This window comes from Alosa pseudoharengus, unplaced genomic scaffold, assembly GCF_046254945.1.
Source record: "Alosa pseudoharengus isolate Yale_2024_CS ecotype anadromous, Long Island Sound unplaced genomic scaffold, YU_APseudo_1.1 YU_APseudo_1.1_scf_4, whole genome shotgun sequence".
Classification (NCBI taxonomy): Eukaryota; Metazoa; Chordata; class Actinopteri; order Clupeiformes; family Clupeidae; genus Alosa; species Alosa pseudoharengus.
In genome coordinates, this window is record NW_027468774.1 from 32,062,840 (window position 1) to 32,134,928 (window position 72,089).

At 41.3% G+C, this 72,089-nt stretch overlaps 1 long non-coding RNA gene across 1 annotated transcript; it reads left to right on the forward strand.

The window, feature by feature from the left end:
- The first annotated feature begins 34,153 nt into the window (after positions 1 to 34,153).
- LOC143103187 (uncharacterized) lies at positions 34,154 to 35,584 on the forward strand. Its single transcript, XR_012982743.1, has 3 exons — positions 34,154 to 34,324; positions 35,012 to 35,075; positions 35,496 to 35,584. It is a non-coding gene; the product is annotated as an uncharacterized LOC143103187 (long non-coding RNA).
- The last annotated feature ends 36,505 nt before the right edge of the window (positions 35,585 to 72,089 follow it).

A 72,089-nucleotide genomic window follows, 5' to 3' on the forward strand; every position in this document is an offset into this window, starting at 1 on the left:
AGTGTTTGTGTTGTCTTACAAGCCAGATGTCTGACTCTCTGACATAAAATCTATCCCACAAGTCTCTTTGTCTGGCTACTGTGCATTGTATAAAAGACAGGGCCTAATGTATTTACATTAACAGGCATCCAGCTCTGAGATGAAGTTGCAGAGATTTTACTGTCTCGTCAAATCATCACTGGATAATCTGTCTCATGCCAATGAAAGCTACTCTGTGTAAGTCAGCATTCCTGAAGTCTATATGGTGCTCAGCTAAATGACATGATGAACTCTATATTTTAAAATCTATCATTTTTTTCAGATCCACCATGGCATCTAAATGGACTAGAAAATAATGGAAACAAGACTCTGGTTCAAAGCCAGAAAGCAGACAGAGAAAATGAGATATACTGTAGGCAACCTCATCAGGAGATGGTTTGCATCTCAAAACAATATCTGGCCCAGATCTGGTGCTGATTTGCTCTGGGATAGATTGAGGTGTGGGGAAGGCTGCAGTGGCTCAGTCCAACCCAGTAATGTGCTGTGGATACGGTCATTAGTTGTTAAAGTGAGGGCAGCATGCCCAGCCTAAGAGCTATAGGTGTGAAAGTGGGCATGATAAGGACCTTTGTGTTTTGGACATTTTAGGTATTACAAGTCTATTGGAGTAGATTGGAGCTTAGATTGAAGTCTGGCCAGTGCAGAACTACTATTGTGTTTCTGAAACTACTGTAGGGTGTACTGGAGTTCATGCTCAGCATATTTGAGAAACTATGTCCCAAGATGCAAATTAAGGTCATGGTGAGGTCGTAGACATGTGTGATACTAAAATGGTTTATAGGTTTGAAACTGCTCCCTAAGTGCAGACACATGGCTGGTTTGACCGCATTCTGTTGTCATGACAAGAAGGAAATCTGTGACAGATTTAATTAATGGATACACTCAGCCACCCTGCAATAGCTCACTTCAGGTTTACTAGTACGATTGCTTCACATCAGTGGAATTACTTCTGGTCAAGCAACAATCACCTTAATAAAAGTATTAATTCAATATGTGTTTCTTTGTGCATCCTATGTTTACAGTGTTTTTTTTTCCAATTGCTAAAAACTGCAAACAAGGCTGGTTTTATCAAAATATCAAAATACTAATACAATTCATAAAACCACACACCCAAACTGCAAAATACCTAATATATCCTGCAAAATGAAGCACTGCAACCAAAATTACAAATAACATTATCGAAATGTTATACCAAATGGCACACACTTCATTCATATTACCAGATTTTTGTCTAACCAACTACACACTGTTTGGCATAATGAAAAGCACTTTCATCTTTAATATGCTTTGCCATAATACTAAAATTGTAGAACATTCTTCAGATTGTTCACATGCACAATATTTGCAGATACACATACATGCTGTGGAAACATCTTTTTAAATTATTTTTCACCATTGAGGTGTTTGGCCAGGTGGCACATATATTGGCCAATAAGCTAGTGTCATTTGTGTAAAGCAGAAAATGTGTTTAGACTTTTGGAGACTTTTTTACTGTCATTTTAGTGTGTTAGCAATTGAAAAAAACTGTAATATGTGTATAATGTCTATTGTTGTATGAATGTGCTGCAGACCTTAACACACTGTACCAAAACCAAATTCCACTGCCGTTGGTTGTATGGTTATCAATAATGAATCAATTAATTAATCAATCAGTTAACCAATCTATCACTCAATCTATCCATCTATCTATCTATAAGTTGTAATAACAGTCTCAGCTCTTCTCTATAAATAGCAATCAGCGGATTCAGGGGGAAAAAAAAGAATGAGTGTCTGAGTGAGGGAGGAGTGATCCACCATGTTTGAGCCCCAGTCTGCAGCTGACAGAGATGAGGTGTCAGAGACACAGAGAGATGCCTGAAGCGGTGCCACATGTGAGGCAGGTCCACCCCGGAGTCAGTCGCTGGCCAGGGTAGGGTTGGACAGGTAAGCCTTCCTCCATGTCTGTCCTAATCCCTGTCCAACAGTCATAATCTTCCTGTAATCTTTTAAAAGCTTGTGGATACTTCTTTATTCTGAGCCAAAAGGTTATTTTGGTTTAAATTAAAAAGAGACAAAAAAACCTGAATGAAAAATGAAAAACAAAGCACAAATTGTATCGTATTATGTGCTGTGAAGTTGTGTAGCAGTGAAACGCACAGCTGCTTTCACCAGCATGTTTTATTCATTTCTAATGCACAGAAACCACACACAATATGTGTGTGTGTCTCTCTGTGTGTGTGTGTGTGTGTGTGTGTGTGTGTGTGTGTGTGTGTGTGCGTGTGCGCGTGCGTGTGAGTGTGTTTGTATTTACATTTGTTCATTTCTCCTCTCGTTTTTGCCCCTTCCTTTCTCTCAACACCTACTGTATCTGTTGTCATCTAGTGCCTGTCTGTTTGCATAGCATGGGTGCTGCAGCGACAGAGAGCTTCACATGGAAATAAAACACTGAGAAGCAAAGCTGAGCTGCGTGTCTGATCCCACCGCTCTGGCTTAGCCCTGCCGGAAACACTGGTGACAGTGACAGGGAGCGGCATCAGCCTCTTTCTCTCAAGGGGGAAACCCAATCCAAGAGGCTAGCCGACAGCAAAGAAGATGCTAATCCTCTCATGGAACAGGCGACACCGGAGACCCACACCTGAACCAATTCATCTCCTTATTTTCCTATCCCAAACACGCACCCTCTCCCCTGTCACCGCCCCAAACAAACGGAGCTGGTCTGTGGCTTAATATAGGACAGAGACAAGAAAAGATACTGTACAATACCTCTGTCCCCGCTCAGTGCCATCCCAAAAAGAAAGTAAGACAATCCTCCACAGCGCTCAGGGAATGATAAATTATTACACGTGTTTTCACTTCCCCCATTAATAATTCACACACACCTGGGAAACACAGAAGACTCCAGGCCAAGTCAGATTTATTCATCCTCAAGTAAGGACTCCACCTCACAAAGTAACCTTTTTCTGACAGGTCCTTTTGTTGGGTTAATGGCCTACTTTATTGGGGCTTTCGTAACAATGGTTAGTGCGTTTTTAGTTTTGGGAGGTCACTAGTGTGCAAAAGAGGTTTTCAGTCATGACATAACATGGGGTTGTGTGTATGTGTGTGTGTGTGTGTGTGTGTGTCTGTGTGTCTCTGTGTGTGTGTGTGTGTGGGGGGGGGGGTGTACTGTATGTGAGTCTGTGTCTGTGTATGTGTATCAGTAAGAAGATGTTTGGGTGACAGCATCTATGTGCATGTATATGTGTGTGTGTGTGTGTGTGTGTGTGTGTGTGTGTATGTGTATCAGTAAGAAGATGTATGTTTGGTCTCTGTATGAAATGAAAAGGTTTGCTTGAATGGCAATATAATGATGATCATGGAAGGTACGGCAGCCTGACCCACTTCCCTTTGGAGAACAGTGGGGCCACGTTAATTGGCCATGACGCCATTTGTGCCCAAGGTGATTAGATTTGGGTCAGATGAGAGAGGCACGCATGATATGAGCATAAACTGTGACAGCAAACAAATATGCTCACACACAACCATTCACACACACACACACACACACACACACACACACACACACACAAACACACACACACACACACACAAACACACACACACACACAGCATATTCAGTCAGAGAGAAATATATATATATAGTGGGGTGGGGTGTGTGTGTGTGTGTGTACACACACACACACACCCCACTGTCTCAGGACTAATGGGAATTTAAAGGGCAATGGACAGTAATTTGCGTAACACTCAGTAATCGATTTGTGACCAGATGGGGGCGACCTGAAAAATAATTTAAGTAATGCACTGGCTGCAAGACAGTCCTTTTTAAAATACCCTTTCTGGTAAGTTCCGAAATTATAATTACTTCAGTTTGTCTGCAGGGACCTTTGACATATTATGATATATACACATAATATTTCACCATTTACTTTAACATAGTGAGCTTGCCCCCAAGGCTATCGCTATATGCTATATATACTGTAAATGCATATTTTGGTCTCATTCAAAACTACTCCGATTAATGTCATTGACTTCCAAAAATTAACCCTATTTGTTCTCAGACTGGAGTCATCATTCAGAGTATATGGGAGAAAGTTAGAACGATATTTTGATATGTCTGAAGCAAATACGGTTTGGTATGGCTTGTTTCAATGAGACTTTTAGACACATTTTCTGACATGTCAGGGTTTCCCCTACATCTCTTGACCACTTTTTCTTTCCATCTCCAGTTGCTTTCTTTCCAAAATAACATCATTTGGATTTAGTGATTGATCAGATTGAGAAATCCAGTCAAATCACTAATTTTGATATTACGTGTGATGTATCTAGGCCAGTGTTTCTCAAACTTTTTCAGACCAAGGACCACTTAACCAATAAAAAATAAATAATCATAAACCACCTAACTAAAAAAACAGTAGACCTGCTTCAACAGTACTGGTATATTACACAATAGGCCTACTCACTGAACCACCTTGCTAATTGTCTTTGCACCTTGCTTATTGTGTCAGAGGATTCATATGATTTAAAGTCTCGTATCTTACATAGGCAGTGTTGCAGAACTGTTTGGATTTACATACAAGTTGGTTCAGTTATATTTTACCACATCTGCTCGCAGACTACTTGGGATAGTTTGCTGATCATACTTTGAGAAACACTGATCTAGGTCAATAGTTCTGCAGGCTCGTTTACAGTGCTTAGCTCACCTTAACACAGTGCTCACGAGCAATTTACTGGAAATTAGTAATTAGTTATAGTTAATTGCATTACCAATTACTGTGTATAAAAGTCATTATTTAAAAGAGAAAGTATCTTTTCAATTGTTTTTGAATCTCTACTCTTTACATATCTGCTATATTATTTTGTTGTTGCTGTGACACATGCTGAAACAACTGTTACAATGTTAAATCGAAAACAGTAAGGGACTGACTGCATTTGTCTGCATGTGCATGTCCTATCCATATTTTAGGAAAGATAAAGGTAACAATTAACTAATCCATTTAAATGTCAGTAATTGCAATTGCTCTATTTGAAGGTACTCTAAGCGATGTTACGCGGTTTCTAAGCTAAAAACAGTCACTTTTAGTCACTCACCTCGCCATCCGCTAGCTGTCTGTGCCCTGAATACACTGAAAGAAAAAACGTGGTCTCTGTGGACAGCCCAGGCTCCAAAAATGGCAACAAAAACAACCTGGTCCAACCTGGACCACAGAAACATAACAAGTGTTCCACCCAATCACCGCAGAGATGCACATTTCAATTGTACGGGAGGGAGGTGGAGGGACTAGCGAGCTAGCTCTTTGTTTTGTTTGAAAGTCAACAGAAGTGACATTACCCAACATCGCTTAGAGTGCCTTTAATTTGAAAAGATAATTAGGGACTGTTCGTTATTTATAAAAGGGGCCGCCGGAGGGATTTTAGGTGCTTCAGTCAAAAGTTGTATGACCCTCCCACACCTGCAAGAAATTTTTCAATGACCCTCCAACAGAATTTCAAAAAGACATGACCCTCCCTGGTCAGTTATCAGTGTCTTCCACCCACGCTCCTTTGCGATATGACAACACACTGACATAACGTTCTTCAATCAACCTCTGCTTTCTGATCTTACACGTCACACTCCACCAAGATGGTGGCCAATTTTAAGTGGATTTACTCACTAAAATTGTTGTGGAAACACAATAATGGAAACTAAATACTACTTGGGATAGTTTGCTGACCATACTTTGAGAAACACTGATCTAGGTCAATAGCTCTGCAGGCTCATTTACATTACAGTGCTTAGCTCACCTTAACACTGTGCTCACGAGCAGTGTTGAGAAATTTACTGGAAATTAGTAATTAGTTATAGTTAATTGCATCTTTCAAAAGCAACTGAATTATGTTACCAATTACTGTATAAAAGTCATTATTTAAAAGAGAAAGTAACTTTTCCATGACACTCACTCTCTTGAGCACCTTACCATGCACACATAACTAAAGGACTATGGTTGGACTACTTTTTGCACCTTCACCATGACACTCACTCCCTTGAGCACCTTACCAGTCCCGGCCCTGTCACTACAAGCGTCTTATGTTTGATCACCCTCAAGCACATTGGACTTTTTACATTTTATTTATATAGTATATTTAGTATTTAGTTATGTTAGTTTTCTTATCTTCTACTGTCTTTATTGTACAGTGGAGTTTAGTTATATGTTTATACCTATAGTTATATTTACCATTTCTGCTGTAAGTGCATGTTGTGTGTGTGATGTCTGTATGCTACTAAGACCCTTGAATTTCCCCTTGGGGATCAATAAAGTATCTATCTATCTATCTATCTATCTATCTATCTATCTATCTATCTATCTATCTAAATGCACACTTCCTGCATAACTGCATTAGCCTACTTGAAATACGTTAAGTAAATAGTATTCACATGAAATAAAACAATAAAACATTGAGACCATTCAACAAAGCACACCAGGTAATTACAAATTAATCACATGAACTTGTTGCTATGGACTCGTCTCTAGGCTTCCTCAGTCATTGTAAAGCTGCCGAAGCTGAACATTATCCAAAAAGCCATTTATCAGACGAGCGTCAATTTGGGAGCTTGCATGTTACCACTTCCTCCTTCTCAAATGACTTGAAAAGCCTGTTTGCACAATTTCACAAATAATCACAGGGACCAAAACATACCTAACATGCCAAATTTTTCCGGGTTTATCACGTATTTTAACTGTCTTGCTGTTTTAATATTTTCCCATAGAATATCCCATTAATACTCTCATAGTCCTGCCATCTGGCCTGTCTCTGTGTTGTCCTGTTGTTACCCCTTTGCCCTTCCAGTGAAACAGATGTCTTCAAATCATCGTTTTGCTTGCTTGAATGCGAACTTAGAGTCATGTTAACCTATTTAAGTTAACGGCGTGGTTGTGGTGAGAGCACGATTCATTGGCGCTTGCAGTGTTCGGCCGTATGTCTATGTGCGCACCTGCCTACCATCAGGCTACTCAGCTACGAGTAGACAAAGAATTTCCCCTGTTTTTATATTCACTCCAAGTTGGCCTACCATAACTTTCCAACTCTACACTGTAGACCCCCCATACTCAAATAGCGGCCAGCGGGCCTTTTGTGGCCCTTGGGGTATCTATTAATGGCCCTCGAGCTGTTTTGAAAAGTTTTTTTTAATTATTTAAAAAAAAACAAATTAAATCTCGCTGCCCGCTCTTATTTTGAAACCGCGCGCCGCGATCTCAATACGAGGCTGGGAGTTGCCTCCATGGCAACGATAAACAGATAGCACTCCAGTCCAGCCCTCCCAAACTCGAGACAGTGGCTCTTTCTCAATGCCCAGTGTTCTAGCCTTGCTAGGACGTGAAACGCCCAGTGATTGGATACTCTTTGGTGAACTCCATGGAGTATCCAATCACCAGGCGTTTCACGTCCTAGCAAGGCTAGAACACTTGGCATTGAGATGGCCCCAGTCACTCTCAGCAGCAGTCACACGTTTACCGACAGGAGCCGTAATGGCATGCTCGAAATTTGCCCCAAAAAGAAAACTGCGAAAACCGCCAGTTCCAACCAGAGTGGACAGAAAGGTTTGCGTTCTTTCTACCACCGTCCAGCACTCGCCCTCTGTGCTTAATATGTCAAGAATCTGTCGTGGCAATAAAACTAAGCAATGTGAAGCGACACTACGAATCAAAACACAAGCATTTTGAAGAGACATTTCCGCAAAACTCCGAGATCAGAACAACAAAATGAAATGCTCTTAAAGCATCATATCATACATCCAGCCGAATCCTCCACACTTCTTTGACAAAGCAGCAAAAGACAACACAATGCTCCCTTAGAGTAGCGTGGGTTTTGGCGAAGCACATGAAGCCTTTCACGGATTCAGAGATAATGAAAGAATGCATGATTGATGTGATGGACACGTTGCTTGAAGGCAAAGAAAAAGAGGAAATGAAAGCCAAAATTCAACAAATTATATTTTTATTTTAGGTAATATTTTTGTTTTTAATAAAAAGGAAATGTTATGTTATAAAATATGTTATAAATGTTATACATAAGTTATATTGTTATGATACGTTATCGTACACGGTCCCAATAAATGGCCCCTTGAGTCACTGAAAAAAAAAATTTGTGGCCCCTCATCATTTCTATTTGAGTACCCCTGCTGTAGACCATAAACTGGATATGAAATAACCAAATTTATTTGTTCAACTTTATGAAGCATTACGCTCTGCTACTTGGAACGTAACACATTTTTGTTTGCGCAGGAGAGAGAATGACATCGATTAACAAATTGCACTTGTTGCTGGTTACCAATAAATAGCCTTTTTAGGGCTGTATAAAGTTGACCAAATGAATATAGGCTGTTAGGCGTGAAATAAAGTAGGCTACTTTGTTGCTTCCAACGTTAATGTGGACGAATGTTAACATTTTCCCGTATTTTGGGTGAGAAACCCGCAAAATCTCCCTTATTTTCAATGTTCAATGTTGACAGCTATGGAATGAAAGAGAACATTATATGGCGACAGAAATCAACAATCAAACAAGCCACTTTCATTTTTTGCTGTTTTCATGAATACAAAAGTTGGGTGACCCCCCCTCCTAGACAAAACAAAGTTTCTCCTCAACAAAGAATAAAAAGACATGACCCTCCCCTATTTTCCTCCGGTGGCCCCTTCAATAAATAACGAACAGTCCCTTAGTTACATGTTCATTATCGCCAAAAGTAGTGGAATAACAGTGATGTTTTATTCACAACACTGCTCACAAATAAGGATTAGGGCAAGACAGGACACTGGCACACATTATGAGACTAATTTCAAAGTTGAATTTGGCTGAAAATGACCAAGCACGTCTGAGCTTGTGAAAGCTTCATTTGTCATGAGGGAAATTACTGTAAGCATGGCTTTTACGTGTCTCTTCAAAGGATCATGATGGAAACTGACTACTTGTTTTTGTTTTGTTTTCCCATGCTTTTTATTCTTGACGTCATCACATCTTGCACCAACCCCCATGGGAGGACAAGCCCCCCCACCCCCCCAAACCCGTTATAAGTCAAGCCAAAGGGCACGAGATCTCATTCTTCATTTGCCTTCTGAACTTTTGCCCAAGCTCATGTCTTTTTTCACTGAGTTCTCTCCTCGTTTCCAGATGTAGGCGAACAAAAAAGGGAACAGAAAGAGAGAGGGAGAAGTGCCTCGGAATTCCTTACATAGCCATGCATGACTTGCAATCCTTCCACTGTCACTCTGAGGAACTAGAACTGATGCAAAGCCTTGGAAGATAGGAGGGATTATTGGCGGGAGTCGTGAGTTTGGCGGGAGAAATGCCTCACGTCAACGTCACTTTCCCCAAGACAAATTAGGAACCTTTGTTGCAAAGCCACGAGGCGTCAGAACAGAGAGATATGCTTACCCTCTCCCTTCCCCTCTCTCTCTCTTTTTTCTCTCTTCTTTTCTCTCACCCATTCAAGCCCCTTAACTAATGAGTTTTATCGATTTTTGTAAATCCTCATGGGTCTCTGAGTTTGTGGCTTATTGTGGTGCCACTGAATCTTCTGACTGCTGCTCAGTGCTCCCCATAAACATCCAGCCCTCTTCACCACAGCAGTGCCGCCTATGTCTCGTCTTCCATGGCACAGATGTGCTGTGTCTAGGAGCCATTCATTTGGTTAAATATTTGTAAGAGGAACCCATTAACTTATTATGAATTGTGTTCTGGATTTAAGTTTAAATAATAATCATTAATATTAATTGTGATTTAAGTTCTGCATTGTTCAGTGCGTATTTATGAGTTGGTGCCCTATAGGACAAGTGTGATATATAATCTCCTTTAGATGGTGCAGTGTTTCAGGCCAGTCAAAGCTGTTGATGTGAGCGGAACTGTTAGTCTTGTGTTCTTTATGATGGGTTCTATGGGCTCCTTACGTTCCTGAGGACAGTAAACACACACACATGCATGTGATCTCAGGAATCCAGCACACTTACACAGGGAATTTGCAAATAGAATAAATAGTGTATGTCCTTCCACTTGAGGGTTGTCAAGGTTTCTTTTGGATCTGAATTGTGCAAATTGTTGACATACAGTATGACCTGTTTTATATGTGATTCACAGTCCTGGTGATGAATAACCAATATAAAGGTGATCAAGTTACAACAACGTTTTTGAGTAAACTCTTGCAGAGAATCAGTGTATGTATCAGACTATGTATCATTGTTGTTTACAGCAAGGTTTACAAGAATTGCTCAGGTCATTTGCAAGTGTTAAGCACGCTTGCCTGTTAAGCTGTCATCATATAAAGAAGTTGACTAATGCCGTAATTCACTGACATACACTTCACGCCAACATGAAATATGAGCCCAAGAGTGCCTGCCACATGCTTACTAAACATGGCGACACCAATGCTCCCAGAGGTGTGCCACGCCAAGGTCACGCCAGCGGTAAATTTTTGCTCCAAACTTACCAGCCCGTTCCACCATCTTAGATCTTGTTATGGTGACCCTGGGCCCCTGATATACAGCATAGTCCTTCTTCCTGGAATGACAGCTGGGCCTCGTAAACCTGATGATGGGCAATGGGATGCAAAAAGAAGGGGTGTTATTTACTGGTCTTTCTTGGATCATGATTCTTGTGGAGTCTAAATAGAGACAGAGCTGAACGTCGGCACCTGTTTTTGTGCTGGTTGTATGTTTGTGTGCATGTGCGTGTGTGTGTGTGTGTGTGTGTGAGAGAGAGAGAGAGAGAGAGAGAGAAAGAGGTGTTGGTGTTCTGGACCAGAGGTTAAGGGGGTAAAATGTTACATGTGTTGATTTATTTATTAGGGAATGCCCTGGGATATTTACATATTTAGGAATATATTTAGGGAGAAAACATAATACCCAAGGGACCAGAGCAAACCAATTAGATTTTCTAAACTGGTGCAAAATTATTTCTTCTAAACTGTCAATCATGTGATCAAACAATTACAAAAATATTTGTGGCTTTCATGGAATCAAAGACCTTGAGTTTGAAAGAATTGTTCTGACTGTTTTGATAGTACAGCTTTAGTTTGAAAAAAAGTAATTTCATATCAAGCACAAAACCCATTCAGACAGGTTTTTTTTAAATGACTGAAACAATCTCTAAAAGAGCACTTTTGTGCATGTATTGTTTGTGAAGTGACATGTTGTTTTGAGATCAGCGGTTTCTCCTGAAGTAACCTGGGTAAGCCTTGTTTCGTAGTATACCCCTTTGGCTGTGTTTACATACCATAAGCAAAGAAAACAGCAAAGGTCAGTTTTTGCCTGGTGAAGATCTAAAGGTCTGAACATACATAAGTACAATGTGTAGATTGTCTTCCTTTTCATAAATGTCACTTAGTTCAGATCTGCATTTCTGAAAAGTGTCACTGAGCAATCACCGTCACAAATAAGATAGAGAATGTTCTTTAGAGATTACAATGTTTCATGTAATGACTGATTACCAAGGATATAGAACGATACATAATCTGTGCAAATGATTTACTGAATCCAAATGTAAAAAGGACATTAAGTTTTACTCCAAGGGAATCAGAAATCTGGAGTTAAAAGTATTCTGTGAGGCATCTCTATCTCTCTCTCTCTCTCTCTCTCTCTCTCTCTCTCTCCTTCTCTCTGCGGTTGGGATTTCTTTGGTAGATTGAAGTGTTTTCATTATAGTACCTTCCACCAGACAGGCCTCTGAACCCAAAACCGTTTCTATGTCACATACATTTCCACGTGCTGAACATTGCTATTAGCAACAGATGGAGTGGCCTTGAGACATCCATCAGGAAAAAAAAACCCTCAGACATGTCAGCTCAACTGCTGCTGGCAGTGCGGTTTGTCCTTCCAGATGTGTGTGTGTGTGTTTGTGTGTGCATATGGGAAGTAGGCTCTTAGGTGAAGAGACCGTTTCCCTGAGTGCTGTTGGAGGTGCTCCGATTTTAGCACGATATGAGGGTCATGCAAAGCAATTGTGTTCCTCTCTGAAGGAGCACTTAAACTTCTCGCGCTCAGCAGCTGACGTGTGGTGAGATGATCTCTTTTCTTTTTCAATTAGACATAGAAGAGCTCTCCATCAAGGCCTGGAGCTGAGAGTATGTGCTTAAAGCCCCTGTATAAAGACCTATTTTATATAACCTATTTAATATGATGCCGTCTGTTAGGTGTGCATTTAAACGTGACATTAGCAACGCACTTCGTTGCCCCACGTCACCCCACGATAGGACCATCTTATTGTGGGGAAACGAGCTCATTGCTCCCTGATTCGGTGACATGGTGACATTCAGATTTTACTTTATTAGCCTACATTGTAGTGCCTCTGCTACGTTCCACTGCTAGCAACCTGACGATTCAGGCTGAAGATCAGCACCCATACGCGGGAGAAATGTTTTTCAACCTAGTGTGTTTCTGTATTCTGCAGCACGCTTTCAACGTCTCATTCATGACTGTTATGTAATCAATATCACTGGAAATGAATTACTGTTCCCGCATTTAAACCGTCTATGTCATTATTTGACAAACAATGTGTTTTCAATGTTGTAGCCTATAATTTGCCACGATGTGTCGCCCCTGGTAGTTTGGCGCCCAGGGCAATTGCCCAGAATGCCCATGCCTTCTGCCGGCCCTGTGCACAACCATCACATCAATGAACCTCACACCACTACCAATTACCAAAAAGGTGTATCTTGAAAGGGTTCATCAGGTTCATTATACTGTGGAACAGTTTTTTTTTTAATAAAAGACAAACAATAATAACAGAGTCATCAATAACATGATTCACAAGGGAGTTACAGGTAATATTCAGAGATGAGGCTTACACCATGTCCTAACAGGATCTGAGCGAGCGACTGTCTGTCTACACTGAATCCGTTAAATATGCCCTTCTATTGCATCATATTTCCCATTCAAATTAACAGAACAATGCAAGCGACAGAAAGAAAATAAAAAACGGCACGTCTGAGAAAAGTTCTCTCAAAATGTTGCGTTGCATCGCGCTGCTCCCGTCGCTTGCAGTCAGGACACTCCAATTAAAAACAATGTAATTAAACTGATTTTAATGTTCACTTGCTTCGCGTCCAGTTAGGACATGGTGTTACTGGTGGAGAGGTGGTTAGGTTGGGGAAGGGAGATATTCCAAGAACAACCCATGCACATACATGATGGGCAATGGGGAAGGGTCAGGCGGAGTGTGCACACAGCATTACAGCATGCAGGGAAAGGCAATACTACCACCTGAAGAAACCGGCCCCACTACTTCAGGATCTCAGCTTCCATCAGGACAACATACAACATACACACAATTAGCTGAGGCACCCAACCACCCACCCACACACACACCCACACACACACACACACACACACAAAACAAACAAACAAAACAAAACACTTTAGCACCATTGTCTAAATGCAGATCCAGAAAAAGCATATTATTGCATCACAACTTAACAACCGGACAGAAAAAAGGCCTCCTACCAGTGGTGTAACACAAGCTAGCAACGGCCATGCAAAATGAAGCTAATAAATAGCTGTGGACCAAATGCTAAAAACAGTGGCAGGTGTCAGCAGCAATAGGTAAATGGTCTTCTGCCGATGAAGAAACCAAAGGAAATGACAGAAAGAGGAACACTACACAGGACACTAGTAATTGCATAAGACGGTCAAAACTGTGACCATAATAAACCCCACTCAACACACACCCAGTCTGTATGGGACCACAAATTCACACCTAGAGTCCCTCTGATGTGTAATAAACCGTCAGGATAATCATGAAGAAGGACTGACACATGGTGATCCTCCAGCTTGGATTGAAATCTGAAGTAAATCAGACAGGAGTTTTTAAGTTATTTGAGCGGACACACACACACTCCCTTCTATGATTCTAACCAGGAACGGACCTGATTAGGTGGCACTATTCGATCACGGGAGGGGACAGCCAATGGTGCTTACACTTAAACAGATGGCTGCTTTATATTTAACCTATTCTCCTACTGAGGTTGAGGAAATATGGTGTTGCAGCTATGGTGTTGCAACATGCCAGGTGAAGCTGAAAGCCGTAAACGTGATCACTGTAGACTCAAGGATAAATTGTTCAGAGACTCCACTTGACAGACTACAGGGTTTCCTCACTGACTGATGAGGACTGTATAGGGAGCCCTCTAATCTACAGTGCTTTGTGAGGTGTGACGGTAAGAAATCACTGGCAGAGCAAGGAAGCTGTTGTACAACATCGGGATGCAACACTGAGACCTTTCTGCTGTTCCAATATCAGAAATAATGGACAATGACTGCCAATTTATGCAACCAATGTGTCAGACTTGGAACATGCAAATAAAATAAATTAAGCTGTTTTTTCGGCTTTTGGCAGGTCAATTCTCTTCTGTCTCATTGTGGATCTCCACTTGTACAAGTTCTGATTAGAATGGAATGGAACTCTATAGATGGAATAATCCTGTAAACCAGAGTTGACTGGGACTAACCGCAAAATTTCCCTTTTCTAACTATTTTGTGAAAATTATAGTACTTAATATGTTCATCTACATAGTTATGTTGAGCAAGAGAGATGTATTAAATTAGGTGTGATGGGGGCTCACATGGTGTATCCCACTGTCTGGGCCCCTGGCACTGATGCCTTTCTGTATTATGCAAGGCGAAAGCCATGCCTTAAACTGACATGTGAAAAATCTGGGCCATCAGTATCCTCCCAATTCGAGTGTCAAGCTCGATCCGGCGGGAAGGCCACAGAATGATGGAATGGAATCCCTCTCCAGAACTCCTTTCCCGTTCCAGGAGCCGGATTGGCAATCATGTCAGCTCAGATTTCAAAACACACACGCACACACACACACACACACACACACACACACACACACACACATGCTCCCGCGCGCACACACACACACACACACACACACACACACACACACACACACACACAGTCAGTCATTTTCATCTCTCATTCATATGACCTTGTGTGGTCACTTGTTGTGCAGTGCCTTAAAACACACAAAAGATGAATATGATGTAATGTCACTGCCACTGCCAGAGGAGGAAAAGGAACAATTAATCAGTCTCAGTACCATTAACCTTTGCGCTGGTGTTATGTAAAACTCCCCAACCTCTGAGGAAATGATTGGGGCTAAGATTTTAATTGAGAAAGTTGCCAGATTTTAATTAAAACTGTGCATGCCGTCACAAGGTAAAGCCATTTAAAGGAGACTCGTAAGTGAACAGGAGTGTTTGCGCATGTGTTTGAGAGCTGCCCTTTCAGGCAGGGCTCTGGGACATGCAGAGAGGCTTTCCAGGACTTGTGTGTGTGCTGTAACTTGGCCTGAAATCCTGAGGACTGACTGTCAGAGATAAGCTGGGAATCTGGAGGAGAGGATGCAGAGAGAGGACCCAGCCCCAGACCACATGCTGAGAAGAGGAGGAGGAGAGAGAGATAGAGAGAGTGGATATGGATGGATAGAGCAAGAGGGAGAAAAAGTGAGAAAGACAGAGATGGACAGGAGGAGCTGGTTGTTGAGAAGGAGATGGAGAGTGGGAAAGAGTGAGGAAGAACAGAGAGGCAAAGAGAGGGGTGATAGAAACACCCATTCTAATAGGGCCAAAGTAGTGTAGTGCAGTGGTTCTCAAATGGGGGTATACGTACCCCTGGGGGTATGACAAGACACTCCAGGGGGGACGTGAAATTTTAAAATATACATATATTTAAAAAGTAGAATCCATGCAAAAATACTTTAAAAACAATTATTTAATTAATATTTCAGGAAAATATAAGTTCATAAAATTAATTTTATATTTCAGTAGGCTATTCAATTTAATTATCCTAAAAACCCAGAGTCCCCCCCCATACCAGGGCCCAGTTTCCCGATAACGACGGAGACACGCTCTTCAGAGGGTTTTCTATGATTCATCTTACGTTCGTTCGTTTGGTTTTTCCTACTGTTTCCCGAACATGCTCGTAGCGAGCTGCTCTTAAGATGCTCTTAAGGGGAGCTGTCCACGTTAATAGTTCTGAAATATCCTCTAATTTGATGGTGATGTCAGGTGACTGCACGTCACAGCTAGGCCTACCGTTTAAACTTTGGATCTACACATTAATTCACATCAATACGAAAATAGAAACACTTTGACATCTGCATGTAAGCATCCCAAGAAGGTTATACACCACACACAGACCAATAATTGTAATTATTTAAGATTATATTGTTGCACCATGCAGTATTTTTTCCGCGGTGTCACTTAAGAACACATTTGAAGATAAGAAAGAAGTCGAGTAATAAAGAGAGGAAATGTGTAGGCTTAGATTTTGATGCAGTGGCCTACAGACTAAACCACATATTCCTTTCTCTGTTTTTACCTTAAAAATAAAAATATAGCCTCAGCAAAGATAATGGCAAACTATTCTGGCAATGTCTCATTTCATAACTTGATCGCATTTTTGTCCGGTTTTCATCACATTATTATGACCATTAAATGTAGGCTATATTATTTTGCACGCTAAAATCTGATTCATCAGGTAAAGGTAAAGAATGAGAACGTAAATTGGATTATGTATTCTAAGTTGTAATTCCTCTGTATGTCCTGTTGGTGACCTCAGTGAGAAGTACTGTTAAGACGCTCTTAGCCGGTAACGAGAACTCTGGAGCACTCATAGATCTACGACTGTTTTCACGACGTTCTTAAGCTACGATGGTTTCGGGAAACAGTCGGCAAATCTTAAGATGTTCGTAAGAGGGACTTTACAACGCTCTTAGGCTTAAGATGCTTTCGGGAAACTGGGCCCAGGATGGTTCGACCCAACCTGTTACATGCCACCCGCCATCACCTGTAAATCACTGTCAAAACTCAAATGATGGAGTCGTGGTTGAAGCGTAGCGGTAATTCTTGTGAAAACTTGATGGCACAGTGCTCTGTTTTATGTCTTTTTTTCTCAACTAAAAATGCTTTGCGCTGGTTAGGGGGTACTTGGCTGAAAAAAATATTTCACAGGGGGTACATCACTGAAAAAAGGTTGAGAACCACTGGTGTAGTGGATAAGGAGCTGGACTAGCATGTAGTAGCCTGAAAACTTGGGGGTTTGATTCCTGGCTTTCACTGTCATTTTCAAAAAACTCCTGAAGACCCAGCTCTTCAGAGAACATCTCCTCTTATAGCATTAAATACAACTAGTCTTGCTGATCCTAGCACTTACCTCCTGTCTTGAACTGACACTCAACTGTTTAAAAACAGCACTCACTGATGCACTTACTGTACTCGTGCTTTAAAACTTAAATGGTTTACCATGTTGTTAGTTGCTTTGGTTAAAAATGCGTCAGCCAAATGCAATGTGTAATACCACAGAATGTTTAGTAGCATCTTATGACGAGGTCTTAGAGAGGGGGGATTTCTAAGAGAGAGAGAGAGAGGGAGGGAGGGAGAGATGGGCGGGAGGGAGGGAGAGTGACAGAGAAGTGAAAGTGGTTGTGTTGTAAGGCTGACAGAAGAGAAGAGTGACAGAGTAAAAAAGAAGAGAAAATGGGGGAGAGAGATGGATGGCATAAAAAGGCACAGAGGAAAAGAGAGAGCGGGGAGAGGGAGGGAGAAATAAAGAGCGGAAAGAATTAGCGTGTGATTAGGCGTGTGCAGTAAATTCATCGGAGGGCCAAGGCTGCTGGATCTCTGTGCTGGGCTCAATCTGCGGGTGGCCAACAGGACCAAGCTTCAGCCGTGTGGAGCTCATTAAAGCCCCGCTAATGCACACATGATGCAAAGTGCAGTAGCCAGCGTTTCTAATCAGTTTTTCTTCAGCGATTTGTTCATATGCAGTTCAAACACAAACAACCCATAGAATGCAAACCCTTGTCGGTAACACTTTCTATGAAGGTTGTATTTATAATGCCCTATGAATGCATTCATAATGTTTTAGAAGGTGTCTATAAAGCATTGTAATGCTCATTATTACCATCTATATGTATTCACAAGTCGTCATAACCAACTTCATGATACATTATGACAGCTAATTATGAATGATTATAATTTTAATCTGAATAATGCATTATAAATATGTCAAGATCTGCCTACTCACTTGTCACTTTTATGATGCATCATAACTACTTTGCTTTGCTAAATGCGTATAGTGATGCATACAGAGTTTTGACTTCTAGTGTAGTCCTATATATCTATAGCTATAAGTATATGTAATAAAGTTATAATCATTTAGACATCTCCCTATAGCACACAATTATAAACAGCTATGCAATATCACAAGTGTTATTTGTCAGCTCTAAGTAAAGTGACAAGAATATGACCCTATTATTAAGAGATATAAGTTTACTGAGTAATTAAAGGGTGCAATGAACCAAGTCTAGCATCTTTACCCCATATGCACAATATTATAAATTACTATGTTAATGTCATAGGTGTTATTTGTCAGCTTTAGGTAAAGTAGAGCAAATGAGGTGTTGTTATAAATAGATATAAGGTTATTATAAACAAATATGAGGCACAATTAAATGAGAGCATGGACAGTAAAGACAAAAGGAATGCATTTAGTTCACTTTATTTTCATTTAAACCAACACACATAATCAGACTGATTATCAATGCACTGAGCACATTACACAAACACAATGAGACAGGCCAAAAAAAGTGGCACGGCATGGTCCTATATTTTGTGGTGGTGATTATTATTGGAATAAAACTCACAATGCCACTGAAATCTATCTTGGGTCATTATGAAAGATCGTTCGAATCAAAATAGAGCTTTGGTTTAAATGAAAATAAAGTGAACTAAATGCATTCCTTTTGTTTTAACTGTCCAGGCTCTCATTTCATTGTAGGATATTAGGGTCATATTCTTGTCACTTTACTTAGAGCTGACAAATAACACTTATGATATTGCATAGCTGTTTATAATTGTGTGCTATAGGAAGATGTATAAATTATTATAACTTTATTACATATACTTATAGCTATATATAGGACTACAGTAGAAGTCAAAACTCTGTATGTATCACTATACTCATTTATCAAAGCAAAGTAGTTATGATGCATCATAAAACTGACAAGTGAGTAGGCAGATCTTGACATATTTATAATTCATTATTCAGATCAAAATTATAATCATTCATAATTAGCTGTCATAATGCATCATGAAGTTGGTTATGACGACTTGTGAATACATATAGATGGTAATAATGAGCATTACAATGCTTTATAGACACTTTATAAAACATTATGAATGCATTCATAGGGTGTTATAAATACAACCTTCATAGAAAGTGTTACCCAATTGTCTGTAAATGTACATTTTACAGAATTATTCTGGGAAATGATTATTGTGCAATGATGAAGAGACTCATTTCAGATCTCTCTCACTCTCTGCACTGTGCCCAGCAGAATGCAACTCGGAGCATGAGGGGCACTCAAGTTCACAGAGTCTTGAGTTACAGTGAGAAAAGCTCTGCAATAATTTCTAAGTATTCACGTCCGCTCCCTAGCTTTAGTGAGGAAGTTTCATACTGTGAGATTAGTCCTTCCACCACCATGGGTGATTCATATGCAGAGATTACGCCCAGTGTATTATGACCATACTCTCTTTCACTACCAGATAAGATTTGTATCATAGAACTGAGCGAGTTTTAGACATTTGGTCTGCTTAAGGATCACACGGTTAAAGGAAAACACTCTCTGAGACCAGACACAGAGCCGCTTAAGACTCATTTCAAGAGGAAATGACCGAATTATTGCTGGATGAACTTGGTATTATCAATGCTTGCCTGAACAGTTGACGAAATCGGTGCCCTAGATCCTACTTATCTTTCCCCCCCCATTTAAATGCCATCACAGGCAGGATTACAACGTCTGCTGTTATTTATGCAAGTCTAATTTATAGATGAAATATCTTAATCCACAGAAGTCTTATTGGGTCATCACTCAGACAAATCATTGTAAGACAAATAAAATAATGTAAATCATGATTTGTCTGCCATCCACATTGATTGAGATATTCTTTCTGTATTCAGATGCAGACAGTGTACTGTAGCTTGCTCAGTATGCATGCTGGATATGTGCACACTTGTTTGTGGTTATCTGTGCCTTTCTTCAATGGGGAAGAAGACAATGCTTAACTGTGTTTAATAGATGGTTACTAGGACTTTGTCTCATGTTGTGTTAAGCATATTTGATAATATAAGTGGCAAAGCCATGTTGAAATAGCCTACACAGTGATGTCATTACAACGTGCGTGCCTGCGTGCATTGGGATGCTATAGTGAGCTTGCACAGAATAAACGGTCAGTGTGAGCTCCTAGACCAAAGAGACGATGGCGGTCTGTAATTTTTCTCCCGTGAATAGGCTATTAGCCACTAGAAGGTTCTAGCTAGCTAACCACTTTGGTGACTGTGATAACGCGATAGACTGTTGCAGAAATGTCTAACGCTACATGTTGGAAAGACCAACCATTCAACAGGATCTGGGCCAGACCAAGATGAGATCTATTTCATAGTAACCTTGTGTTAAAGAGAGAGGCCGTCTCAAGAGCAGCTAATGCAGTGATAGGCCCTGTCTCTACTTTAAATGTAATTTTGAGCATCAGTACCAAATCCTATCACCTGACACAAGACCAACAAGAGTGAAAATATGTGGCCTGACAACAGAACCCTTACGTGCATGGACAAATGTGTTAACAAGCTCATTCATAAATTATTCATGAGACTTTACTTATGGATTTGTTGGATTGATGAGGCCTTTTAGACTCTCATGGATTTCTTTTATCTTGTGGTAAGTGCTGCCAATTAGGCACTAGCACTTAGTCCCTTTAAGAGATCAAGAATGTCTTAGCTGCCACAATTACACACAAATACTGTAGTTGATGCTTTGTCCTGTGAGGATCAGGTCAACCGAATCATCATGTCAGTGCAGAAATGTTAGATTTCTTTGACCCATCTTTATTTATCTGGTGTAGGTGTCCACTGCTCCACTGTCTTTCAAAAATCAGGTAGGGAACCAGAACTTAGTTTTACGGTGCCGGGGCCGTTGGTTTGCGTTTCCTTTTAGGCGAATCAAGTGTCTGCCTCAGGCCTACAGGCCTAGGCCTACTTCAGTGCGGCTCTGAAAAATTCCTGCAGTGGTGCGAGATGTAAAGGACAGTCGAAGATGACAAGCACATTTTTTTAAACCCGGCAAAGCAGACATCAGTTATAGCTAAATTAATTACAGGCTAGGCTATTAGCTTCTTGAGGTAGCCTACACTGAATGAATAGACTAGGCAGGATTTTGGAAAATGTGCTTATTTAAAGCCCCGAAGGCAAATCATGTTAATTTTTGGCATACAACATTTTTAGGGGTTTTAAAGGGTGCTGAATTAAAATCTTCTGTATGCCAGGCTCAAAAATGTCCCATAATGCCTCAAAATGGAGAAATCCAATATGGCCGCCGCCGCCAGGTCAAAATCTAATTAATCACTTATCTTTTAGACTGTACAAGGTAAAAACCTGAATGTAATGTGCTTTTATAGGTTTTCACATATAGGGAATTCAATGTCATGCTCAGATTTAAGATCAAGACTAGAGAAAATGCTTGAAATTAATGTACATGGTTAAAATTGTTGTCTCGGATAATGAATAATTCATGAAAAAAGAGGACCATGAAACAGGTTGATGGCTTTCTGAAGAATTTACTTGAAACATGTTTAGAAGCAAGGTTGATTACCATATTTCAATTATATATTTATATTATTTATCTGTATTTATCTATTTATCTGTATTTTAACTATTTATTTAATAATGCATATTTACCTATTTATTTAGTCATTAATCCATTCTGTTCTAATCAATTCTTTAAACTTCTTGGTATGAAGAGGTAGGCTACACACTTAAGCTATCCAAATCATCCTCATCCTCCTCCTCTCCAGCAGTGTTCTGACAGGTGCTGCTGCATAACATGCAACTTTTCCTGCAACTGTAGCGCTGGCTTAGACATCCGTTGACGCAACCACAGGAGGTGATCTCCTTACAAGCTTTTGGAATTGGTGAGAGATAGTAGCTGTGGCACTAACTGATCATGCACATTTGGATGGCCTGATAAGTGTGTGTTGTGTTTGGGCCACCAACATGCTTTCTTGGCAAGGGACGCCCCCCAGTCGTGCATTAATTGTTTTATTATGCCTACGCACACAAGGGAAGCCCGTTGTCGTTTTTTCTCTGGTAAACGTGCGGGTTCTCCTGTTTCCGAGGGTCCGTCAAGAAAGATGGCAAGAGTAGCCAGGGCGCTTGGGGAGTCCTCAGCAGCCTTACAAGCCTCACTTTTTTCTCTTAGCACAAGGCCTGCAGTTCCCCAACCTGCTCCTTCTACCAGTCCGCATGAGCTGGAGGAGGAAGATGAGGAGGCCATTGTGGACGTTGAGACTGTTCTTGTCTGAGGGAGAGGAGCTACCTTGTGCACTGCCCTGTGTAGCCAGCCCTGTGGGAGGTGAGCTGGCCCGTCTGTTTGAGGAGGTCCTTGGCAGGGCATCCAGGGCTCTTGATATTCCCCTTCCAGAGAAGCCCCTTGCCTCTGCATCTAGGTTCCACACAGACATGACTGAGCGCCCAGTGGCGGCTCTCATTCCCCTCATACCAGACTTTAGCGACTTGTTCTGTCACCAGTTTTCCTCCCCAACTACTTTTCATAGGTGGTCTGGCCAGGCTAAGGTGCTTTCCAACATGCACGGCGAAGGGCTGATAGGTTGTGGCTCGCTCCCCCCAGTGGATCAAGCTTTGGAGCCCCTCTTCAACTCCCCCAACTCCCTCTTTGGTGGTCCCTCCTGCCTCAGTGCCAATGGCAGGACTATGGAGGCTCTGCTGGGTAAGCTGCATAGGTCCATAGTGATGCAAGCCCGCCTGGCTAACACAGCGGCCATTCTGTCCCTGTATGTTCGACACCTCTCTGGTCTCTTGCAAAGCAGTGCCGGTGATCCCACTCTTTTGATAGAGCTCCAGTCAGCCTCTGTGTACCTCACTGCAGTGTCTAAGGAGCAGGCAGTGGCATCGGGCCGCTCCTTGCCTCAGTTCTAAGTAGCTAGACGCCATCTCTGGCTGTCTTAATCTCAGCTCCAGCAGGCAGACAGAGAGCGTCTTTTGAGAGTGCCGGTGGAGCCTGGGTCCATGTTCGGCCCACAGCAGGCGCGTGACAGCTGGCCCTGTGCAGAAGAGGTGAGAGGGTCTCTTGGCAGGCGTACCAGGGGCGCTTCACGTTGCACGCCCAGGTGGAGTGGAAACTCTGCCTTCGCCTCTTGGGCCTTATGGCCCTTCACATGCGCCCAGTCCAGAGGTGCCTGTTGAGCCTTTGTCTGTGCCCCCAAGGGCCCTCCCAGGCCAAGGTGACTGTGTCCCGCAGGCTTCACAGGGCCCTATACTGGTGGAGAGATCCCGCCAACACCGAGAAGGAGAGTGCCATGGAACCAGAGATTCGTGACTGGGTCGTATTTACAGACGCATCCCCAGTAGGCTGGGGCGCCGTTCTCGATGGTCAGGGCATCAATGGTCTCTGGACGGACCCTTGGCTATCCCAGCACATCAATGACCTGGAGCTGAGGGCTGCTCTCCTCGCCCTCCGACACTATCTACCGTGGCTAAGATGTGATGGTGAGGACCGACAGCACGGTGACTGCGGCCTACATCAACAGACAGGGGGGCTTGGGGTCTCCAGGTCTTTGCAGCCTGTCGACAGACCTGTGGCTCTGGGCTCATCCCCTGTTCAGCTCTCTCAGAGCAGTTCATGTGCCGGGGGCCTTGTATGCTGCGGCCAACATCTTGTCAAGAGGGGGCCCACATCCCAGAGAGTCGAGGCTCTAGTTAGCTTCTTCCTATTCACAAAGGCTAACTAGCTAACGTTTTTTTAGTTTCTTACGATATATTAATTATTCAGTTAGCCTATACATAATCCTCACATAACAATATTCACATGCTATTATAGATGTATTACATGGTCCTAAACAAATTGTTGTGATATTATGTTATAGTTTACCTGTTACTGCTGAGCATCATGTGAGAGGAGCGACATAATTGCTAAAAAGTGCCTCCTCAGTGTATAGGTAGAGGGTGTGGCCTCATTCAGGGTTACTTATGGGTATTTGTGTGTGTAGGGGTACGGGTAGGGGTGGGCAAACATGTCATCATAGCACACTGACATCAAAACAATAGGCTCAGGTACAATATTTCAACAGTAGGCAAATCTAGTAGTAATAGCTTAAGAGTTTCAAGCATTTTCTTCAAATACTAAATAAATAGTTAAAATACAGATAAATAATATAAATAGATAGTTAAAATATAAAAATATAAAAATAAAAAACATGTTTCAAGTAAATTCTTCAGAAAGCCATCAACCTGTTTCATGGTCCTCTTTTTTCATGAATTATTCGTTATCCGAGACAACAATTTTAACCATGTACATTAATTTCAAGCATTTTCTCTAGTCTTGATCTTAAATCTGAGCATGGCATTGAATTCCCTATATGTGAAAACCTATAAAAGCACATTACATTCAGGTTTTTACCTTGTACAGTCCTAAAGATAAGTGATTAATTAGATTTTGACCTGGCGGCGGCGGCCATATTGGATTTCTCCGTTTTGAGGCATTATGGGACATTTTTGAGCCTGGCATACAGAAGATTTGAATTCAGCACCCTTCAAAACCCCTAAAAATGTTGTATGCCAAAAATTAACATGATTTGCCTTCAGGGTTAATTTATTTTCAAAATTGACCTAGACTAGAATAAATGTCGCTAAAAATAGGCTTTAACTGATTATAATTTCGATGGTACAGTATATTCATTTATCAAGTAATTACAAATGAAACCTAAATAATGTAACATTTCATTTGTAACAGTTATTCCAAGGTAGCCTATGGTGTCTATTGACTTCAGTTCACTCCATTTGAAGGTATTGCAAGGAGCTGATGCAAAAATGGTAATGTTTAAAACCAGCATGGATATTTTTCTCCTCTGAGGTGGATAGACTAATTTAAGTAGTAAGAATGTTTAGGTTACTGTACCTGCACATAAGCAAAATGATAATAAAGGATTTGTGTGTGGAGACTATTTGCTGCAGGTGCTATGGCATATTAGTTAATCTAATTAATGTCGAGATCTTGCAGCAAAAAAAGCTGCATAGGGGTAGGACCTCTAGGTCTTGTTAGCTATATAGTGTAAACACACTGGCTGAAAGGGCTGATTAGCGAAGCAGTCCTGTACCTGTCCCCTTTACCTAGGTAGTGGGTCTGGATTACCAATGGAAACTCGACCATTCTATTCAGTGGCTGCAAGAACTCAAGTAGACCTGAAGTACCAAATAATCATTCTCACAACCAATTATAGATCAATTTCTCCCTTCCAGTGTAAGCACAGAGTTCACCTTTCTCAATGTTCTTTTGATCTCTGGGCCATCCTGCATAGCTGAACCTGCTTTGTTTACATGTACATGGCCAGAACATTTCTCAGAATTTTGCCATTGCACTTCCTGCCCTCAAATCCCCCTCTTTTCCCAGAATTCTATGAGCAGATGTCAAGACCAATTGGGTGTGGTGACTGCAAAATTGCACTCCCCTGTACACCAGGGTAAAGAGATGTCATTTTACAGGTCACAAACTTGATTGAGCATAAGTCTAAGAAAGCAAGACTAGCCAGCGTAGGGTTAAATAAGGTTCTGAGAAAAAGAAGAAGAAACCAAAGCAAGAGGTTAATAGGGACAGCCACACAGAAGGAGACTCGGCAGAGCCAAGAGAATGTCTCAGCTTTAAAAACTGATCAGACAACACATTGAAAACTAGAATGTAGAAAACTAGAACTTGTGCCAAATGTTTACGAATGTGCTCAGAATATGCAAATGAGCTGAATACAAACCTGATGTTTGCCTTGACAGTCTACTAGCTGACATTTAAAGCTCACAGCTCATTGTGTAGCATTTTAATCGACTTCATAGATTTTTTAACATCCTATGTAAAATGGAGGTTCTACTTGAGTGACATTAAATTAATAGCGAAGAGGATTTAAGAAATGATCTGTAAGAAACAGCCATGCTCGCCGGAAAAAATTTACCCAGCATCCATCGTAGCCCATACCTATGACCTTAACAAGACGACAATGATTGGTACTGCACTATTATGACAAAAAAACGAAAATCATGATGACTGAGAGAGAAACATCATGGGTGAGAAGACTTTTCCATCTTGAGTGATATATACAAACTCATACCGTGCTATGAAAATATCAGATTCTGTTTGGCAAAGATGAAATATATACGTGCAATTCCATCTGGTATATATCTTCGCAATACAAGTATTCTGATATATTTACAATGCATAATAAACAAGGAAATTATATCATAGGATAACTCATAAAGCAAATCCGAGACCACTGCAATAGATCATGGTGAATGTGTTGGCCTAGTCCAAATTGTCCACATGACCACATACTGAGGAAGAGATTCAGTACCAAATTGCATATAAAGCCCTGACAATTTAACTAGAAAAATGAATGTGGTGTTCCGCCACATTAATAACAGGTGATTTGCCTATTTCATAACACAAACAACCCTTTGAGGGGGAGGCTAGGTAGTCAGCACTCTAAAATGGCAGTGAATAAATTGATTTTGTCAGTGGGAGGTAAAAAACTGCATACTGAGTATAGATCTTAGTGTTAAACTGTCACAGGTCAAAATGTTGGCTTAATGAGCTGTTTCTCTCCTGACTCAGGTTCAGACTCGGGCTGCATACAATATTTGATGTTAGAGACACAACATCAAAGAAAAAATAGTGATGAGCAGTTTTGAGTATAGCTGTTTTGTGACTCAATGATAGATCCATAAGGGAAAATGGCAACAGTGTTGTTTTGCGCCTCCTGGCTGTCCTTAAAGTGAATAGCAGCCTCATGGGGGGGTCTATGGTCTTTTGGGGCCCCACCATCGGCTTCAAGGCAGTGCTGCCTGGAAGGCGCTAGGGTTAGTCAAGGGTTATGGTTATGGTTAGGTGCCTTGAAGTCAACGGTGGCAGCGTTGTCTTGAAGTCGACGGTGGGAGCCCAAAAGACCATCAAGCCACATGGGGGGCTATATGGGGTAATTAACCCCCACTGTGGTCTCATACTGTAGGTAATGAAGTATAACATTAAAATATCTGGGCAATTTTGAATGTGTTAGTTGATATAATCAGTATCTTGGAATTTCTAAACTAATTCAGTGCCAACAGAATCTGTTTATATTTGCATTTGTGTGTGTGTGTACAGTGGTTTGCAATGGAGGTTAGGTCCAGTTGAGATCCTGTTTTAGAAGGAGAACCCACCTTTAGCCACAATTTATGACCACAACTTTAATGAGCTTTCACCAGACATGCAATCTCTTCAAACTGATTGCAACTACACTGTAATGGTCCCAATTGTTCCAAACATTTCAATAACATTGCATATGTCATTGACAATTTGATGAAATGAGAATAATCAACCATAGTCTCTCAGAGTATTGCTGTCTCTCATTCAGGTGATGTCTTTTTGAAAGCCGAGATATCATAGATGTCCAGCTCAATTTTGATCTCAGAGTCAAATTTAAACCCAGTAATATAGAGTTATTGATGCGACTAACACCAGGAAAAATCATATTCAATACAATCCCTCTTCTAAGGCCGAATATAATTTGATCAAAGTGCCAGATTAATACTGTATTGTTGTGCTCCATCCGGTTGCTTGCCTAACATGCTCATTACACCTTAGGATAACACTGGACCTTTTTTTTCTCTGCCATCAGCTGCGACATAATGATACAGAGAAATGTGATTGGGCCTTATACGGGGGCCTCATACATTTAGGCTGTCGGGTAACTGTATTTATGATACAATCCATGTCCCAGGGCCACCACAGAAAGCCATAAATTTCGCCAAGGGGAGCTCTCATGTACCGTGAGAGAGCATATGGCTGGATATTGAAAACTTGTGGTGGCTATACTAATGTATGTGGTTAAGTGTGTATTTTTGTATGAGCGTGTTCGTGTGTGTGTATGTGTAAACTTTATATGTGTGTTTCTGTGTGTGCCTGTTTGAGTTTCTCTCTCTCTCTCTCTCTCTGTGTGGTGTTACTGTCTATATGTGTGTCGACATTCAATGTCCTCTCACCCCTTTTGCCATGTTCAGTCACAATGGGCTTAGCATTTACTGTACATTCCTAAAAGGTGTTCCAAAGGCATAACCCTAACGGCTGACGTAGAATAGTGGCAGTCTGCAGACCTCAGCTAAATCCGGCCTACTGTCAGCCTCTTTGTGGCTCACTCAGGTTATGATATTTATTTGAACACCATGAATAATACATGAAGCACATAGTTCATGTGAAGTGCTAAATATAGTTATATCTCCTATAGCAAAAAAATATGTTAAGCTAATGTGGCCGACTTCCATAATTTGATGCAATATACCCGCAGGCACTCATAATAAGCATGGCATGTACCTGAAAAAACACTTTCCCCCGCTTTTTATCTTTTCTGAGGCCTGGAGTTACACATATATATACACAACATATTTCAATGCATTGTGGTGGTGTGGTTAATCAGGAAGCAGAGACATGTGGTCCTTTTGAAGCCTTGGCTCTCTGGGACCAGGTTTCTCGGAGTAAGTCCATCCAATCAACTCTACAGGTCTATGGGCGACATATGGGAACATCATGATTTAGCTATGTGATGCGACCCATTTGTGGACCATCTCTATTCTCGATGTGGAACCTTTGGGTAGTCATGGCAACCTGTGCAAATGAATGCATTTATATGCACTCATGATGGGGCCCGGGTCTCTGTGCCAACACAGGGACTCTTTGAACTAGATGTACCGCAGAGCGGTACAAAATATGACCGCCGCCCAGTCCAGCACATTTTTTCCAAAAAATATATCACGCTGAAAGGCCTATATGATTCTAACTGTCTCACTAAATTGCATTATCCACACTCAATTCTCACTGATATCTGCTAGACAAGTACCAAAACATGATTAGTTCATAGATTTCACATGTAAAATTAATTTTATACAACCCCACCTCCATCTTGACTGTTCATAATTCTGAGAAAATCTTGAATTGTGTGCATGTGTGCATGTACATGTTTATGTTATGTGTGTGTGTGTGTGTGTGTGTGTGTGTGTGTGTGTGTGTGCGTGCTTGTGTCTGTGCCTGCGTATGTGCCTGTGCATGCAAGCGTACATATGTCTACTGTGTGAGTATGTGTCATACGTATGATTACTGTGAATGTATGTGTGTGTGTGTGTATCTGTTTGTGCACATGTGTGCACATGAAATTGGTTAACATGACCCCTGGAGGCAAACATACGGAAAAAAATGGTCATCCTAGTCCCTACAGTTCTCAAGATATTCACAGAGAACTGTGTCTGCCCTACCCTCCTTTCGGGGGGTACAGTCCAGTACAGTCCAAACCGTAAGGTTTAGGAGGACCATTTTTTTTTGTATGTTGATCTCAAGGGGCCATGTCAACCAATTCCATAACCACTCATTTCATGTATAGCGCCACCTAGTTAAACACAAAAAAGTAAAAATGAGGTGTTGTAATCGCAGGTATCTGTGACCTAACATAGTCAAAACTGCACGAAATTGGAAGTGTAGGATCATTATGACACCCTCTGAATGCACGCCAAGTTTCTTGGAATTCCGTTCATGGGGGGCCACACAATAAAACATTTATGTTACTATACACCAACTGGCCTGTAGGTGGCCAGAGACAGTTTTCTGTGAATATCTCGAGAACCGTAGGGCCTAGGAGGTCCACCTTTTTTTTGTATGTTGGTCTTAAGGGGGCATGTCAACCCATCCCATTACCACTTATTTCATGTATAGCGCCACCTAGTTAAAAATTAAAAAGCAAAAAATGAGGTGTTTTCATCACAATATCTCTGGCTGACATGGTCAAAACTGCACGAAATTGAAAGTGTAGGATCATTATGACACCCTCCGAATGCATGCCAAGTTTTGTGAACTTTCGTTCATGAGAGGCCTTACAATAAAAAAATGTATGTGTACATTTAGTGACCGTACACCAACAAGGATTCCCGGGACACTGAAAGACCAGGGTACACGAAACTTGGTGGGCATGTAACCCCACATGGATAGCATGGAACCATAATTTCTCGTTTTGATCTGTAGCCCCCCCGCTGTACTGGACCCCCCGAAAGGAGAGTAGGGCAGACACAGTTTTCTGTGAATATCTTGAGAACCGTAGGGCCTAGGATGACCAATTTTTTCCGTATGTTTGCCTCCAGGGGTCATGTTAACCCATTCCATGTGCACACATGTGCATAAACAGATACACACGCACACACATACATTCACAGTAATCATACGTATGACACATACTCACACAGTAGACATATGTACGCATGCATGCACATGCACAAACACACATACGCAGGCAAACACACAAGCACGCACACACACACACACATCCACACACATAAACATAAACGTGTACACGCACACATGCGCACAATTCAAGAATTTCTCAGAATTATGAACAGGCAAGATGGGGGTGGGGTTGTATAAAATGAATTTTACATGTGAAATCTATGAACTAATCATGTTTTGGTACTTGCTGTCTAGCAGATACCAGTGAGAATTGAGTGTGGCTAATGCAATTTAGTGAGACAGTTAGAATCATATAGGCCTTTCAGCGTGATTTATTTTTGTGGAAAAAATGTGCTGGATTGGGCGGCGGTCATATTTTGTACCGCTCTGCGGTACATCTAGTTTGGGATAGGGTGGCCTGGCAGACCCTATATAAACCTCTGACCTATTTGAACCTCTGACCAATCAATGACTCCCTTTGCTGGACTGCTGGACATCAACCCACACCCACCGACATGGGATGCTAGCAACGAGGCTATCACCCATGGGCACCAGAGTCCGTTGCTAGCACATCCCTAAAGGTGTAAAGGTGGTGGGTTAACAGGTCTTCACCCACTCAAGACCTTCGCTGTTACATAATCTGAAATGAGGCCAACCAACCATAAAAAATGTTTATGGTTATAATAAGTCATGGAGGGTTAGAAAGAGGCCAAGGGGATGTGTTTTTTTTTTTTTTGCAATAAAAAATATTATTTAATATCATTATTAATTATTGTGTCATGAAACTAAGAGAGGGAGGTTGGCCTCTCATGTATTCAAAAGGTCAGATAGAATGGTTTCATATTGCTCCATGTCCTACATCAGACCGGAGGGGAAAACAGAGATTTAGCAACCTATACTCTTAACTCCACAGAGCATTAAAATCAGAGTTAAGTATCAAACGTTAAATTTTCTGCACTAAAATATTTTCACTGCTCCCACATTTTCTGTAACATTCTGTGCTAAAGGCTTACTGGTTGCATGTCTCTATAATGTGTCACCTCGACACGAGCCCAATTCATTATGGATGGCATCTAAATTATTACATACTGTATGAGTATGGCATTGTTCCTTTCCCGGTTTCACCTTGATGCAAACAAAGGGCAAAGCCGGAGCAGTGAAGGAAAAAGAAGTGCATCAATTGTGTAATTACAGCAAATTATTTTTTTTTTCAATTTTTAATTGAATGTTATTTTCAACATTAATATGAATACTACTGCAAACACAGAAACTTTATTTTTCAACTGACGTGATGAAGCTAAACAAATATGTATATAGCATGCAAATGAGATTTGTATTGAGAATAAGAAAAATACACACAAGCACACACACACACTCTCTCTCTCTCTCTCTCTCTCTCTCTCTCTCTCTCTCTCTCTCTCTCTCTGTGTGGGGGTTCCTTATACTCACATATATGCCGTCATTGTTTTTTTTTAGTTATATAAATAAATCTGTAACATTTCCACAGCAGTTAAATCTTTTAGTGTAATGTAAATACCCTAACACCAAAATTATAAATTATAAAGATAATGTTATATTATCTTCAATATTATATTATTGAACTGTCAATCGATTAAAAATGAATTACATACTCTGTGATTAATTAACATAAATGAATCACATGCATCCATTTTTGCTATGAACATATCTTAAAAACAAGTTTGGCAGATCAGTGAATCAATGAAGAGCCAAACCAACATTATAGACTTTAAAGTTCAACGTGTCTCTCTTTTATTATAATTTTCCCTTTGGGTCAGGCATCAGCATAGTTCTTTTTAAAACGTAGGCCTAGGCTAAATGTTTCGTTCAAAGCAGTGCTTTCTCGCCTGCCTCCGTCAGTCACGATAGCCAGACTGCACTAGGTCAAATGTCACTATGAAATGCGATTAATCAGCGTTAACTTTTATTATTTTGACAGTCATACTTATCTTATCTTATCTTATTAACCATGACCACTGTATCGGACAGCTAAACTTAGGTGAATACACATTAAGCCCAACATCTACAGATACCATAACTTGATACAAAAGTTAAAGTAGCTGCGTCTCGACGTTGCTTGGCAACCATTCAGATAGAGGAAATATTTTTCTCGGCGGAAGAATGATTATCTAGGAATAACTTGTTATATTTCTAGTTGCTGGGTCGTTACTTTTTGAAACTTGGCCAGGTATTTACAGTATAGCAGTTTTAGAAAAGCAATAACCCACTCGAGTCCGTAGGTTACACTGATTCTACAACAGATAAGGGGGGTTTTAGGCACTCCGCTAGCGCGCTGTGCCTAACAACGCCCCTTAGCAGTTGTAGAATCAGTGTAACCTACGGACTCGAGTGGCTTATTGCTTAAATGAATCATTTAGCTAAAGTTTTGCTCACCTCTTAAGGCTAAAATTTCATCAAGGTCAGAGGAATCATGAATAGCTCCTGGTATCAGTGTGGATATCTTGATTTTGATGCAGGACCTTCAGTCATCTGAGAGAATGTAATTTATGAGGTGGAATCCCACATTTTACCATGGTAGTGATCCAAAGCAAACACTCTAATCAACAATAACAACAACAAAAAAATCAAAAACCTGCACTGTACTGCTATTTTCGAAATCTCAAGCAGAGCTTAGACCTCAACTCAAATTTGTGAGAATGGCTTATGCACAGGATAGGAGGGGAAAACTTCAAGATCAACTAAGGTGATTGATTCTTACAGTACCTCAAAAGAGTGAGCTGTAATAAAAAAATCAAAGTATTCGTTTAGGGGGGTGCAGGTTATTTAAAGTTTTTATTTTTATTGTATTTTTATATATTCCCTTTATAATAGTCCAGTTTGTTTTTCATTTGGATTTTAAATATTAATATTTCAAATATTAATCTTCTGGTCTTGCTTTTATCTTTTACATTACAAAAGATTGTTATTTTAACGGATTACCAGCTTTCATATAGTGAGTGATGTGGTTAGTGTGTTAGTGATGTGTTAGTTTCTTAGACCATATACTTAATGTCTACAGTCACACACATGTACATCTACATCTGTGTGTGTGTGAGTGTGCGTGTGTGTGTGAGAGATAGTGAGTGTGTGTGTGTGTGTGTGTGTGAGAGATAGTGAGTGTGTGTGTGAGAGATAGTGAGTGTGTGTGTGAGTGTGTGTGTGTGTGAGAGAGAGAGAGAGAGAGAGAGAGAGAGAGAGAGAGAGAGAGAGGAAAGGAGACCGCACCCCATCCACACATGTCTGCCTGATATATTGGCCTCTGTGAGGATTAAGTGTACATGTTGCAACGGCACTAAATCACACATGAACATTTATGACAGAATCTCTCTCTTTCTCTTACACACACACACACACACACACACACACAGACATCATGACACAACATTTAAAGGTCTCATTCACTGAGAAACCGTTTAATACTTGTTACTTTCAAAATACTATAGCTCACTCCAAGTTGCATATGCATGCTGCACGTGAAAATGATCTTCTACCCCCATTGCCCGCATTAACCAATGAAAGAAAATACACGGAAAAACAAGCGAATCAGAAAGAGCCCTTCCCAATGACGCCGAAGGGAAACTGATTATTCATGGCCTCGCCCACCTTGGCTTGTGACCGCCTACAGGAAGACTGGAAGATTTTGCGGCTAGGGGATTGTCTCTCTGCAGCTAGTATAAGCTAACAGCAAGTTGCTAACATGGCGGAAAAAAATTATGCCTGTGTTATTTGTGGCAATAACACATCAATGTTGCATGTCTTGCCTTAGAAACAAGAGTTGATGAAGAAATGGTTCGGATTTATCGTTGGAACACCACCACCGAAGTAGTGCAACATTAGTTCTGTGTTCCAATCATTTCGACCACACTCACTGCCTACAGTTAGAAAGTGGTTTTGCATCGATGTTCTGAAAACCTGGTTCTGTACCGTCATGACGATCGACCACCAGGCTCACAGGCTGTAAGTACAAACAAACTTTTCCACCTAACGTCTGTTACAAAATAGCATGTTCATATTCTTCACGTTAGCATGCATGAAAAGGGTAGGCTACAAGCTAGGCTTAGGCTAGCCTATATTACAGGAAGCTACACCAGGCACGTAACTGAAGTGTTCTGTTCGCGACGTGTAAAATCAGAGAATGTCTAATAGGAAGGGCTCTGGTAAAATCCATTAGAGGAATGGTCTATTTTCCCGAACATAGCCTACAGGCCACTAACACGCCAGGTGTAGCTACTTCCATTGATTAGGCCTATTGGAAGCTAATTGTTGCAGTAGGCTACATAACGCGAACGGAATGCTTCAGTTACGTGCCTGGTGTAGCTACACTCATAAGAAACTGACCACACTACCTGAGATTTAGCTTGTTGAACCTATAATCTTCTAACCTAAGCGTTAAACCACAAATAATAATATTAGCAACAATATATTATGCTCAACTAAGTACGGGTATTGTTCTAGTCTAAACAGGGAAAATCAAAAACACAATACCCGTGCACTATTAGGAAGTTGCTATCACTATAGAGCTCGGGTATTTACACTTCAGTCTAATTTATGTCTTCTTGCCATTATTACATTGACCTTTGTAGGCCTACAATGATGTTTTGTTTGATTACTTGCTGTTTACTTAGTGTTTTGTATGTCTTCCAGAGCACATCCTCATGTCAGGCTACACAGCTTTCTAGCCTACATTAGGTCATCACGTTAAGCAAAGGTTTGTGATCTAACTTTTATTGTTGTGCTAGTTAGTTTCTAGAAGTCTTTTTCTAGTAGGCTAATACAGGTTCTTATGTGCTCGTCAATGTTTGGGAAAGTCAATTCATGGGTTTCTTCAGGTCACTTTCCACAGGTGTATAAAATCAAGCACCTCGATTATGAATGCAGACTGCATGGTGCTTGATTAATACACCTGTGTAAATGGACCTGATGAAACCCATGAATTGCATAACAGATAGAATTGATATTACCGAATGTCTTCTTGTGGGTGTGCTACTTAGTACATCATACACCTTACCACAGTCACTAAAATATTTTTGTTTCCATTGTGCCAGTACAGTTTTGTGTGAGATAGTGAATGTCCTGTGTACTATTAGTATCTTGTAACTTGACAGTAATACACATTTATTTACTTTAGGTACCCAAACAGAATACTTCATGAAAAGTATGAGTATTGATACAAGCACTTCGGATACACCATGGGCATGGGGGCCTGCTACCTCTACTGCTATCAAGCCTGTTCATCCAAGGCCAGCTAGAAGACCTCGGGTTGATCAAGAGGAGGAGGAGGATGAAAGCGACATCTTCACAATAACACCTATGGCCCAGCGCAATCAAAGAGCAATGTAATAGAATCATCACAGCCAACGAATGTGTTTTGTGTGTTGTCCCTTCGGATCCCCAGGACAATACAAGCCGAAACAACAACTCAGACCTTTTTGCCTAAATAATCCCAGCACCATCTTACAAAGGATCTGTAGGCCAGATGTCTGCATCGTCTGGCAAAAAGTAGACATTGTTAATTCTGTGCATAGTTTGGATGTTCTTGTTTTGTGTTTGCATTATTTTAATAGACTGCAATATTACTATTTGTCAGTGTTTCACGGACCACCTAGCAAAAAAAAAAAAAACAGTAGACCTACTTCAACAGTATATTACACAATAGGCCTTCTCACTGAACCACCTTGCTTATTGTCTTTGCACCTTGCTTATGGTGTCAGAGGATTCATATGATTTAAACTGGCATAGGTTACATCAGTGTTGCAGAACTGTTTGGATTTACATACAAGTTGGTTCAATATTGCAAACAACTCATCTATTATATTTTACCACATCTACTTGTGGAACACTTGAGAGCTTGCGGACCACACTTTTGAGTACCACTGCTGTATGTAAATATAATAAAGTTATTTATTGAAAATTGACCTGTTTTGTATATTTGTTTTAGGAGTTTCATCAGTTTTTGTCCCTTTTGAGCTAAAGGTTTATCTTACCTTTCATATCTTCTGTCTCACAGAGGGCCATAGTCGTCATTGTCGAATGTTTAGTGCATTTTGAAGGGAGTACATTATGCTAAGGCAGACTGGTTCTAATCCTGAGTACAGGGTCATACAGACAACAGGGGTACTGGTGTTGCCTATTTTTCTAACCACATGAGCAATCCCCTTACGAAAAAGTAGTATAGATATCTTATAGTATTTGGGACAAAATATTAAAGTAATCTTATAGGAATAATTGGGACATACTGTAGAAGTACTACTAATAACTCTATAATATCCTGTAACCGCTATAGTTTTTCTATAGTAGTCTTATAGTACCTATAGTATGTGCAAATACTATAGTATTCCTATAAGATTACTGTAATATTTAGTCCCAAAATACTATAAGATTCCTATAGTATAGGCTACTTTTTCTGTCATACGTGACAGAAAACAACTTGAGTAGGCTAACCTCTGCCAATGTCAGGCTATCAAAGCCATAGTTCTCATTACCGGAGAAGTCATGCAGCACACATTCTCTGCTTCTGTAGGCATTCTGGTACAATTCCAGCAAAATATAGCTAGGTAGTAGACATGGGCCAAATGATTCTATTCCGGGAATCAGTTCTTTCAGTTCCCTTCACCTTCACAAATCGTTCGTTTGATTCGTTCTTTCAGTTCTTTCAGTTCCTTAAGTCAAAATATGCTTTAGAGCACCGTCTTGGTTGTCTTACGTCAAATATCCTTTAAAACACCGTCTCGTATGGTGTGTTACATCATTTATGTAAATATCAAGCTTAATATTAAGCACATAAGTGCCTTTTTTCATAAATATACTGAATGGAATTCAGTAAGAATCATATGGCGTTTTTCCAAGTTCTAGCGCTGGCAGGCAGGCACGTAAGTAAAGCCAGGCCTATCATTTGTTTACCCATAGCAACGCGGTTGCTACCTGCTGTAGTACTCTCATTCACGTTTTAGACTCAATCGCGATATACGGTCGAGAGAGATGAAGCTCTGTTTGTTTGTATCTTTTATTACGTGACCATATTTTTGTATGTTAAAAAGAACCAGTTCTCTTGTTTTGGGAATCAGTTCTCGTCGTTCACCTTCGGGATTCGTTCTTTCTGACCGAATCAGTCGCGAACTGCCCATGCCTACTAGGTAGGTGTGTTTCAGGCCCGGAGTGGGTAATCGGGAGAATTCCCGGTGGGCCGCTTCACTTCTGGGCCGATCGAGTGAAAAATATTGACATTTGCCACGTTAATCTATCTTCTCTTAAAATTGGCTACACACGTTCACATTCTATGCCTAACACCGCAGCCTCTGCATGGGTTGTTCTCCCCTCCCAAGAAGAGTTAATTGGTTGGGTCCATATAGCCCGTCTTTTCTAAAAAGTTTTCTCAGATACCAGCCGGGCCGGCCCTACCGTAGTGATAAGCGTCAGGGAGGATGGATGGTAGAAAGAGGCCATGAGGGACTGAAAAGGCTAGGTAAATAAGACGAAAAGTATTGGAGGAAAATGCTGCCAAATATGCCATAGCTTCCAGATTTTTTTTTTGAAGAATACAGACATAATAGTGGCAACTGGTAAAGAGAGATAGCATTATAGCGGCGTAATTATTGGGCTAAATACTGGACGTTGTAGCGTTGTCAACCTATCGCAAGCAACATATTAAATTAATTAAAATATTAGCCTTTTTGTATCATCCAATATGGCGATTCATAGACTTTGCAAATATTATGCAAATATTGATAACAAAACTCAAGCTTGATCTGTGCATGCAGTAGGCCGAAAACAAAAGTAGCCTAAGTAGCAGATCAGCAGTCCCCAGCTGAAAATGATGAGCCCGACATTAGCTATGACTACAGGGACAAGTAGAAAGGCTAATAGAGTTAACCATATGATTTAAAGTTATTTTATGTAAGAAAGAACAGTAGGCTAAGACAGATCAACCTATATACCTTGTTTGCTCAGAAGTGGGTGTAGTAAAGGAGAAAATCACCAAACAACAACATGATAGCTGACCCATGCAGAAAAAACATGTAAACAATACAGTAGTTCAATATGCCTCTTAGTGGAATTATGGGATACATTTCAAATGCTTTATTTCTTCCTTCCTGTTTTTGTTAACTTATCAACCTATCCTTGTGGAATAGTGGAATATTGGTAGCCTATAATACAAATTATACAGGATAGTAAGAGCTGAAATGTTGCCTTATTTATCAAATTTCCACCGCCACTAAAAAAGTGGGCCGGTCTTGGGCCTGAAACTCCCGGGCTGAAAAGTGGCCCCACTCCGGCCCTGGTGTGTTTGCATTTAGATCTATATATATATTGGGCTATGACCAAGTGGTCTTTCAATGATAGTATCATGGAATTCAAACCATAACTATCTATTCCGATAGCATTAGCAGGCTAGGTCAGTGGCTGAACTGCATTTAGGGTGCTTCCTTGTGTTGTGAAGTAAAATATCTACTAGGAAGATTGCAAAGACTTTTGACTGTGTAAAGAAATAGGTCTTTATTTTAAAACGTTTCCAACTGTTTATTACTTGAAAGCAAGATGACGATTGTCACAAACGTTTAGCTGCTAACGTTACCTCTTTTAGGAGAAATTTTAAGCTGACAGGCAATTGTTACCATTCTATTAAACCAACGTTCACCGACAAACGATCAGGAAGCGGTTCTTCTTCCTACTCGAATACTAGGATCAAACACATGAAGTTGTATCTCCGAAGACATTTTGTGCAACAGTTTTGACTCGAGTTTTAGCCAGGTTTTAGCACTGTAAAGTTGAATATGGAGCATAGCACAGGCAGAATCGGATGAGGACGCACTGGAGGAAGCGTCACAGTACTGTTAGCCAATCAGAGGTGAATTCATTAGCATGTCATTAATATTCATGACTAGAGGCGAAATCCAGTCGTTCCTCCCCGCCCACCTTCCCCACCAAACTAGAACAGCATGAAAGAGACGCAGGACAGCATTTTTTTCACCAAAACCGGCTCACAGGGCATTCATCAATACTACAGACCACTGCCGCCCAGTCCAGCACATTTTTTCCACAAAAAGAAATCACGCTGAAAGGCCTATATGATTCTAACAGTCTCACTAAATTGCATTATCCACACTCAATTCTCACTGGTATCTGCTAGACAACAAGTACCAAAACATGATTAGTTCATAGATTTCTCATGTAAAATTCATTTTATACAACCCCACCTCCATCTTGCCTGTTTATAATTCTGAGAAATTCTTGATTGTTTGTGTTATGTTTATGTTATATGTGTGTGTGTGTGTGTGTGTGTGAGTGTGTGTGTGTGTGGGTGTGCGTGTGTGCTTGTGTTTGTGCCTGCGTATGTGCCTGTGCATGCAAGCATACATATGTCTACTCTGTGTGAGTATGTGTCATACGTATGATTACTGTGAATGTATGTGTGTGTGTGTGTATATCTGTTTGTGCACATGTGTGCACATGAAATGGGTTAACATGACCCCTGGAGGCAAACATACGGAAAAAAATGGTCATCCTAGGCCCTACAGTTCTCAAGATATTCACAGAGAACTGTGTCTGCCCTACCCTCCTTTCGGGGGGTCCAGTCCAGCGGGGGGGCTACAGATCAAAACGAAAAATGACTGTTCCATGCTATCCATGTGGGGGTACATGCCCAACAAGTTTCGTGTACCCCGGTCTTTCAGTGTCCCGGGAATCCTTGTTGGTGTACGTCACTAAATGTACACATAAATTATTTTATTGTAAGGCCCCCCATGAACGTAAACAAAACTTGGCATGCATTCGGAGGGTGTCATAATGATCCTACATTTTAAATTTTGTGCAGTTTTGACCTTGTCAGCCAGAGATATTGTGATGAAAACACCTAATTTTTTGCTTTTTAATTTTTAACTAGGTGGCACTATACATGAAATAAGTGGTAATGGGATGGGTTGACATGCCCCCTTAAGACCAACATACATAAAAAAGATGGACCTCCTAGGCCCTACGGTTCTCGATATATTCACAGAAAACTGTCTCCGGCCACCTACAGGCCAGTTGGTGTATAGTAACATTAATTTATTGTGTGGCCCCCCATGAACGGAATTCCACAAAACTTGGCATGCATACAGAGGGTGTCATAATGATCATACACTTCCAATTTCGTGCAGTTTTGACTATGTTAGGTCACAGATACCTTCAATTACAACACCTCATTTTTACTTTTTTGTGTTTAACTAGGTGGCGCTATACATGAAATGAGTGGTTATGGGATGGGTTGACATGGCCCCTTGAGATCAACATACAAAAAAAAATGGTCCTCCTAAACCCCACGGTTTTCGAGATATTCACAGAAAACTGTGTCTGCCCTACCCTCCTTTCGGGGGGTCCAGTCAAGCGGGGGGGTTACAGATCAAAACGAAAAACGATGGTTCCATGCTATCCATGTGGGGTTACATGGCCACCAAGTTTCGTGTACCCCGGTCTTTCAGTGTCCCCGGAATCATTGACGGAAATTTGGGCATGCGAAAAAGAAAAAAAAAAAAAATCTGACTAAACCTATATGACCGCCGCTTCGCTGCGCGGCTGTCATAATTAATGAAAAAACGATGAGATGAGACCTTTAAAGTATTTTGGATGGGTCACCACAGCACATGTTCACTGTCAGTATATAAGCAGGGCTGTTACATAAGAGTGATGTTTAAAGTGTCAGAAAGTAGGCTACAACGGGTCACTGTGAACACGCAGAGGACAAACCCTGCTTCCTCTTACAGCACAATGTCGAGGCCAACAATCATGCTGAATGGGGCTGTTGACGTGCACAGCAGAAGAGGATGAGATGACCCCGGAGACATGTTAATGTCACATTATCACAGTAGAAGAGAGTGATCTCAGAACATGGGCCTCGTGTTATAGGCGAGCAGACGCAACAGGCCTATTGAAAGCAGCCTCAAATGGCCTCAGCTTAAGTGGCAGTGATTTCATTCCAAAGCTTTGAATGGTCACCTTCTGGACTGTGCTTAGTCACTTTAAACAGCACCGAATAGAATAGCATCACACTTAGACTAGCTTCAAAGTGTGAAAAGCAACACATGGATGATTCACAGCATTTGTCAACTATAAACGCACAATCAAAAGGGGGAAAAATCCATCTAATGAAATATAATATATAAGTAGTTTAGCAAAGGATATCCATAAAATGTATTAATGTATATCAAAATATGACTGACCCAGCTGATTGTCTAAAATGTATTTCCTGATATAATCAATTGCTTTCACACGATGGTAATATAAATTCTTTAATTCATTAAGTGAAGCGTTTGTTTGTGTGTTTGTTTTTTTATCTTATCTTATCATCAACAGTAGTGTGGGAGCCATTAGCTATTGTTGATGTTGTGGTGGTGGTCTACACTAGAGGGCAGTGTGCTTGTGTTACAGTAGCTAGGTCATAGGTCACGGTGGCACAGGCACGCCAGGTAATTAATTCACAGGTGTAGCGGGGGGGTAATGATGCTAGGGTGGCGGGGAGATCGCACAGTTTTTACCGCTGGCACGCCACAGCTAGATTAGCCCTCACGTTTGCATATACTAGTCTGAACTCTGTAAACTATCTTTGCTATTAAATGGGAACATCACCCAAGGCCTCTAAACGTTGTGGACTTCAATTTTATCCGAAGTGGACAGGCCTATAGCGCGTCAAAAACAGGATCTAGCCCTCACCCTGCCGAGTGTCTGATTTGTGGTAAGACAGTCACTACACAAGTAAAAACTTTGATCTCGTTGAGATGTCCTGGAAGAAGAACAAATGAAAATCTGGTCTCGTTTGGATACTTTGGAAGTTGGATTAATGTTCGATATCGTTTGGATACGTTGGAAGTTGAACAACAATTGGATTTCGCTGGAATACTTTGGAAGCTGAATAAGCAAACGGATTACTTTATCGAACTTGAAACCGCAGCATGGTAAAGCCATAAACTGGGTCATCCATCGCCAATCCTAAGGTAGGATAAATCTTTTTATCATCGACCGGCAAAGGAAAACTTGGACGTTCCTGATAAGCAGGTTACGAACTGAAAGACTGTTCAATTAAGACTTGTCGACTACGATGTTATAAAAAAGACTGTTTTGAACGGCCTATTACCATACTGTGAGCTGCAAAGACATTTACGCCTGCACAACAATTGACGCAGTGTTAATAATATTGCTATATAGGTCACGTATTGCGAGTGTGTTGCCTAGGCAAACGGAGAGGCCGCATAGTCGACACAGCGCAATAACAAGGCCCGTGAATCTTACAAAAAAAATCTGTTGAAAATGAGTGACACACAAGGCAATGATGAAAATAAAGCTACAGAGTTGCAACGTGAGGGTAGCGAAAAAAGGACAAGAAAGCCTACCGCTAAAGGAATCGTTATGATAATTGAAAAGCTTCAAAAGGAAAGAAGTATGATTTTTTTAAAAACAAGCAAAATAAAAGCAGACATCGTCCCGTTTTTGTCTTCTGTTGAAAATGTTCCTGCAAATGTGACAAATGTTCAACAAAAGCTAAAAAGGTTTAAATCTCTATGTCAAAATGCCTTTGATCTTCACAACACATTGCTCACAGAGTTTTCTCTGCCTGAAGAGGAACAGAAAAGACAGGAAGAATGGTTTCAGTCAAAAGGGTCTGTTAATGATGCATTTGTTGAAGAAGTGTATAAATGGTTGAAGGAGATGGGAGCTTCATGTGATGATGAAAATGTGAATGATGCTGCTGACATTGTTGATGGTGGCGGTGATGGTGCTGTTTCTGATGATGATTGTGGTGAAAGTGACGATGATGATGATGATGATGATGGTGATGGCCAGGGTGCACAACTAAAGGTGAAAAACAAAGATGCTCAATCTGTGTGTCAAGATGACATTAAGCCAGGGGACAGTGTGTCTAATGTGTCCAGCAAAAGATCAAGCAAACGAAGCCATGGCAGTTCCAGTGCATCTTCCGCACGGCTAAAGGCAAAGGCAGAAAGGGCAGCTTTGATGGAGAAGGCTGCTGCTTTACAAAGGAAGCATCAGCTTGAGGAACAAGAGGAGGAACTCCGATTGGAAAGAGTCAAGCTGAGGAAAAGGAAGGAACAGTTGGAACTTGATACACAAATTGCTATGGCAGATGCAAGGCTTTCAGTACTGGAAGGCAGTGATGTGGGAATGGCCGCATCAGATGGAATGAACTCATACGCGAGTAAGGCACGTAAAGGGCAAAGTCTTCAACTTAATCCAAATGCAAGCACGTATGTTCCTAAACAAAGCACCATGACTACAAAACCAACCTCAAGAGAACCACCTGTGTCTCCTGCGCATGGCGAGGACCCTTTTGCACGCTCACAGGATCATGAACAGCGTCGTGTCATATCATCAGCAAGGGATAGCACTTTCAGACTGCAGTCACAGCCACTCAATGGAACACATGGTACTGGCCGACAGCATCAGTTTGAAAATGTTCCTACAACCTTAATAACTGCGCCTGCTGGATCAGTAGCTGCACAAGAACAGCAATTGCACAGGCTTCAGCCAGCACAGAACACTCCATCAATGCAAAGCACTGTGGACCAGAATGCCATATGTCGAATCTTGCAAAGGCAGAATGAGATTACAGCAATGCTTGTGCAGCAACAAATGTCATCAAGTTTGCCACAGAAAGACATAGCCATATTCGATGGGGATCCATTGCAATTTCTTTCATTTGTTAGAGCTTTTGAACACTGTGTTGAGGAGAGAACTAGCAGCTATCAAGACTGTCTTTACCTGTTAGAGCAATATACTACAGGGCAGCCTAGAGAGCTGGTTCGAAGTTGCCTACATATGGCATCACAGCAAGGATATCAAAGAGCAAAATGTCTTCTGCGAGAGCACTTTGGCAGTGAACAGAAGATAGCAACAGCTTATATGGACAAAGTGTTCGGATGGCCTGTCGTAAAGGCTGAGGATGTTAAGGCATTGCAAGAATTTGCACTTTTCCTAAGAGGATGCTGCAATGTTATGACTGAGATACAATGTATGGAGGAATTGAACATTCCATCAAATATGAAGAATGTGATAATGAAATGGCCGTACAGGCTGCGGGACAGATGGAGATCGATCTACGGCCTGTGAGCTACAAGAGCGACGAGGCTATCGAGCCAACTTTCCTGATATGGTGAACTTTCTCGAGACTCAAGTCAAAATCTTGTCTCATCCACTTTTTGGTGATATTGCAGACACACAATCCAGCGCTTTGAAGGATATGAATAGTAGTAGGCCAGTGTCCAGGAGTAATATCAAAGGAAGCAGTTTTGCAACTAACATTTTGGCGATGCCAAGCCAGCCCAGTGCTTCGAAGGAGTCAGGCTCAGAGTTCTGCCACTATTGTAAGCAGCCTCATCTATTGCCCAAGTGTCCAGGCTTGAACAAAATTCCTCACAGGGAGAAGATTGAATTCTTGAGAGGAAAGGGTGTTTGCTTTGGATGCTTGAAAGTGGGCCACATGAGCAAAGAGTGTAGAAGTCGTCTGACCTGTGATGAATGCAATCTGAAACATCCAACTATTTTGCACATCTACAATAAGGACAAGATGACCAAGACACAGGAAGTAGAAGTAAATAACGCACTGGTGTCGCTTCAGACATGTGGTTGTACTGGGGCCGGAGATCAACATTGTACTCTCTCCATCATTCCTGTACAGGTGAAATCTAAGAAAGGACACAAGGTGCTTAGGACATATGCCTTCTTGGACCCTGGAAGTACAGCAACATTTTGTACCAACAGTTTCTTGAAGAAGTTGAATCTGCAGGGTAAAAGGACCAACATTCTACTACGCACCATGGGCCAAGAGAAGGTTGTTGAAAGTCAAGTTGTTCCAGGTCTGGAGGTGTCCAAATTGGGTGGCAGCCAGTTCTTGGACCTCCCAGAGGTGTACACACAGGACGCAATTCCAGTGTCAAAGAGCAACATTCCCACCCAGCAAGACCTTGAGAAATGGGAATATTTGAGAGATGTTAAAATTCCAGAATTGGATGCAGATGTTGAAATCTTGATTGGGACCAATGCACCAAAATTGATGGAGCCCTGGGAAATTGTCAACAGCGAAGGTGGTGGACCCTACGCCATGAGGACCCTATTGGGGTGGGTCATCAACGGTCCATTGAGAGGCAATAGTGGATGTTGCAAGAGAAGCTGCTCAACCGTCTATGCCAATAGGATATCCATTGCCAGGCTGGAGGAGCAATTGGTTTCTCAGTACAATCAAGACTTTAATGAGAAGTCCTTGGAGGAGAGGCAGGAGATGTCAAGGGAAGACCTGAGGTTCATGGAGGTCCTTGAGAAGTCCACACACTTGCAAGGAGGTCATTACTGCATGGATTTACCCTTTAAGACTGATGACATCACCATGCCAAATAACCGGTGCATAGTGGAACAGCGTGTTAACTGGCTAAAAAGAAAGTTTGAAAGGAACAAATCTTATCAGGAGGAGTATACAGCGTTTCTCTCACAGATGATTGACAGCGGATATGCTGAAGTGGTGCCTAAAGACCAGCTGGACTGTAAAGAAGGCCATGTGTGGTATCTCCCTCATCATGGGGTGTATCACCCAAGAAAGAAATCTCTAAGGGTGGTTTTTGACTGTGGAGCTGGATTTAAAGGAACATCCTTGAATTATCATGGATCACACTGCTCCCCGTGGATCATGGATTATGGGTAGAGTGACAAAGACTTACCCAGACAAGAATGGTTTCGTACGTGCCGTGTAGTTGAAGACTAAGACGGTGCAGTTGGAGCGCCCTATTTCCAAGCTTTTCCTGTTGCAAGAAGCTGTGTAATGGTCATGACCCAACGCTGGTTAACATCCAATCCAGAAGGAAGAAGACCTGAAGACATTTTTTGTGTGGCTCCCTGTTTTGTAGTTTAATTGGTCACACTTTCCCAATTAGGGGCCGGTGTGTGGGAGCCATTAGCTATTGTTGATGTTGTGGTGGTGGTCTACACTAGAGGGCAGTGTGCTTGTGTTACAGTAGCTAGGTCATAGGTCACGGTGGCACAGGCACGCCAGGTAATTAATTCACAGGTGTAGCGGGGGGGTAATGATGCTAGGGTGGCGGGGAGATCGCACAGTTTTTACCGCTGGCACGCCACAGCTAGATTAGCCCTCACGTTTGCATATACTAGTCTGAACTCTGTAAACTATCTTTGCTATTAAATGGGAACATCACCCAAGGCCTCTAAACGTTGTGGACTTCAATTTTATCCGAAGTGGACAGGCCTATAGCGCGTCAAAAACAGGATCTAGCCCTCACCCTGCCGAGTGTCTGATTTGTGGTAAGACAGTCACTACAAGTAGTCTCAACACAATCAGAAAGACAGGTCTCATGGTATTCTTACCCAAGAGCTATGATTTCATCACATCCTGAATTTATGATTGGTCCCCATCCTCAATTAAAAACTGATCATTAGGGGGGAGCTGTACATTTGTGTCCTGTATCACATTGGACTCAGTGCTCACAGGGACCCACATTCAAGTCCGGCCTGATGTAATTTCCTGAATCCACTCCCCATCTCTCTTCCACCCTTTTCCTGTCATCTCTTTACTATCCTGTTGAAAAATAACTGAATACTGTGAGTTACTAGGGTGGGGGGCTGAACCTGGTGTGAGAACATACTGCCATGCGGAGTATCTCTGTGCTACCATTTTAATCTACTGGTTCTTATTTGGTGTGTGCCGCTATCTCTGGAAGACCAGGGAGGGAAAACCCCTTGCATTGATTTTCTGCCGACCCCCGTCTGCTTATCATGCCCTGGTCAGCCCTGGGCGGCCTCTTTGTTGATTTCTCTCACACAGATTGCTCCACATATCTCCAGGACAACCTGAACTTGGCAAGTCTCATCAGGGGACAAGACTGATTATAAGCCACAGATGAAAGAATCTTGGCTATCTAAAACGCATGGTCACTGGCAAATAGCTTAAAAATACATTTAGGGGTTTGTCCAGACCACATTCGGGGTGGTTTTGTTATCAAACGTCGGGCGATTGGCGCAAAAAGGCGGTTCTTATGTTTCTTATTCAGTCATGGGTGTGTTTTTGGCATAACATCCTTTAAACCAATAAGTAAAAACAATGAAAATTACATCTGACACCATCCCTTTAACAGCAAGCAGTGCTTCTTCAAACAGCGCATCGGTATTTTGATTGTCAGCGGCGCATTTAAAGGAATCTGCTTGCATGTGAGACCGTATGGAACAGGTATTCCACTAAACCATGTTTAACTAAAACCTTGTGAGATCATAGGCTACACGCATCTGCACTCGTCTATATTATTTAAACTCATAGGCAGCTATACACAGTTAATTACTTACACTATTCACTGACAATTATCCTGCAGAGGAGTTGCTGCTTACATCTCGTGACAGTGCGTCTTCAGCTGTGCTTCAAATGCGCCTTTCTCTATAGACCAGGTTTTTCTTGGTCAGTGGCATAATGCATTTTAGATGGTGTAAGATAGCGATTTTTAGATAATGTGCTAGACCACACCTTAGGTCATTAATTGCCACACCCCTGGGCGCATTGTTTAATAAAAGAGAAGCGAAAGGTGAAAAATTCGAGTGTAAGATAGGATTATGCTTTGCGTTGTGATAAGAATACGCTTAGCGCTGCGTTTCTGAGCGTCAAAATAGGGCCCATAGCCTTACACGATGTCTAATCACGATGTCTAAACCCGCACACACACACACACACACATACACACACACAGATAGCTTCACACAATGTCAGTCACACATGTACATCTACAAACATGCACACATACACATAGACCCACATACACACACACAACTAAAGGTCTCATTGACCTCAGCGAGCCTCCCCCTTTTCAGTGCTTAGGCTGAAGTGAGCAGACCTTTTTGGATGAGCACAAAAAGGCAATTTCCTCCTGCCTATTGACCTCTGGCTCCACTTCATGCGTTATGAAGAGAAGTTGAATAGGGAGTCTGACATGTACTAATGCACACAGCCCAATTCATTAAAAACCTGCCTAACCAGGCTGGGATTTCTATATGAGCCACATATGAAACACATCATCAACGTCAACGCACTACCTAAGCACACATACTGTACATACACAGTCAATGTTAACCAATTTTCCCAACAGGCCACCCATCAAACTGACAACAAATGATTAGAGTTTATCATAGTCTATGTACATATATAGTGAAATTAAGCAATTAAGTTTACCAAATCAATGGTGTAGCAGAAAAGCTTGATTTATTTTGTCCTCTGGTTTGATTTCCCATGTTAGAAAGTAATAGCAACTTTTGACTGGACAATACAAGTATTTCATGATACACAATAAACATGAGTGTAAATGATGCATTATAGTGAAAATGACACATTCTATCACAGTACTATCAGCATATTCAATGTATGGAGCACATGAATGGCCCTTTTGATGTATGGTCATGCATTTTCATTATCAGGTGTTATTGGTCACACATCTTTTAGTATTAAAACATACTGTATAGCCTTTAATTCAATGAAAGTGGAACTGGATTACATTTATGCTGTTACACTAGCTGTACTGAATGCTTGCATGCTTGATTGCTTGCTTGATGTTTGATTTTCAACCTTGATTCGAGCTGTTCTGCTCAACATCACTTCACGCTCCAAGCCTGTGCAGAAAGAACATGATACACAGAGTGGGTGATATTCCTACATGAATATATAGGCTCTCAGCAAGGCAAATTCCTACATGCCTCCATGCTCCAAGGCCAGAGTCACAGTCGCTGCCACAGGTGGCACTTTCTGTGATGTTGCTCTGATATGATGCTCACAGGAGCGGAGAGCTAAGCTACTTTTGTTTAACGCCATCAAATCCCTTGTACCTCCTCTGACAGGGACCTCACACACACACACACACTCACACACACACACTAACCCCCCCCCCCCCTCTCTCTCTCAATCTCTCACATACAGTACAACAAGATAAGAAATATAGGAAGAGAAACCCAACATGTTTATGAAGGAGCTTCTTCTGTCATGGAAAATAGCATGACAGATAATGGCAAGTGAAATCCAGGGAAATACTGCTGATTTGGCTTCACATCTCTTACCATGTTCAAATGACAATAGCATTCAAAAGACGTCTTGATGATCAGATTAATGTGATACCAAAATGCCACTGGAGCCACCAAGAAAAATGATCTTAATTGATTGTCAGTTATGTATTAATAGTAAATGAGGGGATTCAACCTCTGGAATAGGATTTTCCCACTGATATACAATATTCAGTTGCATTAAAAGGCAACATAGAACCCGTTGATAAACAAATGTGATGCAAATGTGATGCATTGCCGATTTCAAGACATGAACACAGAAGAAACAAAAACAACCCTATGGGCAAAGACCCGTGAATGTTAAGGGAGTCTGCAGCGGCCAAAGGAGGGTAAATCTCTCCAATCTGTCAAGGTCTCATTATAGCTCTGGCCATTTCACTGCGCACTCTCTACATCGGCAGTTACAAACGGCCCTTGCTGATGATAAGACGCTGGCCTCACTCTCTCCCCAGCCATTTATTGGCCTCTTAACCAGGAGACTCACACCCCATTAAAAGTCATTAAAAGCACCAGTAATGGCCCTTATCCTCCTTCATCACCCTCTCCCTCTCTATTCTTTCTCTCTGTTTCTCTCTTTCTCACTCAAGCCTCCCTCCATTTGTAGTCATGAACTGACAATATTAGCTAAAGATTACGTAGGTAAGCTAACCGAAAAAAGTATGCAGAAAACCTTAAAATGATCAAAAATAGCTTGACGTTAGGTAATAGTTTGATATAGGCCTACTTGTCAATGTTGTGGTGTAAAAATGTTATATATTTCTTGTTGTGTGCTACTGGACTTCATAGTACTAGCCTGGAGGTCTGGTGGGAAGTTTGTGTGTTGTTCTGTTCTTTAATATGACCTAATCAAAATTAATTAAAATTAAATTAATTAGTAAATTACTCTAAAATTAGCTGCCCAGGAAAAACAAATTACTGCATAGTGTTGCATTAAAGAGCTATTATAATTAAAGGTGCCATGTGTAATGTCCGCCAAAAATCAATTCATACTCCACATTCCATAAAAGATGGGGGCAGTATACCTCCAGAAAGTGAGTTGGTCTACCCTAGAGTAACAACCGAGAAACGTGTATTGCATTTTGGCTGGCAGTTATGTTGCCCACATACCACCTCCCATGGCCGAAACTGGTATTATGACGCCTGTCGGGCTGTGGCTACTAATTTAGCATGCTAATTCAGGTTGATATCTCTGCAGCACTATACCTTGTCATTTTTTAATGACATCATCACCCTTATTTCTTCACATTCTTTTGATGCGTGTAGCTCATTTTTTGGATATGTTTACCTCAATTCTTACACATGGCACCTTTAAGTGAAGTTAACTTGTCTCTAAATGTTTACCTTCACAAATGTTTTACAAAAGGGATAAAAAAAAAAGGATGTGTGGCATTAAGAACAAATGTCTCTGCTGTTACCTACCCTTGTCTCGGCATCTGACAGCACCACTAGATTTCTGCCATGTCACTATCCCATGATAACATATGACCTCTTATAATTTGCAGCTTGACAGGAAGCTGGCTATATATGGTGTCACATTTACATTCGCTCTCTCCATTCCTTTGTGATTCAGGTTGCTGTTTAATAGATGTGTTATTTAAGTATTTATTAACAACTGCATTACTGTGAGACATTTTATATTAAAGGTGCCCTGCCACACATATTTCATTACTTTGTGGTAATGTCTGAAGTTCTACCATGGATTCTGTAACATTTTTTTGTGGAAAACATGCCTTGGTTACCTTGTTTCAAGCCATTCTAGTGTGGTATAAAAAGCCTGCAGGAAGACTCAGCTCGATTTGCGCCAGTTCTCATTAATATTCAACAAGCTAAGTTGCTTGACTCTGATTGGCTTACAGCTAGTCGGTTTCATCCATAACATGACAGCTGCTATCAACTAATTTGGCATGAACTTAGCTTGGCTAGCGAGTGCTAGCATTGTCCAAATGGGCATAAAACCTGCTAGGCTAGTGAGTGCATTAAACCTGTATAACATAACACTTTCTTGAGTTGACAATAATGTTTAGTGTGAGTGTGACCGAAACTATTAAACTAACAGGCAATCTAAAGTTTTCCTCGTCGCCAATAATATTGTCATGTGTTCACTTCAGATAACCTTCTTATTAGAGACAAGACAGACATGTCTTCACGGTAGGAGCTACTCTTTTTATTAACATACTTGTTAAACTTATAACAGATAATCACAGTAACAGTGGCGGCACAGCGGCACTAGCGACTAGTGGAACAGGTACTCAATGCTCAATGGCACATACATCACAGTCTTTGAAACACGTATGGTAGCGGTCAGAGAAACATCAAAGATGCCTGTGAGTTTCTTGTGGGTTGACAAATTTTTTTTCACATCAGCCATCATTCAGTGCCTCAAATCAAAGCATAGAACTGGTGCAGTGCATCGGGAAGGGGGCCATCGCCTTTATGGGTGGGTGGGGCTGATCTACCATAAGCGCCGAGTGTCCTTGGTGTCTGTGAAGTGCTTATGGATTTTCTGAGCGTGTGTGCGCTGTGCTATTCTGATGGCCCAAGACACAGGCTTTCGATGTTCTCGGATTTGCCTCCTCCCCTGACCTATAGGCTGGGTCTCCGGTTTTCAGTAGCATGCACACTTCTACAGTTATCAATGGCTTCTGGTTGGGGCACATGGTGATTGTCTTGGAGAGGTAATGCCACTGATGAACTTTCAGATGTAGCTGGTCAGAATGCCATGTATTCCTCCAAGTAGATGATACCACTGTAGGCAGCTGCCTACCTGGATATGTCCCAGTCTGCACACTCCAAACCGGCCCGAAGTACTAAGATCCCATGGCTCCCATGTCAATCTGTAATGGCTTTTCTGACCAAAGTGCAAGTCTTTCTGTCTTCGCTCTACGTCCACTCTGTTGGACTGCTACAGTGAGTAAATACAGAGGCACTTTTCTGGAGTTTTGCTGTCACGCTGAAGTGGCTTGTTTTGAAAGTGCCCTGCACTCTTAAACTCCAATCTTTAACTTTGAAGCTCATGGTGCGAGGATAAAGACTGCACAGCACTATCCAGCAGCTATCCAGCCTTCAGAAGAAGCCTCCTTTAGACTTCAGGGTAACAGGTAAGTTACACACAGAGCCAAACTGAGTGGTGTGTCACATTGCTTTACTACACCCTGAGGTTGGCTGGCTCTCTGGCCATTCTTCCTCCTCCCACTCTATTATTCTGTTCCTTTCTCTCTCTCTCTCTCTCTCTCTCTCTCTCTACTGCATCTCTGCATTCCTGATCTCAAAAGAGTGCCTGAATGGCTAAAAATAGACCTACTGTTTTGTCTTATTCAGCATTCTTTGGGCACATAGAGTGTGTGTGTGTGTGTGTATCCTAATGTCTGTGTGTGTTAATGTGTGTAGGTGTGTGTGTGTGTGTGTATGTGTGTGTGTTTGCTGGATCTGGACGTGGCTATGCAGGCGTTTATAGCCTCCGACAGAGAAGAATGAAGATAAATAGCGTTGCGGTAGCACAGGCCAGAATTCAATCAGTAGAGATGCACTATAAATATCCATCCTCAACTCTCAGCTGAATTGCCCTGCATTCTCCAGAGGTGGGCAAGGCATTAGGAGAGTGTGGTTTACTACACCATATTTCTAGCCAAGAGGGGAGGTCAGTGTGTAGCCTATATATTTAGTGAAATATATTTATGGAGTGAGATTTTGTAATGCCTGTTTAAATGATTACATAACTGACATAATAGGTTGATACTTTATACAAGACAAACATATATAAATGTTGTCACTTTGGCTGTGGTAGCATTTGGTTTTGTCTCCTATACATTATGCATAAAGGGGCTTTGAAAATTTAAATTTGATGTAAGGTCACCTAAATCAAAAGTTGTGCTGTGCTACCTAGCATAAATTAGTCTATTTCTCTTTGGAATTTGTTGCTTCTATTGTCAGGATACAGAAATACAGAGCTGGTATTGTTTCTCTGAGAAGGCAGAAGAAGGTGTGATAAGTGTCCTAAATAGGCCACCGTATGGTTGTCAGTGACACAGAGGGACATTCATTCTCCTGACAAGTCATCATCAGGTGCAACACGGCACTGTGTCTATTATTATTGATTTTTAATCCTGCGTTGCCATGGAGAGAAAATTGGGCCTTGATTAATAGAATTAGGGTCCCTTGGAGGGAATGATGTATGCTGTTGTCACACCCCTTACTCTTCATGCACCAGTACACACACACACAGACACAGACACAAATGTGCGGTAGCATGTTATCTTTAAGCCACTGTTTATGGAGCGTGAAATATAACAGATCTTATTTTGTGGACAGAATGCATTCGGTGCTACGACAGCCGTAAATCTATTACAAAGCCATGATTACATGTAACATCATTGTGCAGACACACACACACACACACAAAACACATTAGCTTTGTGTCTGCAGAATACTGAAAAGAGCACATTCTTTAGCCATGTGAGGCAGAATAGTGGGTCAACCAATTGGAACAAAGCAGTCAGACGCAGAGGTTGCAGTGAAACAAACTTAAGAATTTATTTATAATGTGTGGGGAAAGGGGATGGGGAGCAGAGTTCAACTCAAATCTTCAGTGCTGGACCCAGGCAGTCAGAGGACTCGTGTCGGCTTCTGAGATAAAGGAGAGAGAGAGACACAGGACAACGTTAGTGGGGAGTTCGGTCCCTGCCACTGACCTTGTCACCCAGCCCTATTGGTTGTCTTGGTGGGTTGTTCACGAGTCTTCAGGCCCTCTTTTCTGTTCCAGCCGTCGTATCTTCCAGCAGTACAATCACTTCAGCTACGTTCCACAACAGGCAAACAGGTTACTTCCGAAAAGGGTGGCAGTAAGCCCTTACCCTGAGACTGGCTTTGACATCTGGTCTCCACTCTTCTTAAGCTCAAGCCAGTCTGCCTGAGGTTTGTCCTGTTGAGCTCTAAAAAGGCAGCTAATTGCCTGATTAACCCTCTGCACCTGGCCAGAGGCAAGCACAGACACCTAGGGGGCGGAGCTTCCGAATGCACTGCTCTTAGGTAGTACCGCCCATCCAATACTATGCCTCTCATCTGCCTTTGCTGGCCTGTCTGTAGCCATGTGGGGCACTGAGCCCCGACAGAGCCCTCACAGTGTGTATAGGAAACAAAATGAATGCACTAAATTCACCATTGCACTGAATGCAATTCTGAGTTTATGTTTAAAAAATAAACTGATTTTTATTGGCAATCTGTCCATGTAATAAATATCCTAGGCCAGTGAATGCTGCTTTTGTCCACATACTGATTCTGCTATATTATGGAAATTACAATGAGCTGGTGTTCTGTTCTGGTATTAACTGGCTTTTAATGGCTGTCACACAGAATGATTTCTGTCAAAAATATGTGTTTGGCACCACATACATTGGTTAGACACTCACTCACACACACACACACACACACATGTAGATGTATTGCTACCAGTAATTTTAATGGGAAAATACATTGTGAGATGCATCTCCCACTGTAATAGACTCAGACCAAATAAATGGCCACAAAGGGGTAAGACTCCATATGTTATTCCTTTGAAAGTGGCAGCAGAACCTATTTTCTCACTCCTCCTTCTCCTCTCTCTCACCACCCTCACTCTTTTCCTCCATCTATTCTCTCTGTTTAACTCTCCTTTCTTCTCTTTCTTTCTCTCTTGTGCTCTTTCTCTTCAGTCTTCCTTCATTTTCACTCCTGTTTTTGTTCCATATCTCTCTCTCTTTCTTTTTCTCCTCTCTTTCATCTGAGATGCCTGAGCACTTCCTCTTGAAACACTGACAGCCCAGATGGGCCCCACAACAGCTGGGGCGCATTTACAGGGTTTAGTCCCATGTAAGTGAGCGTGGTAGGGACTCCCTCTCTGATTGTGTTTGTGAGTGGTTCTGTATACACCGATCAGTCATAATATTATGACCACTTGCTTAATATTGTGTAGCCCACCCCCTCACACACACACACGGTCACTCCTGTAGTGTACACAGGCCCATATATATATGCATAAAAAACAACACAAGTTGTGTTGTTCTCAATGCAAGTTGTGTTATTATGACCGCCGCGCAGCGAAGCGGCGGTCATATAGGTTTAGTCAGAATTTATTTATTTATTTTTTCTTTTTCGCATGCCCAAATTTCCGTCAATGAGTCCCGGGACACTGAAAGACCGGGGTACACGAAACTTGGTGGGCATGTAACCCCACATGGATAGCATGGAACCATCGTTTTTCGTTTTGATCTGTAGCCCCCCCGCTGGACTGGACCCCCGAAAGGAGGGTAGGGCAGACACAGTTCTCTGTGAATATCTTGAGAACTGTAGGGCCTAGGATGACCATTTTTTTCCGTATGTTTGCCTCCAGGGGTCATGTTAACCCATTTCATGTGCACACATGTGCACAAACAGATACACACACACACACACATACATTCACAGTAATCATACGTATGACACATACTCACACAGTAGACATATGTACGCTTGCATGCACAGGCACATACGCAGGCACACACACAAGCACGCACACACACACACACAAACAATCAAGAATTTCTCAGAATTATGAACAGGCAAGATGGAGGTGGGGTTGTATAAAATTAATTTTACATGTGAAATCTATGAACTAATCATGTTTTGGTACTTGTTGTCTAGCAGATACCAAGAATTGAGTGTGGATAATGCAATTTAGTGAGACAGTTAGAATCATATAGGCCTTTCAGCGTGATTTCTTTTTGTGGAAAAAATGTGCTGGACTGGGCGGCGGTCATATTTTGTACCGCTCTGCGGTACATCTAGTTTTCAATGCATATTGTGTTATTTTCAACACATTGTGTAACAAATAAAGAAAGGAAACAACACAAACTGTGTTGTCCCTATCTGGACATAGAAACATTCGTTTTAAGAGTGCACAGGGAAATGGATGACCAGCTCTGTGGCCTACATCCATCCCTCACCCATCCAGCAGCCACAGCTCTGTACATCTTCTGTCACACTCTACCTTAGCACATTCCCACGAGTCCGCTGTCCAAAAGGGCTCCTACTCAATTAGCCAGCATGTACACACGCCTGGGAAACCAATGAGACCACCTCCACCAATGAGACCACCTGATTCAATTAGCATTGCTTTCTCTGATGAGATTATAGACTTAAAGGGGCACCCGGCATCAGTTCATCATCACACAGGGGGATAAGCCTAAACAACGCCGAGACCCAGGGGTAACTGATACACAGTTAAGGTGGGCACACATGACACTCAGTGTGGATATTTTGCATTCAGCTCCATTTGTTGCTAATTGCTGGATGATTATGGACATTTCACAGTTACTCGTGAAGTGCACATTTTCAAAATGATGACAGTTGGGACCTTGGCATGTCTCCTGTGCTAAGAGATTGGACCTAAAGGTCAGTGTCTTAATCTTGTGAAGTAAAACCTATCTTATTAAATGCACTTTAAACCCTGGAAAAAACAAAAAACTAAATGAATGTATATATTTTCTGTAAATGTCATCTTGTTTCTGATTCTTGAGAAGCTTAGCAGAACCAAATGGCATATTTTATTTACAACATTTGGAATGACAAAAACATCAGCTGCGGTGATAACAAATCATTGGCATTCTCCAGTCCTCAGCTTACATCCTGTACCTCCATCCTCTCGACTCCCATTTCTCTTATCTCTTAGAAAAACAGCCCGGGCACCATACTGCAAGGACAATTGATGTCCACCTAGATCAGCAAATCAGGACTTCCTAATTACTCATTTCCTTATCTTTTTAAAGGAATTAAGCCTTATGTTAGAGGTGGACTCTTTTTCTTCTTGAAAGTGTTTTTTTACTATTATTATTATTATTATTTTATTTTGATCTGTGTGGCATTTCTATTGTATTGAGTGCACAGCTCTCTTGAGTTGCAAGAGCTGTTATGAGAGCGCTCTCGGATTGCGGATTTTGCACCTTAAAGATTCCATCTATCCATATGGGGATGGATTGGAGGCTGTGTACTCATCCGTGAGGTAAACAAGAGGGCATCGGCGACACCCTCTCCGCCAACATAATGAAGCCCTGATGGAAAAAGGTGTTGTCAGAACACTCTCTCTAAATAGCCAAGTTGTGATCTCACACACACACACACACACACTCAGACACATACAGAGACAAAGACACATACACACACACACACAGACAGACACACACACACACACACACGCAGTGCTTGCATCATCCACTATCTTGTCTTTGTTGGCTGTGGGTGTAAGGCTCTTGAGAGAAGAGTCATTAGTTCAGTCGGCTGCTTTGTTTTTCATTGCAGTGTTTCATCTTGGCTTTTGGGATTAGAGTGTGTTTTTTTATTTGTGTGTAAATTAAAGTCTTGTTTTCTCACACACACACACTTCCTGAAATCTCTAGATGAGGTTGTTGGACTTGCGTGTTTCTTTGATTGTAGTTTATTCTCATCTTTGAGTAGGTTGTACTCAAAGGCCTGTAGGGCCTGTAAATACATCTTCTGTGGTGTGATTGTGCTTGGCCAATTCTTTGTTCTCCTAAATCTCCATGATTCCCCAATGGTTTCAATCATGAGTAACCATACTAGAATGGATGTATTTACTGTAATTGATGTTGTTGGGGTGAAAGTTCATCAATGCTCCTGTTAAACAAATCTAGCCCACTGCTTGGATGATTGGTTGGTTTACAGCACTTTTTGTAAGGCTTGAAGTCACATTGTGTTACTGTGGTTAACTGTTACTCAGAGAATGTCTGAATATGACATGGTGAGGATCTGAGTGAGACCAGAGGCTGATTTGCCTCACAGCCAGCTCCTGCCTGAGTGTGATGCATGCTGGGAAGGCTACACATACTGTAGTGGACTGAAGATTACTTTGATCCTTGATGGTGCCATACTCTGGCAATGAAAGCAATGGACATCCCATACAACGGAAAGGGCAGAACATCTCACACATAGAGATTCCTTTATTCAAGTAGCCAGGTAGGGGTGGTGGTGTGCGTTGGTGCATGGTGTGTTATTTCACAGACTTTACATCATTTCTGGAGAGAGAAGGTGTTTGTGCACTCAAATCCCCTATTTCCATTACCTTGTCCTGAAAGCTGGATGGACCAGAGAGAGAGAGTGAGAGAGTGAGGGAGAGCAAGTGGGAGCGCTTCAGAAAGGAGCTATTGTCCCCTGGAGAGCTGTTCATGTCCGCTCGTCTCCGGACTTGCTGTGTAACAAGGGGACGTGACAAAACAGTGCCTCTTTTAAACGTTGCCAGTGGCAGTGCCCAGGCCTGCCTGCTGTGGCCCGGCGCTGCCCACCACACTCACATTAGGTAGACCAGAGGGACTCCTCGGGAGTCGAGAAAAAGCCCAGTCCTGGCAGGCGGCACAACACAATTCCTTTCATTCGTGTAAAACACCCCAGAAGAGCAGTTATTCAGGACATTCTGAAAAGACATGGAGAAAGAAAGAGAAAGCGAGCATTCTTGAATATCAGCGTTGGCCGTTAATCTTTTTTCCTTTTGACGGGAGGCCAGTGCATGAATCTTACACGGCGCCGCAGGACTTGGCAGAAGGCGACGAGTGTCTCGATGTTTGTTGTTGTCTGTCATACTGGCCGGTCGTGCCGCTTTATGGGAGATTTACGGAAGAGTCAGGCAATCTCTCTGGATTGATTTGGAGACCCGACATGTCCCACTGAAAATGTCCCATCAAACACATTTGTTGAGATTGACCAATAGACGGTTTATTGCATGGAGATAATGTAATATTACATAAGATCTGGAGAGATTCATGGATATACATACTCATTCATCTCCACAGCACTCTCTCAGCCAGTGTATTCAGCCCTATGCCCTGGACCATAGCAAATTTGGTATTGCTCTCATTGGGTGTCAAACTGGTGTTCTTTCACAGAGTCCAAAGCCTTCAAGCATCATTTTCTGCCTTTGATTTCATGGAAGGTTCATGGAATATTCTGCAAAACAAAAGTGGGGATAGTTGCAAACATGGAGTGTATTTGTGTGTGTGTGTTGGGGGGGTAGTGTGTGTGTGTAAATGCATTAGTGTGTGTTTGTAAGGGAGCTAGCTAGTATGTCTACACACACACACACACACACACACACACAGTGGCCGGAGCTGACCCCTGAGCCCTGCTGTAAGCACTTTAGCTCAACATCTTTTGTTTTGCCTGTTGCTTGAACACATTTTGCAAAACTTCGCTCATTGTGCCAAAACTCTACACACAAGTAAACATGACACAACACTGGAAAATATACCATTCACATCTGTGTCAAATTTAAATTCTACTATCAAAACCTAAACTCTGCTATCAAAACCTAACAATCCTTTGTCAAAATGTCACTCTGATGACAAAATGATACACACTTGCATCATAGGAATACACTTTCAGATTAGCAGCAACACACTAGTGTATTTTATATAAAACACTGCAGTCTTTAATTTTCACTGCTTTTATTCAGTTTATCAGTTAGCATTCTGTGAAGCTCAATGTGACACTTAAAGTTTTTTGTTATGTTTTTTTTCCAACAAAGGTTTTGATAGTGAAGTCCTGAAAGGTTACAAATGACATCAACTCAATACTGTACTGTACATCACAGTAGCTTACTACTGTATACTTTACAGCAGGGTTTCCCAAACTGTGGTACGTGTACCACCGGTGGTACGCGAGATGAAAAGGTCCGAAAGGTGTTAGAGTAAAAATTATTATTTGTGTGTGTGTGTGTGCATGTGACAAAAATCCAAGATGGCAGTACACACGTAGTGTGGGCTACCTCACCTCGTCTCTGTCCTGTTTCCGTCTTTTTACTGTATACTAACAAACTGAAGGTTGAAGGTTGAGTGATCGCAGCCACGATATCTTTCCATTTATGAGCAAACTTGGAAATTCCGACTCTGCACCACTCTATCAATAACCCACTCCGTAGGACCTACTTCATGTCTGCTGGTCTGCCTGGGGGTACTACACCTTGGAGTTTCCTTGTCCAAACGCAAGTCCCATTTTGTCGTATAGGCTTATGGACAAAATATCCACCTGATAATAGCGTCGCTTGGACTTACCGTGGACAATCTTCCACAGTTTGTTTGCCATAGGTGCGCTACAGGTAATAATATCTTTACTTTGTCTTTTAGAGCTAAACACCTGTTATATGGACGATAACGCCCCTAACGCACCAAAGACACCGTCAAAATGCACATTGCACACACATACTACCATACAGGAGTTTTACGAACTGCCTCTGCATGGACTCATGGTTGATCTCTCTCTCATTTACTTGTTCCTGGTTGGAGAAAAGTCTTGTCATTGTCATTTTGATGTAAGGTCTTTTGTCTCGTTGAAGGGTTTATTGTCTGGGGATGAATTGCGAAATATGTGTGGCAACGTCGTCTCATATTATTGATGCTATGGCAGGAAATGTCCAATCAAACCCATGCCCTGAGCCTGAATGTTTGTATGTTCCATCGGAGTTTTCAATCCGACCGTGGTTGAAAGTTGTTCATTTCAATGTCCGTAGTTTGTTGCCTAAAATGGATTTTATCAGAATATGGGCGGCAGATATCATCGCCTTGTCAACAATATTGCCATTGATGGTTACAATATATTTCGGGTAGATAGGAATAGTAAAGGAGGGGGTGTCGTTATATATATATATATAAATCGTAGATTCAATGCCATTCTGAGAAAGTCCATGACGGTCTCCAAGTGCTTTGAAATGCTGGCTATTGATTTAAAGTTAGGAAATACCGGTCTAACTGTTGCCTGTTGCTATAGACCCCCTTCAGCTAATAAGGAAGCTTTATCCACACTTTCAACTTCACTTGCAGATATTGTGCATCAGAAAGAAATTATACTCCTTGGAGATTTGAATTGGAACTGGTTGACAGATATGTCAAAGGATTTTAAAGATTATTGTGATTCTGTTCATTTAACTCAAGTAATAAATGCTCCCACCCGTCCAAATGCAAAGGACTCAAACAAGTCCTCATTGATAGATTTGATCTTACAGTAACTAATAGGTTACACTTTACTTGACAGTATCGACATAAGAGTGACACGATACTATCATGAACGTGTCATAAACAAGTCATAATCGTTTATGACATAACGCTTCTGTCATTAAGTGTCATTCGGTTTTTGTCATAACAAGTTAGGGTTAGGATTAGGGGTTAGGGTTCATGTGTCATGACAGTGTCATGTGTTCATGACAGGGTCATGTCACTCTTATGTCGATACTGTCAAGTGTTACCGATTAGAAAATTGCAAACTCAAAGACATTTTAAATCATTTGATCAGCAAGCTTTTGTTCATGATATTTTTATTTTGATTGGAAAAAGGTCTGTTTAATTCCTGATGTTGAATTGGCATGGTCATATTTTAAGGATTCCTTCATGGGTATTTTAAATAAACATGCACCCCTAAGGAAGTTCAAAGTAAAGGGGAGAGATAATCCCTGGTTTTCTGACGCATTATCCACTTCCTTGCATGAACGAGATTTGGCTTGGGCAAAGGCAAAGAAATCTGGGCAGGAAAATGATTGGATCAATTTCAGATACTTAAGAAATAAATGTACTACACAAATACGTAAGTCACAGTTCTACCTTGAAGAGACAACAAGAAATTTACTCAACCCAGCTAAATTTTGGAAAATTATAAATGCAATGAAGACAAATTCTACATGTTCAGCTCTTCCTAAATCTGTAAATGTTAATAATGTGCAAATTACTGATAAAAAAGACATTGTTGATTCCTTTAATAACCACTTTGCCTCTGCTGGACACCTCTTCAAGCAGGAGCTAGAACATCTTTCATCTCCAGGGTTATCTCACCCCAATGTTTGGGGCTCGGACCTCTTTACTTTTGAACCAATCTCAAGGGAGAAAGTTTTGTTTGCGCTGCAAAACATAAATTGTAAAAAGTCAGCAGGTCCTGATGGGCTTGACCCTTCCCTTCTAAAACGTGTGGCTAATATTATTGCTGAACCATTAACTTATATTTTTAATATCTCATTGGAACAAAACATTATACCCCAATCTTGGAAGACAGCTCATGTAACACCACCTTTTAAAAATGGGGACCCAGCTATGATGGACAACTATCGTTCTATCTCAAAACTTTCAGTATTAGCTACAATTTTTGAGTCATTAGTTAGTGATCAGTTAAAGGACTTCTTAACAGTGAATAATATTCTTACTCCTTTTCAATCAGGTTTTAGGAAAGGGTATAGTACCATCACAGCAACCACAAAGGTAGTTGATGATATTGTCAGTGCAATTGACAATAAAGAGTCATGTGCAGCATTATTTGTTGATCTCTCAAAAGCATTTGATACAGTTGATCACACTATTTTGTTACAATGTCTGTCTAAATGTGGGATGTCTCTTAATGTTATTGAATGGTTTAAAAACTATCTATCTAACAGATACCAGTGTGTCACATGTGAAGGCATTATGTCAGGAGAGGCAGAACTAATAGTTGGAGTTCCTCAAGGCTCCATACTAGGGCCTCTGTTGTTTACAATTTACATAAATGAAATTTGTACAAATGTGGATGCAGCTGTACACCTCTACGCAGATGATACCATCATATACAGTACTGCCAGATCTTAAAAGAGGCATTAAAGAAAATGCAGGATGCTTTCATAATATTACAAAAGAATCTATTCAAATTAAAACTGGTGCTACATTCTAAAAATACAAAATATATGTTGTTTACTCACTCTGGTAATGTACAGGATCTGCCTCAAATTGTCACTTTACATGGCCAAGAAATTGAAAAAGTGGCATGTTATAAATATCTGGGTTTTTTATTAGATGAAAAGCTCTCATTTAAACCCTATGTAGAAGTTTTGGTAAAGAAGCTGAGAGTTAAGTTTTTTTTACAGAAATAAGGCTTGTTTTAATCTAAAAGTAAGGAAGGAACTTGTAGCTGCTACCTTTTTGTCTGTTGTGGACTATGGAGACATTCTATATATGCATGCAGCAAAGTCTGTATTACAGTACGTTCACTGGACTCTGTCTATCATTCTGCCTTGCGCTTTGTCACTAAGGCTGAGTACTCCACACATCACTGCAGCTTATACAGTTTATCAGGTTGGCCTCCTCTCTCAGTTCATAGACAGCATCACTGGTAGGGTTGCCACCTGTGTCTGACAAAAATCCTGGGCCCACTTCCCCGATAACGACGGAGACACGCTCTTAAGAGGGTTTTCTACGATTCATCTTACGATCGTTTGTTTGGTTTTTCCGACTGTTTCCCGAACATGCTCGTAGCGTGAACGCGTGTGCACTCCTCTCTCTGCTCTTAAGGGGAGCTGTCCACGTTAATAGTTCTGAAATATCCTCTGATTTGACGGTGATGTCAGGTGACTGCACGTCACAGCTATAGGCCTACCATTTAAACTTCGGATCTACACATTAATTCACATCAATACGAAAATAGAACCCCTTTGACATCTGCATGTAAGCATCCCAAGTAGGTTATATACCACGCAGAGACATAAATAATTGTAATTATTTTAAGATTAGATTGTTGCACCATGCAATAATTTTTCGCGGTGTCACTTAAGAACACGTTTGAAGAGAAGAAAGAAGTCGAGTAAGAAAGAGAGGAAATGTGTAGGCTTAGATTTTGATGCAGTAGGCTACAGACTAAACCACATGTTGCTTTCTCTGCTTTTTACCTCATAGGCCTAATAAAATATTCACTTAGCAAAGATAATGTCAAACTATTCTGGCAACGTCTCGTTTCATAACTTGATTGCATTTTTGTCCGCTTTTCATCACATTATTATGACCATTAAATGTAGGCTAGGCTATTTTGCACGCTAAAATCTGATTCATCACAGGTAAACACAATAAAGAATGGGAACGTAAGTTGGATTATGTATTCTAAGTTGTAATTCCTCTGTATGTCCTGTTGGTGACCTCAGTGAGAAGTACTGTTAAGACGCTCTTAGCCGGTAACGAGTACTCTGGAGCACTCGTAGATCTACGAGTGTTTTCACGACGCTCTTAAGCTACGATGGTTTTGGGAAACAGTCAGCAAATCTTAAGACGTTCGTAAGAGGGACTTTACGACGCTCTTAGGCTTAAGATGCTTTCGGGGAAGTGGGCCCTGGACATTTTGACCATCCAATCGACCTTTTTGTTTGTAAGAAACGGCGCCTTTCGCACATCTAACCCAAGATAAAAACCGTCATTCTAAGCGACAATTGTATAGCTAAAATTAGTAAGAATGACAATTTCTAGTTATTTGTTTAGTTAATTGCTTTATTTAATAGCAGACCTTTATTATTTTGTTATATTTTCAACAGTTTTTAGTTGTGGACACCTGGGGGCAGTATTGAGAAAAAAGGGGGAATACATAAGGTTCTGCTTTTTTGCTTATGTGGAATAAACTTTCCTTTAGTCTCTCCTTGTCCCACACACTCTCCGTCTCACCTTACCATTTCTAATGAACCTCCACGGTGCGTGCCCCCACCACCACCACCCATGTTATGCTACATCATAACCCTAATCCTACGTCATAACCCTAACCCTAATCCTCATTTGTAGATGAGGTTTCTCTATTTTTACTTACAGTGTTGCCTTTCTTGGCCAGGGACCATTTGAAAAGGAGACTATAGTCTCAATATGACCCCCCTGGTTAAATAAAGGAAAAATAAAAAATTATAATTATTATTATTATTATTAAGCCTTACTGTAAGCCTTGTTCTTTGTGTTTCATAATGTTGTTCTCCACACTGTTTTTCTGGTGTGAGAGCTCATAGATCAGTTGCACATTTGTCAAGATAGGTGGTACGCAGGAAAGAACGCTTGGGAACCGCTGCTTTACAGTACAGTACAGTAAATGCAGTAACGCAAATAAAAAAACGAAAATAAAACCAAAAATACACTACTGTAAAACAGGCTTAGATGTGGTGGACTCTCTGCCCAGCTTCCCTCATAGTCAGGCCATGGTTGATGACATGGTCCACCAAAGTTGCTCTTATATCATCAGAAATAGGGGTCTGTGCATGGCCTCTTCGACCTTGACCTTGTCCTCCTCCACTACCTCTGCCTCTCGCTCTCCCACCATCCATGCTTGCAAAGTTCTTGAAATGGCTAAACTGAGGGCTTTTTGTAGCTGGCTGATTGGCGTTCAGTTTTGCAAGTGCCTTCAGGTGTGTATTTGAGGGGTTGCAATTACTTGATGTGTTTTGTATTTTGGATACATATGTTTTCCAAATGACACCCAGATTTCATTTTTGAACAAAGTGTCTTATGTATGAAATAGAGTGTAGTATGCAGGACCAAGTGTGTGGCATAAAGGAGTAAGTGTGTTGCAGAATTGCAACTAGAGTACAAAGCAGCACTTTTGTTTAAGGTTATGGTTACATGTGTTTGAGGTATGCTTCAAGTTACGTTAGTCTAAGCATGGGTCTATAGTATTCAAGCAATGGGCAAAAACTGTAAAATGTGCTATATCAATAAATGATCTTGACCTTGCTGTTGTCCTGATGGAACCTTGAAACATATATGAATATACAGTAAATATACAGCACACACAATGAATATACAGTGCACACATGCATGCACACACACACACTGTGAAAAGCGAAGGTCTCCCCGCCGGTCCCACCGCTAAGCGTACTACATACTCGCCGCGCCCGACCGGTATCGCGACAATGTGACGTCAAAATTGCGTCATTTCCTCTGTCGCACGAGAAATTTCAGCCTCGCGTAGGCAGGTCGTGCACAGGATAATTTTTTTCAGATGCGTGCGACAAGCAGGATGAGCTTGAAGCCAAGATCAGGGAGCATGCATGCCTCTACAGACATCAACCACATTCAGGCATTTCATATAGCCTAGCCCACATCTTAAATAAACATGTTTGAATAGTCAGTTTGAGAAGAGAGGGAAATTAACCTGGCTAGGTTACCAGCGAGAGTTCGTGATTTTTAAATAGTTTGCTGGATAAGTTAATTAAGCTACCAGAGAGGGGGAATTAAGTTCACAGACCTAGGACCCAGGGACATGCCAATAATCCAGCAAAAGGTAACAAAGATATTTATTTTCAACCAAAGGATATCTAAGACCTGAAAAAAAAATCTCTTTCCACCTCAGGAAATTACACAAACTCATCTCTCAGCACCAGCCAGCTAGCTAAAATTTCCCTCGGGATGAATAAAGTATCTATCTAGTCTATCTATGCGACCACCACGCGTAAATGGTTACGGCGCTCCCGTGACGTCACATTGTCGCGCTACTGGTCGGGAGTGGAGAGTATGTGGGACGCTTTAGTGAGCCTTAATTTATGCTGCTTTCCGGTAGTCTCGTAAATCATCGTACACCCACCCGTACAACATGTACGAATGAGTGGCTTTAGGAACGCCTTTCTCTCGAGCCACGAGGGGCATTAGCAGGAGGCTAGTAATTGTTATTGTTTTGTGCTACATGTAGCCTCTAGCTAAACGGCTTGAAAATAAATTGTTACATTGTATTGCAGCCACAGCAAGACCGTGCAATGCATGAATTGGTGACCGGATTGAAGCAGCAATGTAATCTAGTGTGTAAGAGCATTACATGAACATTAACATGACCAACACAGTACATATGCAAAAAAAAATACATGTCATCTCATCTCGACTATGGGCGCAGCCATGTTTGTTGTAAGGTCGTACGTCCACCTCGGGGTACCCTCAAGTACTCCGAGGTAAAGTGGGCGTGTCTGCCCAAAATGGCGCACGCAGCTCCCACATAGAGAGCCGAAGTCACGCACTTCTACTTCCGGTCGGTTACATGCTGCTATTCCGACATGCCGCTACTTAGACATTGGCGTCTAATTGTCGAATTGGCGGCATTAACATTAATTTTCAAGCGTCCCACTACTGCGACATTTTTTTTTCCATTGTCGGAGTAGCGACACTTTTTTTCAAACGTCCTGCCATTCCGACACGAGGTCATTAACAGTGGCGTAGCCAGGATTTTTCAACGAAGTGGACTTTTGCGAAGTAGGCCTAGGGTGGGCCTTTATTTTTTTATTCCAATATGGGCAGTATAGGCCTACAGTCATCGTCCCAACTTTAAACAACACACGATTTTATCACAGCTTAGACGATTCATGGCAAAAAAACAATAAAAGGCTACAATGATAAATAGCAGGGGCAACAGGATTGGATTCTATAATAGCCTATGCACAAGAACTTCAACCGAAAGATTAGTCGTGTCTCAAGGAGTCCAAGACTGCGCCTCACACACAACAGCTCCGTTGAACAGTGTATTTTTCGTGTTTAAGAGCTAAAAAAGTTGATTAGAGAGTCACATTTGAAATGTCGGGTAGCCTAAATTATAGCCTATAGCGCTTGCATCTCAGAGGAAGAGATTTTGGTGAGAGAGAGAGGATTTAACCTACTGTAGGTGATGATTATTTGTGTCTGGTGGTAATTAGACTTGAGTATGGATACCTACGAATTGTTTTGAATAAAAAAAGACAAGACAACAAATGAAATGTCGTTTTGGTAAAATTTATAAAATTAAGTTATTGTACTCACACGAACGGCCATAAACTAAGCTTTCCAACAATATAGGGTATTGCAAATAGTATTGGGTATTGGATAGTCGCCGACCCTCATTAGATGTGGATATTTGGAGGTAAGGATAGCCTTCAAGAAACAAGGTTATCACAGTTGCTGTGACACATTTGGCCCTTCTCCAGTCTCTCTCAAAATCAAAACACACCCAACTCACACTTGGACTTTTCGATTAAGCTTCTAAATGTTGGGACTGATGGACACTGAACTCTGGGGGTTATTTGAACGTTCGTTGTGAAGTGGTTTACTGTAAAAGGTGCGTCGGATATCCCGCCTGTCTTTGCACAATTATAGGGCCATGATAATGCATGCGCTAGCCTAGAGTCGAGAGAAAGACTAAATAAATATGCAGACATATAAAAGATATAAGCCTAGCCTACATTATTATGTAGTAAATTGAGTTTATCCAACCTGCTGGCAAGCCAAAATGCATTGCACATGGCTTTATCATTGTCCTCTGCAATATAAGCAACTTGAATATATCGCACATCCAGTTTGAACACCCTGATGGACACTGAACTCTGGGGGTTATTTGAATGTTCACTGAAGTGGTTTAGGCTACTGGAGCGTAAGAATTCCGCCCGTCTTTGCGCAATTGGCCATTGATTGACGGCCATTAATTAATTAATATAGGTGGCCTGCACGCACAGAGTTTGTTTGATGCATGGAGTTTCCGACCGTTTTCCGCTGAGAGCTTAGAGAATAAAATGAGGAGAGCTACCTGTGTTTTACATAATGTGTAACATTTATTCACATGGCCAGTTCAAAATCACCTAAGGTTTTGACTGAAATGTGTGCCGACATCAATTATTGGGAAAAACATTGTTTGGAGTGGATGGCGGGTGGATTGTTGATGTAGCTGCAGGTGCAGATGACATGACTACAGCTCATCCATGCATCTAGGACAGGGGTTCCCAAAGTGGGGGTCGCTGGACGGCGAGGGGTGGGTCGCAAAATGATTTCCATAAATCAAATACATTTGGGAAAAATAAAATTCAGAAAAATTATGACTGGATAAGATCACCATTCACTGTAACCACCGCAAGTCATCTGTCAGCCGGCATGGAGGACGCACTGGTTGAGCTGTCATGTGAACGCACTTTAAAGACAGATTGTAATTCCAAGACGCTTGCTGAGTTCTGGATTTCAGTCGAGAGGGAATATCCAAGGTCGCGATGGATGTACTGACGCCGTTTGGCTCCACATGCCTGTGCTAAAAGACTTTCTCTGCACTGACATATATTAAAAACAAATACAGATGCGTCTAAATGTGGAGGATGATCTCCGTGTGGCCGTCTCCACAATTAAATCAAGAATGGACTTGCTGTGTTCCATCCATCTCATTAGATGAGATTAACGCAGAAACAGTTGCCAAAATGTAAATTTGCGCAGCAACGATATATGTTTACTTTGTTTGTGGATATTACCCTGACTGAGATATTCTTCTGTTAAAGAAACACCAAAGAGTTTTTTGTACATTAAAATATTGTTTCCAAAATCATCAACTCGTAACAGGGTGAACGGCACTGCATTCTCTTTGCGACCCTCTATCGGCTCTACCGCACTATGCAAGTTTGCCAGATCGGGTAGCGGATCTGTAGTTTGATGGAATGAGACATAAGAAACTACAAATTTGACTTGCTTCTGATGTCGCAATACATCATACTTTCATAAAATCATGCAACGTACTCTACCTTGTCTGTAGACATTATTTCCAAAGCCAGTGCTGGATAAACAAATAGCGTGCGTGCGACAGGAAAAGTGCTTTGGTGTTGCTTTAAAATGGAAATTAAAGTAATGTTTCAAAGTTGCACTCATGTTACATGGATATTATTTTTTGACTAAGGTATTCTGCTTTTATCATATAGTAAAGTTCTATATGTAAAATCATAACAGACTGTTCTGTTTTTTTGTGTTGTCGTTAAGCCCGTGTTTGGATAAGCCTAGTGCGTATGGCCGGTGCGCACATTTTATTTTATTTGAGTCACATCCAGGGATAGTGGGGGTCGCCAGTCTCTGGCACGGTTATTTTGGGGGTCGCGGGTTGAAAAGTTTGGGAACCCCTGATCTAGGATGTTGGAATTTGATAGGATACAGGAACTGCAAAGATAAATTGAAAATGAGGATTGGTAATGTCGGAATAGCGGTACTAAAAAAAATCGGAGTAGGGGCATGTCTAAATAGAGGCATGTCTTAATAACGGTATGTCATAATAGAGGGTTGTCGTAATAACGGGATGTCGTAATAAAGGGTGAACCCCCTTCCGGTCCATGGGACAAAAATATGAACAGGAGATAATAGAGATATAGCAATTATTTTTTGGTCCAGTTTGAATTGTGCCACAAATTTCACATATGATGTGTGTACATTTAAAAGATAATTTTTCACATTAAGAAAGTACTGTTGTTCGATAGACTTAAAAAGTTATGTTGGTTTTATGAGAATCCGCTCAGTGGACTACATCTCTCGTCTCGAACGATGTACGTCACCAACGTAATGAAACGATAATATTAGCTGTTATGCTAGTTAACAGTTGCATCTTGCTGCCTGCTATGTCACTTAACAGTATCTTATGTACAGTCTATGGACGAATACAACTTACCTGATGTGTTTAATCCTCTGACTCATGGTATTTTCATACATAGACTACGTTTACACGAAGCAGGGTATTTTCCTAAACGAATATCTGCCCATCTACGTTTGCAAATAAAACTGCATTTACACGAGACCGTTTTTTTTTTTTAAATGTGTTTACACGAACCCGTGTACATACATGCTGTCATGAGCATGCCAAACCACAGTGGCAGTCTAACGATAAGCTCAAGGTCACATTAACCAATCAGAATCCTGAAAAGTTGCCCGAGCCACCGGAAACGGAAGTGTACTCTCTTCTTCGGATAGCAGCGGTAAAGCAAGTTGTTGTCGATACGACAAAAAGGGTCTGCACCAACATAAACGCGATGGCTATTCTGAGCGCATCCATGATCACCTCAGCCCCAAAATGTGAAGTCGCACGTGAGAACATGTAAATGTAAACATTGGTCGCACATTTGGTGTACTTCTGTCGCATACTGTGACGTTGGCTGCCCAAAACTCCGTTTACCACAGTTTACAACCAAACGCATAAACGAAGTTTTCCAAAAAAATCACTTTGGCCGGAGTTTTTTTGGATAACCGTTTTACGGGGCGAATTCTCCGTTTGCGTCTAAATGAAAGGCTCAAACGTAGGGAAATGTCTTTGTTTATAAAAATACACATGCTCGTGTAAACGGGGTCATAGTGTGGCTGTGAATGAGCTGTCACTAGGGCGACTGATGGGTTTGTAGTCGTTGGAATTACGATCTTTCACAATGTTGTAATTCAATAGTTCCGAAACAAACTGCAAATGTCTTTACATACATGGTTAACATGGGTAATTCAAGGCACAAGTCAACCGGGACCAGAAAATAATTTATTTTTTGCCATAGACTTCGGCTCTCTATAGCATTTACACTGATAAACGCATACAGTTCCCGACGTGCATCACATACACCGACCCGCGGCGTTTCAAAGCCTACTGTGCTAGCGACCGCCACAAACATTGCATTTAAAACAACCACAATGCATGTCAGTTCAGTCAGAGCCCGTCTACGGAGAGCCTCCCCACTCTATTAATCCCATACAAACCGAATTTGGCTGCAGTTCACCAGAGTTCACCTAGATGGCGATCGCGGGAGAGTCCAAAATACATGGGGTCTTATGGAGCTACATGGCTACATTTATTGTTTTCACCTATTTAACAACTGAAACCCTCAGATTTTATTTTATTTTTCGCAAAATGGATATGGATTATCTATCAAAAGTGAAATAATCCGGGAGTCATGTCCTTTCGTTTTCTTACAGGTTGGGTCGTTGTTGCCCATAACACGCTAGCATTGATGCTATGGTATGCTATGATCATGCTAATGAATGACGTCATTGACACGTTTTAAAGGCTTTTTAGAACAATTAAGTGACTTACAATTAAGTGAAAAAATATAATACTCAACCAAGCGTATTGTCTTTGCCTCCCCTTTCGA